General features: G+C 38.7%; 1 protein-coding gene and 1 pseudogene across 8 annotated transcripts; both read right to left on the bottom strand.

Moving 5' to 3' along the window:
- Nucleotides 1-42,716: 42,716 nt before the first annotated feature.
- LOC122016373 (protein pleiotropic regulatory locus 1-like) lies at nucleotides 42,717-59,999 on the bottom strand. Of its 8 annotated transcripts, none has more exons than XM_042573649.1 (22): nucleotides 55,712-56,186; nucleotides 55,552-55,615; nucleotides 55,366-55,458; nucleotides 55,221-55,281; nucleotides 55,062-55,121; nucleotides 52,291-52,475; nucleotides 52,139-52,163; nucleotides 51,801-51,915; nucleotides 50,521-50,602; nucleotides 50,363-50,416; nucleotides 48,123-48,207; nucleotides 47,958-48,050; nucleotides 45,533-45,596; nucleotides 45,337-45,422; nucleotides 45,042-45,143; nucleotides 44,833-44,916; nucleotides 44,008-44,068; nucleotides 43,868-43,934; nucleotides 43,703-43,780; nucleotides 43,354-43,418; nucleotides 43,197-43,274; nucleotides 42,717-43,111 (listed from the first exon to the last, which is right to left on the bottom strand). In XM_042573649.1, the coding sequence occupies exons 6-22, from the start codon at nucleotides 52,431-52,433 to the stop codon at nucleotides 42,939-42,941; spliced, it is 1,455 nt and encodes a 484-aa protein (XP_042429583.1). In that variant the 5' UTR covers nucleotides 52,434-52,475; nucleotides 55,062-55,121; nucleotides 55,221-55,281; nucleotides 55,366-55,458; nucleotides 55,552-55,615; nucleotides 55,712-56,186; the 3' UTR covers nucleotides 42,717-42,938. The 8 variants fall into 8 exon arrangements, with proteins under 8 accessions (XP_042429583.1, XP_042429584.1, XP_042429578.1 ...); XM_042573650.1 differs by having other exon boundaries at nucleotides 55,221-55,271; XM_042573644.1 differs by lacking the exon at nucleotides 55,221-55,281 and adding an exon at nucleotides 53,883-53,928.
- Nucleotides 49,027-49,170, bottom strand: LOC122018166 (annotated as a pseudogene).
- Nucleotides 60,000-72,089: the final 12,090 nt, after the last annotated feature.

Here is a 72,089-nt window from a genome sequence, read left to right as displayed (position 1 = left end):
AAAATTTCAGACCGAGAGCTATATGTTAATTTAGTAGTCCTTGCGATGCAGGATTTTGATGCTATTATGGGTATGGATTTCCTCAGCAAGTATAGTGCTTCAGTGGACTACCGCAGAAGGAATGTGATTTTCAGTCCAGAAGGTGAACCACCCTTTGAGTTCACGGGAGTCCCAAAGAGAAGGACCCAGAAATTTCTCTCTTCTCTAACAGCCCACCAGATGTTAGCTAAAGGGTGTGCTGGTTTTCTTGTGTACATTGTGAATACAGAAGAACAAAAAGGACCCAAGAAGGAAGATGTTCGGGTAGTCTGTGAGTATCCAGAGGTATTTCCAAAAGAGCTACATGGACTACCTCCCAACAGAGAAGTGGAGTTTGAAATTGAGTTGGTTCTGGCACCGGTCCAATTTCAAAAGCTTCGTACCGGATGTCTCCAGCAGAGCTGAAAGAGCTACAAGAACAACTCCAGGGGCTGCTTGACAAAGGTTTCATTCGCCCTAGTCATTCACCATGGGGAGCTCCAGTGTTGTTTGTTAAGAAGAAAGATGGATCTATGTGGATGTGCTTAGATTATAGAGCGCTGAACAAAGTGACAATTAAGAATAAGTACCCTCTTCCCAGAATAGATGATCTATTTGATCAGTTAAAGGGAGCAACAGTATTCTCTAAGATAGACCTGCGCTCTGGATACCATCAGTTGAAAGTGAAAGAAAGTGATATACCCAGAACAGCTTTCAGGACCAGATATGGACACTACGAGTTTGTAGTCATGCCTTTTGGTGTGACTAATGCACCTGCAGTCTTCATGGACTTAATGAACAGAGTGTTCAGAGGATACCTTGATAAGTTTGTCATCGTGTTCATCGACGACATTCTGATCTATTCAAGAACCCCAGAGGAGCATGACACGCACTTGAGAACATTACTGTAGACCCTTCAGCAAAAGCAGCTTTATGTCAAATTCTCAAAGTGCGAGTTTTGGTTAGAGCAGGTGGTGTTTCTAGGTCACATCATCTCTAAAGAAGGTATCCAGGTGGATCCTTCCAAAATACAAGTGATCAACAACTGGTGTAGACCCAAGAATGCCAGGGAGATCAAAAGCTTCCTTGGTTTAGCTGGGTATTACAGGAAATTCGTGGAAGACTTTTCCAGGATAGCCTCTCCACTAACAGCCCTAACTAGGAAGAATAAGAAGTTTGAATGGTCAGACAAATGTGAGTAAAGTTTTCAAGCATTGAAGAAAAGACTGACCAGTGCTCCCATTCTGACTGTTCCAGAGAGTGACAAGAGTTTTGACATATACAGTGATGCTTCCAAGATGGGCCTTGGAGTTGTTCTCATGCAAGAGGGGAAGGTTATAGCTTATGCTTCCAGACAACTCAAAGACTATGAGAAGAACTACCCCACTCATGATCTTGAGCTGGCAACTGTGGTCTTTGTACTAAAACTCTGGTGACATTATTTGTATGGAGTTCAGTGCAGAATCTTCACCGACCATCAGAGCTTGAAGTATTTCTTTACCCATAAAGATTTAAACATGAGACAGCGCAGGTGGCTAGATTTAGTTAAAGATTATGACTGCGAAATCCTCTACCACCCAGGTAAAGCTAACAAAGTGGCGGATGCACTAAGCCAAAAGTCCAGTGCAACCCTGATGTCCTTGTCATCATTAGCACTGCCACTACAGAAGGAATTGTCAGACTTTGGAGTTGAAATTATTGATGGGCAACTCTCTGCATTGACCTTAGAGTCAACCCTGCTTGAGGATATACAGAGAAAGCAAAGTGAAGATTTATATATCCAGAAGATCAAGCAAGGGATACAAAAAGAAGAAAATTTAGAGTTTCGAGTATCAGACAATGGAATCCTCTATCAGGGGAGCCGCCTTTGTGTCCCCAATGATGAGGAATTGAGAAAGAAGATTCTAGAAGAAGCTCATAGTACGTCATACTCCATGCATCCTGGTTCCACCAAGATGTATCAAGATTTGAAGTAGCGATTCTGGTGGTCTGGACTGAAGAGAGATGTTGCAAAATATGTCAGTACCTGCCTGACATGTCAGAGGGTCAAAGCAGAGCACCAGAGACCAGGAGGAGTTCTACAGCCTCTACTAATACTAGAGTGGAAGTGGGAAGAAATATCCATGGACTTCATAACAGGTCTTCCAAGAACCACTAATGGGTACGATGCTATATGGGTGATAGTGGACAAATTGACCAAATCTGCCCATTTTCTAGCCATCAAGGTGTCCCACTCTATAGAGCAGTTGACACAGCTATATGTTAAGGAAGTGATCAGACTTCATGGAGTCCCGAAGTCGATTGTTTCCGATAGGGATGGGCGCTTCACCTCTCATTTTTGGGAGTGTGTCTAGAATGCATTAGGCACCAAACTCAAGTTCAGCACAGCCTTCCATCCCCAGACTGATGGACAGACAGAACGAGTAAATCAGATTTTAGAAGACATGCTCAGGGCTTGTGCATTAGATTTTAAGGGCAATTGGTACAGGTATCTATATTTAGCTGAATTCACCTACAACAATAGCTACCAGTCCACTAATGCCCTTAACGAACTAATGCCCTGTTAAGGGCAGTTGGTACAGGTGACCTAAACCTTTCCTCTCTTCTCCCGACTGCGAGCGCGGCGTTCTGTTTGGGCGGAAACAAAAAGAAAGCTAGGGTTTCTCTCCGGCGATTGGTCCAGGGTGATCTCGGAGAGTCTTCCATGCCATCACGATCCTCTCGTCGAGGAGAACCTATTGGCACGAAGAAGGGGCCGAGATTTTAAGTTATCCGAAACCCTAGAAGTAGATTTCGGCTGTGAGTCAAGGGATTCCGGTAAGTGCTTCTCACCTGCAGTAGGAGTAGTTTCAGATTCTTGTTTTCTTCATGATTTCGAAGCATACTGTAAAGGTTATTGTTTTGTTCTTGCTACCGTGAACCTTAAAGAAAGAAAGAGGATGATTAGTTTAGTTTAAGCATGTGGGTTGGATTTCCTTCAAGCCTTATGATCACTGTTTTCATATTTCGATTTAGTTTTTCTGCTTGTGACCTTAAAGGATCATGATCGGTTCTTATGGAATCTTGCAGGTTCCGGTTATTTTACTGTTAAGCAATGAACGTGAGATAGTATAGATTTGTTTGTTTAGCATGTAGTTTGGTTGTGGTCACTACAATGAATGGCTATGAGTAGAAATTCGGTTTCCCTTTGTTTTCCTTGTCGTGGCACTGGGCATGAAGAATGGTTATGCTTGAGTTGGGTTCCAGTAGCAAATTCCTTTCTAGTTGCAATGTGTATACACTGCTATGTGTTTTGGTGAGCATGCCGTGGGTTTGGTCTTTGTTTGTGCTATGTATTTGACATGAACAGCCTTAGTTTTGGGAGTATCCAGTAGACCTTTTGTTTCTAATTTATTTCCAGTACAGACTACTTTGTTAATTCTGAGCATGAACCACTTTAATTCTAAGCTTGAGCAAATGAATCACCAATTGCAGTGCAGATTTATCCTTTACTTGCTGGCTTTGTTTTAGTGTGAACAGTTTTAGGAAATAAGCTTTGTATGCAGATTTTTGTTAAGCTTTGTATGCAGATTTTTGTTAAGCTTTGTATGCAGATTTTGTTAAGCTTTATATGCAGATTTCTGTTAAGCTTTGTATGCAAATTTTTGTTAAGCTTTGTATGTAATTTTAGAATCTGTTAAAGCATTTCAGTTTTTGTATGAGGCATTCTTTTATTAGAAGTATTAACAAGAACAAGTATTTTAGTTGAAGAGGCTAGTACCCTGTTGGATCGAAAAGAATTTAGATATCTCCACAATTACATGATATTGTCCACTTTGGGCCTAAGCCCTCATGGTTTTGCTCTTGGGCTCTCCCCAAAAGGCCTCATGCCAATGGAGATATATTTTCTCTTATAAACCCATGGTCTTTCCCATGTGTTTCCAATATGGGACTATGTTTGCAACCTTGCAACCCCAATAATCCCCCCCTCAAACAAAGGACCATAGGCTTCCCACGTCCGATCCCGACCCACCAGGTCTTCCTGCCCCTCGGTCCACCCGACCTACTAGGACTTCCTTGCCTAGTCGCAACTAGGACTTCCTGCCTAGTGTCTGGTCCTCTTGATCGGAACATAGGGGCCCCCACTTCTTTGTTCGAGGTCAATATTATACCCACATGGCTCAATCAGACCATAGCTCTTGTACAAAGTCGGCGGTTAAACCTTCTGGCAGTCCGGGCTCTGATACCAATTGATGGATCCAAAAGAATTTAGATATCTCCACAATGGCATGATATTGTCTACTTTGGGCCTAGGCCCTCATGGCTTTGCTCTTGGGCTCTCTCCAAAAGGCCTCATGCCAATGGAGATATCTTTTCTCTTATAAACCCATGATCTTTCCCATGTGTTTCCAATATGGGACTATGTTTGCAACCTTGCAACCCCAACATACCCGACTTCCGAGGTTGTTGTTAAATAAATCCAGGTGACCGGTTCTGAGGTCTCGGCCCTGGTAAGACCAAGGTCTTTACCCTCGTAGGACTGGTTGCTCGCTACCTCAGTTTCTATTAGGGAGCGCGCAATGGTACTAAGCCTGGGCCCAAGAGATTATTATTTTGAAGTATAAAAGTATAAGTTTTGAACAAGTGAAATAAGCTTCACATAAGTTTAAAAATCAGCAAGCTTAGTTTTCTTCTATTCTAGCATGTTGTTTGATCTCCTTACTGTTATTTGCTATTAGATGAGCAGCTTTAAATGTTTAGCATTTCAGTATGTTCGATTCCTTTGTTATTAGATGAGCATGAGTAGTATTTCTTTTAAAGTATTCAGTTCTTAGATTTCTTCCTGTTCACATGCATATCCGAGTTTTGTGAGTTAGACAGCGCTTACTAAGCATTCGCTTATAGTTGCATTTCCTCTTACTGCAGATATAGGAAAAGGAAAGCTATAGTGAAGGAAGGCGACAAGGAGGTGTGGATGGATGTGTGATGTCTGGACTATGGAAGCCTTGGGATTTTCTTAAAGAATTTATTAAAATTTTGTATTTAGATTGTTAGTGAAATTTAGGTGGATTATGTTCTTTTTGCATTGTTAGAACTATTCTTTCATGTTGATGGTTTATTCATAAAATGCTTTTATGTATTTAGAATTTTTCCACTTAAATTGCTATACACATTAGTTCTATTATTTGAGTTGTATTATTGTTGCATGCATGTTCAGATTGATATATAGTTTTAATTGAGAACAAATGCTTGAGTAGAATGTATAGATGAGTTATTTATGTTTTCAGTTGTTACTTATTGCATGTTTCGAGTTTGTAAAGAGTTATAAGTATAACTATCAACATGTGAGCAACACTAGTTAAGTAAAGTTAATAGTCCAGTAGCGTCCCACCCTCACAGACTAGTAGGGTGGAGGGTGGGGTGTTACAGTTTACAAATTAAACAAACCAAGGATGGAATTTATATTTTGCAAACTAAATATACTAAGGAATTAATTAGAAAATTTGGAATGGAAAATTCAAAAAATATTAATACTCTAATGGCTACTAACACTAATATAGACTCTAACTTAGAAAGAAAATTAGCAGACTTAAAATACTTTTGAAATGCGATAGGAAGCCTACTGTACCTAATTGCTAGTCGACCGGATATCCTTTTTGCAGTAGGTATGTGTGCAAGATATCAATCTTGTGCAAAAGAGTCTCACCTAACATACGTCAAAAGAATACTTAGGTATATTAAGAGAACTTTAAATATAGGACTCTGATACCCTAGGTCTTGCACCATTGACCTAACTGGCTATTCTGACTCAGACTATGCCGGGTGCAAACTAGATAGAAAGAGCACAAGTGGTAGCTGTCAATTTCTAGGTCAGTACCTAATAAGCTGGTCAAACAAAAAACAACACTGTGTTGCTCTATCCACTATTGAAGCTGAGTATATAGCCCTAGGTGAATGTGCATCTCAATTATTATGGATGATGCATACACTAAAAGACTATCAACTAGAATATCAAAATACTAAGATTTCAATTGATAACATAAGTTCCATTAATCTAACCAAGAATCCAATTCACCACTCAAGTGTTGGCGCTACACAGAATTCCGTTCTGTTTCCCCTGTATAAAAATTTATATAAGCACAGAACTTTTCCTAGCAACCCATGTGCTTTTAAACTTGGATTACAAACGAAACTTAACGTTATCAATCCAAGTTCAACCATGTGTTCATTAGAAGTTAAACCATATTACAGAAGTTGATTAAATATCTATTCCAAGGATTGGCTTCCAGGTCGTTGGCGAGGCACTCGGCCTTCTTGGGTATGGGATCATCCACCACTTTCTAGATGATGCCTTTCAAAGAAATTGAATATTTAAACTCCTTACAGTAACTTTAGATTTAACTATAGAAACCACAATCGAAGCACAAGATCATTGGCCTCTTGTGTTGGTATTTCAGGATCTATACAAAGAAAATAAACTAACTAATACGCAGCAGAATAATTAACTAGTTGTACCTTTCCTTTGTTTCAATAGACCTCTTGATCTTCTGCTGTATTCCTCTCCTTCTCTTGGACGTCGTGTGGGTGATGATCTTCCAAGACAACACCACCCGAACCACTTCTTTGCCTCCAAGACTTTCGGCCACCAAGGGATGCTAGAATAGGGAGCTTCCTTCTCTCCTTCTTCTCCTCCAAGTAACCGACCACAAGAAGATGGAGCCTCTTAATGTCGTCGGCCCTTGGTAAAGGAAACGAGGGGAGAATAGAAAGGAAAGAGGGCCGGCCAAAACAAGGATTAAAAGAAGAGACTTAGGTTGTGTTATTCCATAAGGCACCATCTACCTCTCTTTTATAATCCTTGGTGAATGCAAAAAAGGAAAGATTTAAAATTAAAATCTTCCTTTTAATTCCTATTATGTGTGGTCGGCCCTTATTTGGGCAATAATTAATGAAAAATTTTAAATTAAAATATCTCTTTTAAATCATTGTGGATGGCTACAAAAAAGGAAAGATTTTAAAATTAAAATATCTCTCTTTTAATCCCTTTGTGGATGGCTATAAAAGGAAAGTTTTAAAAAATTAAAATCTCTCTTTTAAATCCTTTGGAGGATGACTATAAAAGGAAAGATTTTAAAAAATTAAAACTCTCTTTTAATTCATTGTGGTCGACCCCTTGCTTGGGCACCAAGCAAGGCTTGGTTGGCCACTTCTTGGGCTCCAAGCAAAGCTTGGTCGTCCCTTACTTGGGCACCAAGCAAGGAAGTGGCCGACCCATTACTTGGGTAAGAAGTGGACTTAGTTGGATATGAGGCTTTATACATAGAGGCTGCAACAGGGATCTAGAGGAGGAATTGGTTTTGGCCTCCTGATGGACTTGGGCTTCCCGTGCTCAGCCCGAGCACCTAACTCAAGTCCATCAATAATAACTCATACCACTAAAGAGTTATTATTGAACTACCGCACCAATTCCATATTACAATATGGGCTCCTTCTTATTATGAGTGTGTTAATCTCCCTGTGTTTAAGATATCATATGTCCATTAATTAAATGAGTTACTGACAACTCACTTAATTAACATCTAACTCCAAGAGTAACACCACTCAACTTCATTGTCATGTCGGAACTAAGTCCACCTGCAGGGTTTACATGACAATCCTTATGAGCTCCTCAAGGGGACATCATCATCCTAATAAATAGGACAAAGTTTTCTTCTATAATCAACAACACACCATATAAATAATATAATTTTCCAACTTATCGGGCCTATTGATTTAACGAATAAATCTCACCCATTGATAAATTAAAGAAATAAATACTAAGTATATGTGATTGTTATTATATTGGGATTAAGAGTACGTACATCCATAATAATAGAGGTTCTGTTCTTTTATGCAGTCAGTATAAAAGGAACAACCTCAAATGGTCCTGCTCAATACACATATAGTGTACTAGTGTAATTTTATAGTCAAGATAAACTAATACCAAATTACACTACAACCATTTCAATGGGTTGTCCCAATCTATCTTGGTTGTGAGCTACTATTTATAATTTATAAGGAACTGATAACATGATCTTCTGTGTGACACCACACACCATGTTATCTACAATATAAATTAAATGGACAACTGCATTTAACTAAATGCAGACATTTGACCAATGTGATTCTCATTTCAAAATAAATGTTCATACAAAAAGCTAGGCCTTTAGTATACATTCTAACATCAAGAACTAAACATATAGAAGTAAAACACCATTTTATAAGGGATCACGTAGACAAGGGTGATATTGTACTTGACTATGTTGAGTCAAAATCAAACATGGCTGACATATTCACAAAACCCTTACCTGAACTTGAGTTCAGTGCACTTAGAAGACAAATAGGAATGTGCTTAGTATAATAGAACTTATCTCTGCATAAACCAAATTTGGTTTTAAGATTAGTTTAAATCCTAGGAAAAATATTTTTCAAAATTTCAACTTTTGTTAGTTTTTCAAAAATCTGGTTTAGCCTAAGAATTTACCCCTAGAAATCATGTACCCCTAGTTTCAGCCAGAGTATCTCACAAACACACTAAGATTAACTTGTGTGTGTTTGAAAATACTTAGAATGGTGTGAGATGCATAGGGTATTACTTGGACTTAAGAATGTTTATATTTGTGCATCGATATAAGTCTGGACTATAAACACCTAACTTACATTGATCAAGTTAAGTTATCCTATCTTAGTCAAAACTAACTGGATCACTAACTTAACTTGACTAACCAAGTGAAAATTGTTGCCCTCAAGGTAAACAGCTAGTAGCTAATGGTTAGACATTTGGATAAGGAGGTTAAGTATTTTTGTTACTCATGCTTGGACTGTAGGACTTTTGAATATTTTTTTCAATGTGACCTTAGTTAAAGATTATCAAGTTTTTCTTTAATTTTTAGCTAAATTTAATTTTTGTATATCCTAAAAAGGTTCTTTTTGAAAATTTTAAAAAATCTTTTACCAAAGTCTTGTTCGAAAAATACTTTAAAGTGTTATCCATTTTTTTTCTAAAGTTTGCTTAAAGTTTTATCATCTATTTTCTGTAAACTTTTTAGCTAAGTTACTTTTCAAGTCAAAACTTTCCCTTAGCTAAAATTAATTTCTAACTTAGTTTTTGAAATTATGATTTCACTTGGCCACAAGAAAATTCTTCTAAAATTTTTTACTCCCTTAAAACTTGTTAACTAAAACTCTTTCTAAAACTAATTTTTAGCTATACTTTGAAAATTGAGATTTGAAAATTTTTAAAAGGTTTTCTCGTTTTCGAAAATAATTATAAAAAGATTAGCTAAATCTTTAATCCAAGGATCTTGAAATCAAAAAATTAGCTAAGTTGTCAAAAGAAAGATTTAAAATTTTTATCAAAGTGTTTGCAATTTTAAAAGCTAAATCATTGCTCAAACAAAGTTATTCTTAGCTAAGGCCAATAATAACTTTCTCAATTTTTCTTTGCCTTCTTGTTGTTGATGATTTTGATATATGGCAAAGGGGGAGAATATAAGAAAATTCAAAGGAATAAGAAGAAATTCAATATTTAAATTTTTTTAAGAAGAGCTTTCATTAAGGGGGAGTCCTTATACTTAAGTTTTTCACTAAAGGGGAGCTCTGCACTTAATTTTGTATTATCATTATATTATCATGCTTATGCTTGTATTATCATGCTTGTCTTTTTATGGCATTATTCTTTCTTAACTTTGAATTTTTTTTACCATAATAAAAAAGGGGGAGATTGTTGGTGCGGGAAGCATCCGATGATCGAACCTTAGTTTTGATAATGGCAAAGGGATTCAAAGTTAAAATTCTTTGTTATCTAATGTGTGTGAATAAGTTTGCAGGAAAGTCCTAACTGCGGTTAGGCAGGTGAAAAATCCTAGGAGATGGTAACCCTAGGTCCTAGGGGGTGGTAACCCTAGGTGGAGGAAAACCCTAAGGGGTGACAACCTTAGGTCCTAGGGGGTGGTAACCCTAGGTGGAGGAAATCCTAAGGGGGGTAACCTTAGGTCCTAGGGGAAGGAAACCATAGGTGGCGGAAAAACCCTAGGGGGTGGTAACCCTAGGTCCTAGAGGGTGGTAACCTTAGGCAGAAAGTCCAGTCGGTCTGGAGGATCGAACTGGCATCGGGTATGCTCTCCTGAGTGGAGTAGGTGAGGACGTGTTCCCCGAGAAGGGAACAATAGGTGTCGGTTCGACCTAGGGTTTCCGGTTGAAAAATCCGAAGTCAGAACCGGACAGCCGGATGACTGTCAGATATTCTTGTCTATATTATTATTTATGTGCTAACTTTGTTTTGCAGGATATAGTATTGTTTTGTGGACTAACTTATCTTGTAGGGACAAAAGAGCACTTTATGCCTCGGATGAACAGTACTTGAGGCGTCCTCATAGAGCTTGGAGGCACCTCGGGTGCAAAGGAGAAGAAGTGTGCAAGGCAAGGCTAGAGGCACCCTCATGGAAGCTTCAGGCGCCTCGAACAGCCTTAAAGGCGCCCTCAATAAGCATGGAGGCACCTTCAAGTGGATGAGCGACGACGGGGTCTGGGCTTATCCGCGAGGCTGACTCGGTTGTGATGGAGGTGCTTCAAGGGGCTTTGAGGCACCTTCAACAGCCCTTTTATAGAGGTCTCAACTAGCACTTATTTTTAACACATCCCGAGCCATCCTTCAACTGTGAACTGCTAACGAGATGATTCGGCTGAGCTACAACAAGTTCCAGACGACCCGAAGCTGCGAATCTTCAATTCTTGTTGTCGGTATAGATTTTTCAATACTGTTAAATTGTAATACTCTTGTAACCTTTTGCGCGATATAGTTGTTGTCCAAAGTAAACACTCAACAAGCGTGAGCCTTGGAGTAGAAGTCGCCTTAGGCTCCGAACCAAGTAAATACTTGGGTCCTTCTGTGTTGTGTTTTCTTATTCCACTGCTTAACTCTCGAACGTTTTTTGATTACGATAAGTGAAAGCCACGAGCGCTATTCACCCCCCCTCTAGCGCATCTCAATCCAACAGACTATAGAGCTCAGTGAATACAACATACAATATCAACTCCGAGCGGCCATCAAGACTTAAGCCTTAACTAACTTTATAACAGAGGTGCAAAACCTTAAGCCTGAGGAAACCTAGAAAATGCACGTGGATGGATCATCCACTCGGCAGGGTAGCGGAATATATATTCTTATGATATCACCCAGAGAAGATAGAATACAACTATCTGTTCAATTCAATTATCGGGCTACCAATAATGAAGTAGAGTATGAAAGATTGATAGTCGGCCTACAAGCTACCAAACATATGGGAGTTGCTCAGTTTTTAATTTATTCAGATTCTCAGTTGGCAGTGCAACAATTATCAGGAAATTTTGAGATTAACAATGAGCGGCTCAAACTCTATACAAAGGAATTCAAAAAGCTTAGAGTTGGGTTCCCAGAGGTAATCATACAAAAGGTTCCTCAGGCATAAAATCAAACAACAAATGACTTAGCCAAGTTAGCTTCCTCCATAGTTCCATGGACCTTAGATAAGCCTGTGGAACAAACACTATTAATGGCTTACATCGAATGGCAGGTCGACCTTGAACTGCAGAATGATTGGAGAATGCCAATCATTTTATTTCTGCAGCAGGGCATCTTACCAGCGGAGGGAGAGCAAGTACACATGATCAAGAAAAGAGTCAGTTGATTCACTATGATCGAAGGCCATCTTTATAAACGGACTTTCTCATGTCTTTTACTCAAATGCATCAGACTGGATAACGTGCAATACATTTTATAGGAAGTACATCAATATTCCTGTGAAGCCATACGGGCAGCCAATCTCTCACTCAGAAAATATTTCTAGTCGGGTATTTCTGGCCTACTCTGCAGGCTAATAAAACTCAGTTAGTAAAAACTTACTTATCTTGTCAAAAGCATCAAAATATTCCACACCACCCCACGAAATTGCTGAAAACTTTCATTGTCTCTTGCCTTCAATCAGTAGGGTATGGAGATAGTAGGGTCTTTCCCCCTAGCACCCGCCTAGAAAAGATTCTTGCTAGTGGTAGTGGATTATTTTCAAAATGGGTGGAGGCAAAGCCATTTACTAGATAACCGAGCAGATAGTTATCAAATTCTTCTGGCAGCATATTATTTGTAGGTTCAAAATTCCACACAAATTAGTTTTAGATAATAGAAGATAATTCTAGGGTAGGAAAATCCAAGAGTGGTATTCGACCTATGGTATTACACAGGCCTTCACATCTGTGGCTTACCCCCAGAGTAATGGTCAGGCAAAAGTGATAAATAGAGAAATCAACAAAGGGCTTAAAATTAAATTAGATCACGTCAGAGGGAGCTAAGTCGATGAATTACCCAATGTATTGTAGGAATATCGTACAACCCCCAAGAAGCAACAAGTATAACACCTTTTCATCTTATTTATGGTGGTGAAGTAGTGGTCCCGATCGAGATTGGCATGGAATTCGATCAAAGGCAGTTGTACGACGAGGACAATGCTAGCTAGCGCCTTATAGAGCATGATCTGATAAAAAAAAGTTAGAGACAAAGTAGCAGCTTGGATGATGACATATCATCAAAGGATAAGGCAAAATTATAATAGAAGGATCATCTCTGGGGTTTTTTCAGGTTGACGATCTAGTCTAGAAGAGGATTAAATCAGTCGAAGACGTTAACAAGCTAGAGCCACAGTGGAGAGGATCATATAAGGTGGTGCAAAAGCATCAGGACTCCCAAGCATGGTTTCACGCCTTTATATTCCAGACTCCCAAGCATCTGGTCGGGTTTTAAGCAAACATATTCTCGCGCCTTCAAGTTCCAGACTCCCGAGCCTCCGGCCAGGTTATAAGCGAGTATGCTCTCATGCCTTTATATTCCAGACTCCCGAGCCTCCGGCCGGGTTATAAACGAGCATGCTCTTGTACCTTTATATTCCAAATTCCCAAACCTTCGATCGGGTTATAAACGAGCATACTCTCGTGCCTTTATATTCCAGGCTCCCGAGCATCCGGCTGGGTTAAAAGTGAGCATGCTCTCACACCTTTATATTCTAGACTCCTAAGCCTCTAGCCGGGTTATAAGAGAGCATGCTCTCGAGCCTTTAAATTCCAGACTTCCAAGCCTCCGGTCAAGTTATAAGCGAACATGCTTTCGCTCATTTATATTCCAAACTCCTGATCTTCCAGCCGAGTTATAAGTAAGCATGCTCTCACGCCTTTATATTCCAGACTCCCGAGCATCCGGTCGAGTTATAAGTAAGCATACTAAAACATCCCTAGTCTTTCCTCAGGAGATTTTTTTTTTCAAGGGACAACCCTCTCAATGTCTGCTATAAAAATAACCATAGTAACAATCCCATCAAAATGAACCATTTTAGCCAAAGTAAATGATAGCATCTCAAACAAGAGGCTAAATACAAGGAACATGAAATCCTCAAAACATCTCCCTATACAAATGAAGGAGGTCTCATAAGTGAACAAGTCTACTCTGCACTCCTAGGACATCCGGACAGTGCCATGCGTCCATCTCGCCTCCTCATCTACTCTGTCTGCATGCCTTCGATCATATCTTGGGAGACGTCCTCACCTGTAACATAGGCATCATGAGTCTATGAACCCAACAAGAATATCTCAATATAAAGATATGGCATTCGTAAGAAGCAGGACAGTATCTAATAAGCATAGAACATGAACTAAATTACAATATTGAGTAAAGAACAATAGATGAAAGTGTTTGCTCAGCTAATAAAGGTGAATATGACATAGTGTGATAACCACCATTTGAGCCAGTCAATCAATCTCATGCCCCTAGAGGTACCTCCTAGGAGAGCATGCAGTCATATAGCCAAAGCTAACATAAATTATAGTATCAGTCATAAATTACAATATCAGTCATGTTTAGAAGGGCCCTCCCCGGGGCACCCATCCCGTACTGTCACCACATATGCTTATACTCATCCAATCAGCCACATAAGCATCATAACATATCTACACTATACTCATATCAAAAGCACATTTCATTCATACTGTAACCATACCAATTCACAAGAACCTTTCCATATCCAAATCATGATTAACATAAGAATAACAGTGAATAGTTATTTAAAACGATACTCATTCTAATTCCACAGGATTCCATTAACAAGAGGAACTAGCCATCATCAACAATTACTTAACATAATTAATATTTGAATCCCTTCACCCAATCTACCCACCAGGTAAGTCAACCAACAATAGAGAACAACGCAACAACAAAATTAACTTGAAAACCTCCTTAACAGACAGAACATTCAACAACAGAAGGAATGCATAGCAACCTTGAGATCCAATCACAACCAACCAAAACTGACCAAAATTCGGAAAAGAATATGAAGAAGGAGAAGTGCATCATTGTATTTGAACTAAGAATTCCCAAGCTCCATCATGAAATCCGAAGAGCATCATAAAGAAGAAGAACATCATCGATAACCACTATGATTCCCTATTCAGTAGAGGAATCTGAAATAAAAGGAGGAACCGGAACCGTATGACGAAAATCATCTTCTTCCTAAGTCTAATTCCAACAAAATTTGTCCACAATTTCGGAAGCAAGAAGGAAAACCAAAGCATCTCCGATTAAAACCCTAATCTATCCACACAGTCCCCAAAATCCACTGCTAATCGAGAAACAGAACCAAGTTGACTCCACATAGAAATTCCACCGTAATTCAAGAATATAACGAGATTGAGTTGAATCCACATAAATCCATTACGATTCATTGTAATAGAACCCCGTTAAATCAAACACCTACCTTCAAAATTAGCTAAGCATTTTGTAGGCAATAGGAGAAACAGCATCTGCAATTGAGACTTAAAACATCAACCACGGGCTCTACCAACATATGAAACATCACGAAAAACCCAAGCAAGAAGTCTCGAGTCAAACATGAAATCCCAATCCATTATGAACACGATGAAGCAAGAACAGGTAAGAATAGCAAGAACATCACAGAAACCTCAAATCATAGCTCATCCAAGAAGACAATCATTTTAAGTCAACCTATCATCTTCTCCTAGCTCTCGATCCTTACCTCACTAATCTCATACCCACATAATTAGAGAGTAATTTCCTCGTTTCCTTGCACCACCGAAAGTCCTCGCCTAGCCGACTCGTCGATGAGATGGCTAAAGACCACCGTGCTCGATCATGACACCCTCAAAGGAAAACGCCCGCATGAGGAGGTGCTTCGTCGGGTTCCAGCGAGCAATGGAGAGGAGATCGACGATTTTATTTTAGGGCTACAGTAAGGGTCAACGGAAATTTAGGATTTATAGCTAGGTTAATTACTAAGTTACTTAGGGTAATTAAATCTACCAACTCCTAATTTAATTAGGGGTTAACTTAGACTTCACTCAATCTCAATTGTTCAATCCCTTTAAATTTGTCCTACCAGTTCATTTTAAATCTCAAAAAGCCCTAAAATTCATAGAAAATTTTAGTAAATAAATTCTTTAATTAACGCTTGTGAGACCTTAATTTATTTTATAAATAAATTCCTTAATTAATGCTCATGAGACCTTACACATACCTCGTGCCTTTATATTCCAGACTTCCGAACCTTCGATCGGATTATAAGAGAGCATACTCTCCCGCCTCCAAGTTCCAGACTCCTGAGCAACCGATCGGGTTATAAGCGAGCATGCTCTAGCGCCTTTACATTCCGCACTCCTAAATTCCCGCACAAGTTCTAATTTTAAGGGGTTCATTGTATTAGCTGGCCTGGTTATTCTGCTCAGCATCATTATCTCGTCCAGTTTATTATTCAGTCTGACAATTAATGATGAAGAATTACTGGCCTGGTTATTCCGCTCGGCGCTAATATCTCGTCTAGCATATTATTCAATCTGGAGGCCCCTTATGATACAATTCATTTATTCAGCCTGATCATTTGGATCATTGTTATTATCACACCCAGTCTATTAGGAGGACTAATAAATATTTCATAAAGAATGCATATGGAAGCTATTTTACAAGAAGTACTCGTGGTTCTAAAGATATACAAGAAAATAGGTGTGATTTAACAATATTTAATGTGCATCTTGATATTTAATTTCTGTTCCTTTCAATAATTACACACCATGAAAACATAATATGAAAAATATTAATCGAAATTACTCAAGAGGTCCTTCAGAAGCTCTTTGAGAAGTCGATGACTGTTTATGAATTGTTGAGGAGGTTATGAAGATAGATAGCCACCCTCCCATAATTGTTGAGCAACTCCTCCAACTGCATGGCTGGGCGTTATCAAGATGGGTTAGGCGAATTTTTTACCAAATTTGGGAGAATCGAGATGAGCCCTCCGTCTAACCTCAAAATGCTCATCCTCCCCGACCTTGTATGTTTTCAGCTCAGCCTTTGTAGAGTATAATTCAGTTTGTAGCAATTCTAGCCGAGCTACTTGTGTATCTAGTTCCCTCTGTTGCTCTAACATCAATTGATTCTTGGATGATAACTCCTTGGCATGTTCAAAGGATCTAGAAGTGTGAGCGATTCTCAGCTCCTCTAGCTGAGTAGTTTTCTGAGCCAGATTGGAAATGGCCCTGGTCCTCATAGCGCTTTCTGCTCGAAGCTTGGACTTGCTGGTCTATAGTTGTTGGTTAGTCCTAGGAAAATCGTGCCGGTTCCACTGTACAAAATTTTTTTATACAAGTGTCGAACCTTTCCTTAAATAACCTATTGTGTTCTTTAGAAGTTAAATTAGGAATCGCAGACGAAACTTAACATCATTGATTCCAAATTTAACTTATCTGTTCTTAATGGTTTAGATTTGAATCGCAAGCGGAACTTAACACTATTGATTCAAATCTACCTAAGTTATTAATTCCATAAATATTAATTTCCAAAATTGGCTTCCAGGACTGCATGGCAAGGCACATGGCCTTCTTGGATATGGGAGCAACCACCACCGCCTAGGCAAAGCCTTTTAAGGAAAGCTAATATTTATTTCCTTAAATAACTCTAGGTTACCAAAAAGAACAATTGAATCACAAATTTGAAAAAGAAGAAAACACAAACTCGAAAAAACTATTTCGAAAACTCTAGAATCATATACCTCTTGTGTTTGGTATTTCCATAAATAACTATACAAAGAAAACTAGTATGATGCGGAAAATAATTACTAGTTATATCTTTCTTTGTAAGCAAAATAACCTCTTGATCTTCTACCGTATTCCTCTTCTTATCCTGGACGTTGTGTGGGCAACGATCTACCGAGATGAGAATCCACCTAAGCCACCTTTCTTCTCCAAACAAGATTCGGCCACCACATAAACTCCAAGAGATATGAGGTTCGGCCACCACCACCAAGCTCCAAGGGATGCTAGAAACAAAACCTCCTTTCTCTCCTTCTTCTCCTAGCTAGAACCGGCCACCATCAAGAGCTCCAAGAGGGGTTGCCGCTGGCCACAAGAAGAAGAGAAGAGGGAGAAGCTAGGGCCGGCCACCAAGGAGGAAAAGAGAGGAGAAGAATAATAGAGTCGTTCTCATGAAGGCACCTCTACCCCCTCTTTTATAATCCTTGGTCTTGGCAAATAAGGAAATTTAAATAAAAATTTCCTTAATTCCTTTTGCCATGAAAAAAAAAATTATTTTAATTAAAACAATTTTCTTTTTTTTAATTACAATGGTCGGCCACCTACAATCCCCAAATCAAGGAAATTTTAATTCACACAAGAATTAAAACTTCCTAATTTGTTTCCGGAAATTTTATAAAAAAAATTTCTCCAATAATTTTTCCCTTCATGGTGGATTATAAAAAGGAAATTTTATAAATTAAAACTTTCTTTTAAACATGTGGATAAAAAGAAAGTTATCTCTAAAAATTAAAATCTCTTTCAATTTATAAATAAGGAAAGATATCAAATCTTTTCTTAATCTTTTGTAGAAACTTATAAAAGAGATATTTAATTTTTAAACTCTCTTTTAAATGATGAACATGGTTTAAAAAGGAAAGTTTTCTCAAAATTAAAATCTACCTTTCAATCTACAAATAAGGAAAGATTTCAAATCTTTTCTTAATCTTTTATAGAAAACTATAAAAGGAAAGATTTAAATTTCAAACTCTCTTTTAAAACATGATATCCACATAAGAAATAATTTTAATAAAAATCCCTTTTTAATATGATGTGGTCGGCCACCTAAGCTTGGGCTCCAAGCTATTGGCCGGCCACCTTAAGGCTCAACCTTTAGGCTTGGCCGGCCCTAAGCTTGAGCTTCAAGCTTAGCTTGGCCGGCCCCTATAGGTTGGGTAAGAAGGTGGGCATGTGGTGGGTATAAATCTCTATATGCAAGAGGCTACGATAGAGACTGAAATGAGTAATTGGTTTTGGTCTCCCGATGAAATTAAGCTTCCCGTGTTCGCCCCGAACACACAACTTAATTCCATCAATAATAATTCATTCCACTAAAGAACTATTATTGAACTACCGCACCAATCCCAAATTACATTTTTGGGCTCCTTATTATGAGTGTGTTAGTCTCCCTGTGTTTAAGATGTCGGATGTCCACTAATTAAGTGAGTTACTGACAACTCATTTAATTAATATCTTAGTCCAAGAGTAGTACCACTCAACCTTATTGTCATGTCGGACTAAGTCAACCTGCAGGGTTTAACATGACAATCCTTATGAGCTCCTCTTGGGGACATTATCAACCTAGATCACTAGGACACAGTTTCCTTCTATAATCAACAACACACACTATAAGTAATATCATTTCCCAACTTATCAGGCTTATTGATTTATCAAACTAAATCTCACCCATTGATAAATTAAAGAAATAAATATCAAATATATGTGCTTGTTATTATATTAGGATTAAGAGCACACACTTCCAGAATAACTAAGGTCTAGTTCTTTTATCAAGTCAGTATAAAAAGAACTTACCTAAAATGGTCATACTCAATACACTCTAAGTGTACTAGTGTAATTATATAGTTAAGATAAACTAATACCTAATTACACTACGACCTTCCAATGGTTTGTTCCTTTCCATCTTGGTCGTGAGCTACTGTTTATAATTTATAAAGAACTGATAACACCATCTTCTGTGTGTGACACCATACACTATGTTATCTACAATATAAATTAATTGAACATCTACATTTGGTATATATAAATGTAGACACTTGACCAATGTGATTCTTATAACTAGATAAATGTTTATACCAAAAGCTAGGCTTTTAGTATACACTCTAACAGTAGCAAGATTTCCAATATTTTCTTATCCATTTGTTAAGAATCCACTAATTGTTGGAATTCTTTCAAGGTCTACCTCATACTTAAGAGAAGTATGGCCTGAACCTTCACCTCTTCTTGCAAATTAGCTGTCTCGGTACTTGGAGCAACGTAGCAACTTGTAACTCCTTAACTCGTTCTCTTTGGATTTTGTTAGTCCGCTCCAAGTCCACAGCCAGTTGGCTTAAATCTAGCCAGAAGCGTAAAGCTGAAAAAGAACAACAATTAGGTCTTAATTCATAAGATAGGCCAAGTTAGGAGCTTATCACAGTAGTATTTTGAGCATGTTCATATGCGCATATCGATACCATAGACCCTTTTGATTATCCACATGCTTTCACCCAAGATTCTTCTAACGGGCCATTTAACATTAGTACTCCATAGGAGGATGAGGCAGGAACCCCTAGCCCTTGTTGAGATAGTAATATGTAGGATTGTCTGAAATACTGATGGGGGCTAGTCAGAGAGCTCGGCCTTGAATGAAGAGCGTTGGAAGCCCATGGCTACATTAAACGAATGGAAGGGGAGGGTCCTGATATTGTCTCGATTGGCTCAAGATCCCATGCGACTCCAGAGCACACAAGTGTAGGACCGGTCGGCCCCCCCCCCCCCCCCAAGGTAATGGAAGGAATGCCTAAAGCCTGCGGCGATGTCGGCCAAGCAGGTGAAGGTTCTAGTGTTGTCTTGATCGGCTAGGGATCCTGAGCGACAGCACGAGACAAAGGTGTAGTACTGGCTGGTTTTATAACAAGTTTACATGACGATGTTTTGGCGGCATGAGCTCCTTTCCTCGAGCAAAAAAAATCTCTGTCATATCAAGTGAAGTATTCTCAACCGATGGTTGCTCAGGTAGATTCAAAGTCTTCGATTGGGGCCTTTTGTGCTTAAACGTGAAGGGAGTATCCAAATTGGAGGAATCAGAAGAGGAGGTTTCTATACGGGTATCTATGGGGAGAAGATAGTTGACAGAGGATGAAGCTTGCTCGGTGCCATGCTCCTTTAGCAGGGCCTCACCCTATTGGTTTAAAACATCCTCCTTTAGTCAGGTACTCTTGAAAAGGAATGTCGAGATAATATCTTCTGCTACAAAAATAAATAAGTATTATGAAAAAAGTCTTCACGAGTAACTAGGGGGGAAAGAAATATTCCTTACCAAAAGTAGTGCTTAGTCCAAGATCAACAGGACTAAGTCCAAAAATGTATAACAAGCCCTCTATAGTTAGCTTGGGCAGACTGAACTTCAGACCTTTTAGTTTCTCCGAGGCCTTACGTAGGGTTGAATCTGTGTTGATATGGCCCGAAGCCGGGATAGGGGGAAGATGTTGTTGCTACGCAATTGGCCCAACCGAAGAAGTGAAACTCAAATGAAGAAGTATTTGTTTCTCCACTCGCCCTGAGGTAGAATCTCATCAAATAAAGTCACCTTGGGACGTGTGCATAAGCGAAATAAGTCATCTGTCACTTGTTGAGGGTAGAAGTAATGATGAAACAAGCTAGGAGACAAGGGAAGGCTGAATAGATGGAAAACAATGGTCACGCCACTTAGAATATGAATGGAGTTCGAGATAAGTTGATGGAGTAGAATACGGAAATATTGGCTAACGATAGCAAAGAAGGGGTGGACAGGGAAGCAAACCCCCGCTACAACTTGCTCCCTAAAAACAACAATGCTCTCTTTTGGGGAAAGGTGGGGCCGATCTTCACTAGTCGGTATAACTACGTAGGTAGGAATCCCGTAGTTAAAATGAAGATCATCAACATCCACAACATGAAGGTGTGAGGAACAGAGTGTGTACCACACACTATCTTCAGCCATTTTGAGCAAGAAGACGAAGAGAACAAAGGATGTAGAAACAATGAAGGAGGAGAAGTGAATGCGCTATGGAGAAATAAATACGCTAAGGTTCTCGAGAATTTCTTACGAGATCTCTTAAGAATCACTTTTTGAGCACTTTCTGAACCTTTTTGAGCAGAATCGTCAGATTGTAATAATAAAAAGGTAGGCTAAATTTCAAACTGTAGGATAGTAAGATAGAATGATGGGTATGTGGAAAAGTGTACGCTGATAATAATATATATACACACGTGTTACCAATTAGGAACACACATTTATAATTGATATGACAGGTACTTAACTTGAAATATCAGCAAATTTACCAAGGTAAACTTTGATTTTGCGCAAGCCCTTAGGGAAGACTGATCGGTCCTACACTCGATCAAGTTTCTAAGAGCTGCCCAAAAGGATAGTGAGTGAGACAATAATCGAAAGGTCGGTTGGATTTGTTCTGGACTAGTTTTAACCCCTAACGGAGTTAATACTGAATGGATCTAATCCCAACCGGTCCCAAATATTGTCACCCTTAACTAAATAAGCATTCTCTGTCAAAGTTTGTCCGACCTTAAAGTTCGGATGAACTTGACTTCGAACAATTTCTAAAAAAGTGTTGTGCCTCCCTAAGTAGTCCTCATCTTATTATATCCTGTCTGGACTTTGACCTGGATGAATTTATGTTGTCCTTAATGTATTATACACACTCAGAAAAAGTAACAGCCATTAGACAATCAAACAATAGATTGAAAACATGCAACATATTTAATAAAAATCTAGTCGTCTATACAGTAGGTACGAGTACCAAGTTTTTTGTTATCCAACAAGAAAAATAAAGACAAGGAAAATTACAGTAAGTTAGGGAATAAGCCGGGCAGATGATTCTAGAGTAGTCTTTTGAGGTAAAGAAAGTGAGCAGGGATCAAAAGTTAGATAGATGTCTTCCTTTAGTTGTTCCACCGCACCATCAGCTCCAAGAAGAAGGACTTTATTAATAGAGCTGGTGATCGGTGCATTAAAGTCACGTGATTGGAGGAGACTTTTTTCCTTATTTCAAAACTCTCATTCTCCCCCGCTTGGTAGGCCGCCAACTCCGCCCGAACGGCTATTAATTCGATCGAGAGACCCACCAACTTAGATTCTTTAGTAGATAATGTGGTTTGGGAGGTTGCTAGGTCTAAGCATAGGAAATTCCGCTCAGCATTTTGAGCGAAGGCGGATTCTTTAGTGGCTAGCTCGGTGTCATATGTAACTTTTAACTCCTTTAGCAAAGCGAAAAGGTCTTCAACCTCTAAAGTTTTCCCATCTAGCTCCGCATTCACTTTTTCTCGGAGAGTTGTGTCTGATCGGAGTTGGGCTTCAGAAGTTTCCATGGAGATCTTTAATTTGGCCGATTTCTATAGCTCAATTTTTGCCAACCTTTGTGCTTCTTGAAGCCAAGTCTCTAGCTCGCTCAGCCAATAACGGGAGGGTACGGTAGCAGCTTCAGAGGCGTGCTACCTCAAGGATTCATTTTCCTGAGCTAGGGCTGACAATTGTTATACGAGGCTCATCCCGATCATCCATCTCTAGAAGACAAACAGTGTTAGAGATATATAACATGAGAAACAATAAATAAATTAAATTACCTTGGTCATTTCATATGAATACACATTAGCTAGTGCCATGGGAGTAAGCTCGCTCAGCTGGTTGTCCGCTACCACCCAAGCCTAGGTTAGGCGACCCCTCAGAAGTATTTGGCCAGTAATTAAGGAGCGATCAATGGAGAAGCTATGCCTTGGATGGACGGTAGATCAAGGGTGGTCAAAAATTGATAAGGCCTCCTAAGCACAGTAGAGGTGGACATAGAAAGAGTCCTCGGATGGGGAGCAGGAGTCGGAGAGTTGCCTAGCAAAGAAGTGACATGTTCTTGAGCAGCTATCGACGTTGGACTAGCAGAAGGAAGGGCGGACAAGGTCCGCTCGGAAGACTGTTCTTGTTCCTCTCAAGCGAGAGATAAATGTGTGTGTGTGGGGGGGGGGGGGGGGGGGGGTTCAGGGGGGGGCGCTCGTCCTTCAAGGACTTGGGCGTGTACAAGCTTGCCCCTTTTGCTTCTCTTTGGAGTAGCTTTCGCTTCCGTAGGAGAATCCTTAGACACTGGGAGAGGATCGAGAGATAATTCCCCAGAAGCAGTGGTCGCACTGGATTCGGTCGTTCGGCTACTAGAGGCTCCATTAGAAGGGACGGTCAGTTGGGCAACTCACTCTTCTAACAGTGCTCGCTCCTACGCAACGAGCTCTTCTTCTTCTAGGTTAATCTCCTCAGGAACCAGGGCTTCAAAGATGGCGTCCACTGCATATAATAAAAAATATCTTAATTAGTGATAATACAATGACTAAGTTATCAAGACTTACCAAAGGAGCAGGAAAGCCTCTTTCGAATGGGGCTCAAGCCAAACAAGTACAGAAAGTCTTCGCACAACCATTTGTGGATTTTAAAGAGTTGGCCACTCAGCTTAGTGGAGTATGAGATAAAAGAAGGGTCACGCTTGTAATTTTCTAGGTCAGGAAGAGGAGAAAGGGAGGACTATCATCCAGTAGACCAAGGGGCTAGCTTAGGCAACTCAATGAAGAAAAAACGAGATTTCCAACCCTTGTTCGAGAAAGACATGTCCTAAAAAACAACTTTGGGTGGGATTGAAAAAGGATAAAGCCTGGTTCTGATTTTTTAGGGTAAGAGAACAAATGAAGATTGTAAGGAGTGGGAGGAATGTCATATAGGAAAAATAGCATAAACATGTCGCACATAGCGCTGAAGACATTCAGAACAAATTGTTGTAAAGTGATATTAAAATACCGACTCTCCTTTGACATGAACGGAGGGATGGAGAAACGTAAACTAACTGCTAACTGGTCCTTAAAGAAAATGATGTGGTTAGCAAGAGAATGGTAAGGACGAGCGTCCGGAGAAGGAATAATAATTCGAAAACTCTTAGGGATTTCATACCTAGAGCGTATTGGAGCAATCTGGGTACCCTAGATTTTGATGTTTGGGCAAAGGTTTAAGTTAAGTTTATTGTTGTATTTGATATGCATTGTAATTGTGCAGGATATAGGTACAACAAAGAAAGTCCCAGTATGATATTGGCAAAGGAGGAAAGTCCAAGGGTGAGTCTTGGCAGTGTAAGTCCAAGCATGTAGTCTTGGCAACGTAAGTCCAAGTGTAACTTGGCAATCGATGAAGTCCTGGAGAAACGGACCCTTGGAAAAGGAAGACTCGACAACAATGACAAGGCCGATGGAAGCTCCAGAAGGTACGGCAGGAAGGATAGGGAGGCATTCGAGGAACACAAGGCTAATGGAGGAAACTAGAAAACTAGGTCTAGGTTATCCGGGCAAGGACGAGTATATGAGATATTATACTCAGGATAAAATTCCAAGTACTGTAGCATTGCTATAGCGTTACTATAGTAGTCAACTGATGTTTTCATCAGTCGACTGATATCAAGCTGTTGGCATGTAACGGTCAAAATCTACGAAAGCCGGTTGACTGATAAATATGGCAGTCGATTGGTGGTAGAAATATTGCTTAGATGTTTCCATCTGAGCTCTATTTAATGGAGATCGAGATGCTTGAGTAAGGTGATAAAATTAGTGGTGGTTAATCCTAATTAAAGTCTCCAAGTGCTCAAATGATCTAATGTAGTCTTGTGCGAGTTGTGGTGAGATTTCTCCACCCACAAGGAGCTACTCAAGCTAGTTGAAAGTTTTTCGGGGAATCATCCACCGATGGATCGGGATCGTCCACCTTACGAACAGCCGTGGATTATGAGTAAGTGATCTCCGAACCATGTTACGTAAACGTGTTAGAGGTTTCATTTCTTGGTTATTGCCTCTAGGTTTAACTTTCTATTTGTTAGTTTTGTTTTGTATTTCCGTTGTGCACTAACAAGCGTAGGAAGCGACGATTTGAGTGACGAGCTATTCACCCCCCCCCTCTAGAAGCATCAAAGTCCCAACTGTTGGACCCTCGGCAGCGAGCTAGAGCAGGGTGAATAGCCCTACAAAAATAACACGAACCTTCCTCAAACATTAAAACTTAATTAAACTAACACTTGCATAAAATAAATAAGAAACTAAAAAAAGAGGCACAACGAGCTTTACTTGGTTATAATTGGGAAAGTTGTTAATCCAAGAAAGTTGAAGCTCACTATCAAAGTCTCATTCAGACAGAGAAGCCACTTACAGTGTTGATGACTCACAAACAAGTAGTAGAATAAACTAGATGTTGGTTGGTCTTAGGAAGATCGTATCGGTTCCACTGTACAAAAATTTTATACAAGTGTCGAATCTTTCCTAAACAGCCTATTGTGTTCTTTGGAAGTTAAATTAGGAATCACAAACGGAACTTAACATTATTGATTCCAAATTTAAATTATATGTTCTTAATGGTTTAGATTTGGATCGCAAGCAGAACTTAACACTATTGATCCAAATCCACCTATGTTATAAAGTTGATTAAATATTTATTTCTAAAATCAGCTCCCAGGTCAAACATGGTGAGGCACTAGGCCTTCTTGGGTATGGGATCATCCACTACTGCCTCAACAAAGCCTTTAATAGAAATTCAATATTTAATTTCCTAAAATAACATTAGGTTTAACCGAAAAGAACAATCGAATCACAAATCCGAAAAATAAAATAAAAGAAACACAACTTCGAAACAAATCTGAAACTCTAGAATCATATGCCTCTTGTGTTTGGAATTCGTACAAAGAAGAACTAGCATGATGCGGAAAATAAATACTAGTTATACCTCTTCTTTGTATGCTAATAACCTCGAGATCTTCTGCCGTATTCCTCGCCTCCTCTTGGACGTCGTGTGGGCGACGATCCTCCAAGACGAACACCACCCAAAGTCTTCTTCCTCCTTTTCTAAAATCCGGCCACCACCACCACAAAGAAATAAGAGAGCAAGGGGAAAGGAGAGGGAGAGAGGGTCGGCCACAAGAGGGAGCACAAGCAAGAGAATAAGAATTGATGTCTCATGAGGCCTCCCCTCCCCTTCTTTTATATTACTTGCCCAAGGCAAATAAGGAAAATATTTTTACAAAAATTAAAATCTTCCTCTTGTTTTTCCTTTTCCCCTTTTATTTTTCCTTTTGTTTCCCTTGATTGATTCAATCAATGATTGAATCATTGATTGGATGATTGGCCGGCCCCTTGCTTGGTGCCCAAGTAAGGGTGGCCGGCCCTTTAAAGGAAAGAAATATTCTTGTAAAAAAATTTATAAGCAAAGAATTAAATCTCTTATAAAATTTTACAAGTTCTCTTTTAATTTCTTAATGTGGATGTTAAAAAAGGAAAGTTTTAAAAATTAAAACCAAGTTTTAAATTTTAAAACTTCTCTTCTAAAATTTTCTTTTTTAACATAGTTACAAAAATAGAAAGTTTCAAATTTAAAACTTCTCTTCCTTTTTTCTAAAAACCATGAGGATGGTTAAAAAATGAAAGTTTTAAAACTTTTAAACTTTCTTTTAAATCATGTGGCCTAATTCAAATAAGGAAAGCTTTATATTTTAAAATCTCTCTTTTAAAACTTGTAGATATCTACAAAGAGAATATTTTAAAAATTCAAAACACCCCTCCAACTTTGAATTATATTGGCCGGCCCCTTCTTGCTTGAGCACCAAGCAAAGGGCCGACCCCTTTGAGAAGTAAGTGGCTAGCCCCTATGACTTGGTCACCAAGCCATGGGTCAACCCCCTCTTGGACACCAAGATGAGATTTTCATGAGCGGATTTAAAGCTTCATTGAGGCTACGATAGGGACCTAGAGGAGAAATTGATTTTGGCCTTCCGACGAGCTTGAGTATCCCGTGTTCGCCCTAAACACACAACTCAAGTTCATCAATAATAACTCATTCCACTAGAGAGTTATTATTACACTACCACACCAATCTCAAATTACATTATGGGCTCCTTCTTATCATGAGTGTGTTAGTCTCCCTGTGTTTAAGATATCGAATGTCCATTAATTTAATTGAGTTACTGACAACTCACTTTAATTAATGTCTTAGTCCAAAAGTAGTACCACTCAACCTCATTGTCATGTCAGACTAAGTCCACCTGCAGGGTTTAACATGACAATCCTTATGAGCTCCTCTTGGGGGCATTCTCAACCTAGATTACTAGGACACAGTTTCCTTCTATAATCAACAACACACACTATAAGTAATATCATTTCCTAACTTATCGAGCCTATTGATTTATCGAGCTAAATCTCACCCTTTGATAAGTTAAAGAAATAAATATTAAATATATATGCTTGTTATTATATTAGGATTAAGAGCACACACTTCCATAATAACTAAGGTATAATTCTTTTATTAAGTCAGTATAAAAAGACCTTACCTAAAATGGTCCTACTCAATACATTTAGAGTGTACTAGTGTAATTTATTAGTCAAGATAAACTAATACCTAATTACACTATAACTATTCCAATGGTTTTGTTCCTTTCCATCTTAGTCGTGAGCAACTGTTTATAATTTATAAAGAATTGATAACATGATCTTCTGTGTGTGGCACCACACGCCATGTTATCTACAATATAAATTAATTGAACAATTACACTTAACAAATGAATGTAGATATTTGACCAATGTGATTCTTTTATTTCAAAAATAAATGTTTACAAAAGCTAGGCTTTTAGTTTGTACTCTAACACTAGAAGCGTTTATAAGTATTCATCTAAGCTTCTAGTACCAAGGTTGTATTTATAACCCTAGTCAAGGTGCTTGGAAGGGTTCCAAGCGCCTAAGGGGATAACCTTTTATCCCCATCGTAACAGAATGTGCCACGTTGCGTTCCAAATAAAATCCTTCTCTGAGCGCCTGGAAGGGTTCCGGGCGCCCAGATTTAGAAAGTCAACATTCTGATGGCTTTTCGTCCCGGCCTTCCGCTCTGATTCCACTCGGATTGGTTCGGGTCTTCTACTCTGGCTCTACTCGCTTGGGTGATCTCGGCCATCTGGAATCAAGCTCACTCGAACCCAACTTCCGGCGTTCGAGCAATCTTTCACTCCGGCTTCTCATCCCTTGGAAACATCGCGTACCTCCTTCTCGCCCGCTAGCGTACTCTTTCACATGACCTCGTCCCTCCAATGCTGCGAGCCCGTCGGCTCTCTCTCTCGTGTCGTCCTTCTCGCTAGCTGCGTTTTTCGCTCAACTTCCTATGCTCCTAAGTTCCTGCACACATAGACACAGGGGTTAAATATTAACAGGGTCTAACTTGACTTGGTTGATCACATCAAAATCATCACCAGATACTTACAATCTCCTTATTTTTAATGTGAACAAACTCAAGTTAAGTTAGGGTAAACTACAAAAATAACAGTTATAAAATTTTTATAAGTATTAAAATTAAAAAATTATACTACCCCCCCCCCCCCATTTAATCTTTACTACTACTCCTTTTGATCATATTAAAAGTGGGGTACATTAAAAATATTATTTGGAAAGTCTAAAACAAAAGTCTAAGGGAAAATTCTAAAAAAAAAATATTAAAGTTTAAGCTTCAAATAATCTAGATTTATCAATGAAATTTTTTTAAAAAAAATATTTAACCTATATAAGACAGATAAAAAAATTCATATAAAGTTGAAATTATCGTTAAGCAAAAAATAAGGTCTTTTCCACATTATTTCTTTTTAGATAAGTGATAAAGTTATCTCTCTCGGAAAAATTAACTTCTAATTAATTTCTAGCTAAATTGTTGGCAAACAATTGAAAGCATTTTTATAACAACTAATTGTTTAACAGTTAGTTAATTAAATACTTATTTTAATAATTGACTTCCAGACTGTCGCGAGGCACTAGGCCTTCTTGGATATTAGAGCAACAACCACTTTCTAGACAAAGTCTTTTAAAGAAATTAAATATTTAACTTTCTTTCTAAAAATAAAAAAAAAATAATTTAAATATGATTTTGAAACCCAAAATAAGTTCCTTCCTACAAGATTAATCGAAAATTTAATAGAAATATATTCTGTGATATTTTCCTAATTTTGCTCTTAATATACCAGTTAAATCTTCGATGATGTTTGTAATTTCTTTCTGGAACATGCGAAAAATTTGAATGTGAGTTTTCCTTTTCTATTTTATCTTTAATTTTACATTTGGGTGATCTCAACCATCTGGAATAGGGCTCACCCGAACCTAACTTCCAGCCTTCGAGCAGTCTTCCGATCTGACTTCTCGTCTCTCAAAAATGCCACGTACCTCCTTATCATCTGTTAGCATACTCTTCCGCAACACCTCATCCCTCGGACACACCGAGCCCATCGGCTCTCTCCCGTGCCGTCCTTCTCGCTATATGCGTCTTTCGCTCGACTTCTTGTGCTCCTAAGTTCCTACACACTTAGACACAGTGGTTAAATACCAACATAACCTAACATGACTTGGTTGATCACATCAAAATCACTACAAGGTACTTACACCAACAGAGCGGATGTAAGCTTTATCAAAATCGTCAAAATTCGAACAGGTAAGAGTATACCAAGGGGCGAAGGATTCTTGAGCCATGAGAGAACGCAAAGCAAACAAAGAACGAGCAACTTATTAGATCACTTAGGGCATAAAAGAGAATAATTTTGTAGAAGAGAGTTCGCCAGAGAGAAAATTAGAAAATATGAAAGGCAAAGTGTTGAGAGTTTGAGTTGTTTAGGGTTTTTTTACAAAGTGTAACCTAATTATCGCTATTCGATCAAAAAATAGGCACACAGCGAATTGTTGATCTGCAAGAGAAGAGGTGTCGTTAGTCCGTACGAAAAAAGCATGTGTCAGAGGTCGCTTTAAAAAATTAGGAGTGGTGCCATGTGATGTTCACCCATAAATAGGTATTTATGATGAAGGTGACAGTCAAATCATTCTGCTGCCAAAATGTCTCTCCATGTGTCCTCGGTACTTTCTTATGAATAGCCAGCCACTAACAGATAGTTACATTTTTGAAAAAAAAATATTACGAAATACCTTAGGTGCCAATTAAAATATAAAATTCAGGACGAACTTAGTAAAAGGGGTGAGTGGAAGAAAGATAGACTTGGGTACAGTCAGTCAGCTACACCTCCTTCGACTAGGCTTGAAGGGAATGCTAGTGATACGAGTTGTAAAGAGAAGGCCCAGAAGATGATGTGGTGGTCAAGGTTAAGGTGATGTAGCGGTCAATGTCAAGGTGATGTGGTGGTTAAAGTCAAGGGAAGAGAACATCCCCACCTCGCTTCGTTTTTCTCCCAGTGCTAAGGCTCTCGGGTCTAGCCTGATCGGATTACAAGTCGTTCGGGAGAGGGTCGACTGGCCCTTAAGCCGGTCAAGTATAAGGGGGTTAATGCTTTACTCTTGAACTGAAAAGATAGCATGTCCGATCACTCAATAGCCGGTCGAATTTAAAAACGAACAACCTTGTAGGTGTTGGGATTGCAAGGTTGCAAATATAGTCCTACATTGAAAACACATGGGAAATATCATGGGTTTATAAGAAAAAAATATCTCCATTGGCATGAAACCTTTTGGGTAGAGCCCAAGAGCAAAACCATGAGAACTTAGGCCTGAAATGGACAATATCATACTATTGTGGAAATATCTAAATTTTTTTTTTAATCCTACAATTGGTATCAGAGCGAGGTCACTCTTCATCGGACTAACCACCGAAAGAAGCACGAGCCAAAGCCATGATCCAAGATTGAACCATGTGGGTGAAACCCTGAATGAAGTAGGGGAGGCCATGAGCAGGCCAGTGACCTGATACTTGAGGGGAGGCTCTAAGCAAATCAAGAGTGATCCGATACTCGAGGGGAGACCCTGAGTAGATCAAGCATGACCCGACACTTGAGAGGGACCCTGTGGTCCTTTGTTTGAGAGGGGGAGTGTTGGGACCGAAAATGTAGCTAGAGGGGAGAGGGGAGGGGGGAGGGGGTGAATAGCTCGGCGCGATCTCGTGCTCATCGTTGCTTGTTTCTTCAAGATGATAGCAGCGGAAAATACTAGAAACAACACAACAATGCAAACTCTAGGGATTTACTTGGTATCCACCTCAAGAAGAGGTGACTAGTCCAAGGATCCACACACTCACGCACCCTCCACTATGAAATCACTCCTTTTCGGTAACTACCGAAGGCGGAGAAGCCTTACAAGCTCTCAGTACAAGAAGAAAGGTAAGGGAAACAAAATACAATAAGATCTTACAAGTTAGCACAAGAAACCCTAACCCTAACTTCTTCCTCGCCTCTTGACTTGAACGTGCACCAGCACAAGCCTCCAATAATCTTCAAGAACTGGCGGTCATAACTCTATGGAGAAGCTGTGATCGCTCGTGGAGTGGAATTGAAGAAAAGTACCGAAGAAACGCTCGCCAACGGCTAATATCTGCGCCAACGGTCGAATCCCAATCTATTGGATTGCTCCCAATCGATTAGGGAGGCTTTGGATCGATCGATCCAGAGCGCCTCTGTGCTCTTAGGAATTGCGTGGATCGATCAGCCGATTGATCCAGGCATATTCCACGAAATCGCAACTCCCAATCGATCAGCCAATCGATTGGAGGCTCCCGATCGATTGGAGGCTCCCAATTGATCGGCCGATCGATTGGGAGGCTTTCTGTGCGATCAGGAATTCTCCCTAATCGATCGGCTGATCAATTGGGGAAGCCTTTGTCGCGGAGACTCACCCAATCGATCAGCCGATCGATTGGGCATGAGCCAATCGATCGGCTGATCGATCCAGCTCCTTATTTTTGCCCAAAACCAAGTCCAAAGTCCCCTAAACCAACATCTGGTCAACCATGATCTATTGGTAGATCATGCCTAGTATCCGATCACCCTGGACCTGTTTAGGACTCCCTCACCAAGTGTTCAGTCAATCTCTTTGACCCACTTGGACTTTTCTCCTTGTGCCAAGTATCCGGTCAATCCCTTTGACCTACTTGGACTTTCACCAGATGTCTGGTCAACCTTGACCCATCTGAATTTTCTTTACCTGGCATCACTCACCAGGACTTCCCTTCTGCCTAGCTTCACTCACTAGGACTTAACATCTGCCCGGCTTCACTCACCAGGACTTTCCTTCTGCCTAGTTTCACTCACTAGGACTTCTCATCTGCCTGTCTTCACTCACCAGGACTTTCCTTCTGTCTGGCTTCACTCATCAGGACTTTTCTTCTGCCTAGCTTCACTCACTAGGACTTAACATCTGTCTGGCTTCACTCACCAGGACTTTCCAGTCAAGTATCCAGTCAACCTTGACCTACTTGACTCTCCTTCACAATCTCCCCACATGAACAATTGCACCTGCAATCTCCATGTATTGTCTACATGTATTATCAAACATCGAAACTTAAACATCAAGATTCGAGCTTGAATCAATTCAAGCTCAGTCAACTAGGTCAACCTAGACCAAGGGAATAATGCACCAACAGTGTTGGGGTTGAAATGTTGCAAACATAGTCCCACATTGAAAACACATGGGAAATATCATGGGTTTATAAGAAAAAAATATCTCCATTGGCGTGAGGCCTTTTGGGTAGAGCTCAAGAGCAAAACCATGAAAGTTTAAGCCCAAAGTAGATAATATCATACTATTGTGAAGATATCTAAATTCTTTTCGATCCTATAATAGGTCGGTCGGAATATCTAACCCACCTCACAATCGACCTGCCATAAGTATAGTTAGATTAAGGGTCGGCCTCCTCGAGGCTCACAAATCTCTCTATGCATACTCGGCCAGATAAAAGGTCGGTCGAGCATAAGGCACTTATTCTCACAAATATCTCTATATATGCATGCCCAACCAGATAAAAGGTCGGTCGGATCTAAGGCACTTAGCTTCATATTTATTCCAAAATGGACTTTTAGCACACACAATTTGTCATATGGTTTCTTGAACAGATTTCAGCACGCCCAATTCAGCATATCATTTTTCAAATAGATCGCTTATACTATGCAAAACATAACTGAGCAACATAATGCAAGGACAGCATAAAGACGGTCGGCCTTATGGGCCGGCCGGAATATACTCAACTGACAACATGAGCAGAGAATCCTAATAATCTGTCAGAATAACAACCATATGACAGATAATATTCTACTAAAACCTTCTTTAAGGATTATTGTGTCTCTTATCAGCAAACTGTTGGATCGAGAATGCGTTAGAGGAGGGGTGAATAGCGCTCGTGGCTTTCACGTGTCGTAATCGGAAAACTATTGAGTAATAAACGCAGCAGAAATGAAAGCAATCACACAGAAGACAAGGACACCAATGGTTTACATGGTTCGGAGCCTAGGGCGACTCCTACTCCAAGGCCCACACTCTTTGAATGTTTACTTTGGGCAACAACTATATCGCGCAAAAGTTTACACAAGTATTACAACTTAATAGTAATTAAAAACTATACCGACAACAAAAATAGTAGATTCTGAAGCTCCGGGTCGTCAGGGACTTATAACAGCACTTCTGGACATCTCTTGTGCAGCAAACAATAGCTAGATCACTTGTGAATTGATAATCTGAAGCTGCTATTCGAGACCCCTTATAAAGGTCATTGGAGGCACCTCAATGTTGTCGAGTCAGCCACGTGGATGAAGGTTGAAATCGTCGTTGCTAATCCTCTTGAAGGCGTCTCCATGCCAGTCTAAGGCGCCTCCAAGCAGCGGTCCAAGGCGCCTCTAGCTCCACTTCGCAGCCAGCTCACCCCTAGCACCCGAGGCGCCTCCAAGCTCCATGGAGTGCCTCGGATACTGTTCATCCAAGGGAAAACCTTATTCTTTTGTACCTGCAAGACATGTTAATCCCAAAACACAAACATATCTTGTAAAACAAAGTTAACACATATAAATACATTAAGTGAAGTGTTTGACAGTCTCTAGACTGTCCGGTTCTGACTTCGGATTTCTGATCGGAAACCCTAGGTCGAACCGACGCCTACTGTTTCCTCTTCCGGGGAACACGTCCTCACCTACTCCACTCAAGAGATCATACCTTATGTCAGTTCGGTCTTCCAGACAAACTGGACTTTCCGCCTAGGGTTACCACCCCCTAGGACCTAGGGTTACCACCCCCTAGGGTTTTTCTCCACCTAGGGTTACCTCCCCCTAAGACCTAAGGTTACCCCCTCCTTAGGATTTCTCCTCCACTTAGGGTTTTCAGCCCCCTAGGACCTAAGGTTACGGCATTATCAAAACTAAGATTCGATCGTCTGATGCTTCCCGCATCAACAATCTCCCTCTTTTTGATTATGGCAACTCAAATTCAAAGTTAAGCAGAAAGATGTAATAAAAAAGGTTACTAGCATAAGTAAAAGTTTAGCACAAGCATCAAATTAATAAGCACAAATAAAGCTCCTTCTTAATAGAATCTTATAAGAACTCCCCCTTAATAAAAGCTCCCCTTTACTAAACTTAAATTATAAAAATTCAAACTTTCAAACTTTCTTTGAATTTCATTATCCTCTCCCCCTTTGCCATATATCAAAATAACTAAGGGAAAAAAAGAATTTCTTTGAATTTCTTTAGCTTTGAGAAACCTAAATTCTTCAGAAATAATTTTAGTTTATTTTTCAAAAATAGGGCGGCAAATAAACACTTAGCTTTTAAAGAGGGAAAAGCATACTTTGATAAACACTTAATTTTCTTGTAAAACTTTTAGCTAAGTGAATTATTTTGATTCTGAAAAAAAAAATAACTTATTTAAATCAGTTTAAAAGTTTTTTAAATAAGTTTTTTTAAAAAAAAAGATTTTGAAATAAGTTTTTAAGAGATTTTTCAATAAGCTTTTAAAATATTTTTAAATAAGTTTTTAAAAGTTTTTTTTTATATTTTTAAATAGGTTTTCAAAGATTTTAAAATAAGTTTTTAAAATATTTTTAAATAAGTTTGAAAAAGTTTTTTAAATAAGTTTTTAAAAGATTTTTAAAAAAAAATTTAAAAGATTTTAAAATAAGTTTTTTTAAAAAGATTTTTAAATAAGTTTTTTTTTTAAAAGATTTTTAAATAAGTTTCTAAAAAAATTTTAAATAAGTTTTTAAAAGTTTTTTTAAAAAAAATATTAAAAAGATTTTTAAATAAGTTTTTCAAAGATTTTTAAATAAGTTTTAAAAAAAATTTAAATAGGTTTTGAAAATATTTTTAAATAAATTTTCAAAAGATTTTTAAATAAATTTTTAAAAGATTTTTAAATAAGTTTTTTTTTAAAGATTTTTAAATAAGTTTGAAAAAGTTTTTTAAATAAGTTTTTAAAAGATTTTTAAAAAAGTTTTAAAAAGTTTTTTTCAATAAGTTTTTCAAAGATTTTTAAATAAGTTTTTTAAAAGATATTTCAATAAATTTTTAAAAGATTTTTAAATAAGTTTAAAAATATTTATAAATAATTTTTTTTAAAGATTTTTAAATAAGTTTATAAAATATTTTTAAATAAGTTTTTAAAAGATTTTTATATAAGTTTTTTTTAAAAGATTTTTAAATAAGTTTTTTAAAAGATTTTTAAATAAGTTTTTAAAAGTTTTTTAAATAAGTTTTCAAAAACTTTTTTAAATAAGTTTTTAAAATATTTTTAAATAAGTTTTTTAAAAGATTTTTAAACAAGTTTTTTTAAAAAAAGGAATTTTAAATAAGTTTTTAAAAGATTTTTAAATAAGTTTTTTTAAAAATATTTTTAAATAAGTTTTTAAAAGATTTTTAAATAAGTTTTTAAAAGATTGCTAAATAAGTTTTTTTCAAAAGATTTTTAAATAAGTTTTTTAAAAAAAATATTTTTAAATAAGTTTTAAAAAGATTTTTAAATGATCTTTTAAAATAAGTTTTAAAAAGATTTTTAAATAAGTTTTTAAAATATTTTTAAATAAGTTTTTTTAAGAGATTTGTAAACAAGTTTTTTAAAAAATATTTTTAAATAAGTTTTTAAAAGATTTTTAAATAAATTTGATTGAATTAATTAAATTAAGAAGTTAATTAATTAAGTTCAGCCTAGATCCATTTCACCCGATTCTAAGTTCTCAATCAGGGAATCCTAAGTAGTTTTGCGAGATGATTATCTTTGATTTAGATTATTTCTAAGGCTTAATTTATATTTGAGTTAAACTTAGGTTTTCCAATTAGTCAATTAAATATGTATTTCAAGGATCGGTTCCCAGGTTGTGGCGAGGCACTAGGCCTTCTTGGGTATGAGATCATCCACCACTTCTTAGACAGAACTGCTCAAAGAAATGTCATATTTAATTTTCCTTTTGAGACCCCTAAGTTTAACTAAACAAGTGTAAATTCTGTCTAGGTCCTTAATCTATCCTAATCTAAACATGCATAATTCAAGTAAATAAACAATCATCAATCAATTCTAGATATGGTTTTCCTATTGGCTCCCCCTGGATCATAGCCTTGAAATGGTTTATCAAGGAAATAGACTTGATCCTTGGGGACCCAATATTGACCAAGTTGGACTTAGGTACTCATACTTGGACTATCTTACTATTCGGTCTGTTAATAAGTGATAAATAAGACCGATGTTTCTTTTTAACTTTAAATCCTAGTCCGGATCGATTGTATACGACTTTCTGTTTTCCAAGAATCAAGTCAAGAATCTTGGAACCCAGTGTAAACCGTTCCAATGCAGTCTTCAAATCCTTAACTTGACTTTTCAGGCTGAAATTCTCTTCCTCAAGTTTTTGGACTTGAGTTGAGGTTCCAATTTGAACAGGGTCAGTCAAGGATTCGGTATTAGTCACTTCTTTAAGGGATGTTATCTCCTTTAGAAGTGACTTGATCCAAACATTGGATTTTGCTAACTTATGCATTAAATAATTAATTAAATTATATAGACGATTTGTACTTACAGAGGGGTTTGGCCCTTCGAAAACAGATGCGGAAACGTGGCTTCTCTCGGACTCATCTTTCGATTCGTCCTCGCTTCTAGATTCGTTGATGCAGTCCCGGGCTGTCATCGCGAGAAAAGTCGTCTGTTCGAGTTGTTTGTCGTCGGACTCTTCTGAGGATGACTCGTCCCAGGTTGCCTTCAAAGCTTTCTTCCTTCTTGGCTTCTTCGCATCTTTCTGATTTGGACAGTTTGCCTTAATGTGCCCCTTCTAATTGCATCCGTAGCACGTCACCTCAAACTTTCCCTTTGGTTGGGCCTCCTTCGACTGAATTACTTTTTTAACATTCTTTTTGTTGAAGCTCCTCTTCTTTCTGTAGAGTTTCCTCACCAGGTTGACGAGTTCTGTTGTGAGTTCATCGTCGTCGTCAGAGTCCGGATCTTCTTCTGATTCTTGTTCGGTTCTGCGCTTTGTTTTTGCTTCTCTAGTTCTGCTTGTACCTGCAACCAAAGCAACACCTTTCTCGGCCGGTTGTGAGTTTACCTGTTCATATAATTCAAATTCTACAAACAATTCATCTAACTTAATGGAAGAGAGATCCTTGGAAACCTTGTAAGCATCTACCATGGATGCCCACGGGTATTCCTCGAAAAAGCATTCAAGGCATACCTCAAGATGTCCCAGTTCTCTACTTTTTGTCCTATTGCATGTAGACCGTTGAGTAGATCCTGTATCCGGGCGTGGAGTTGGCTTGTTGTCTCTCCTTCCTGCATTTTGATATTATATAATTTATTGAAAAGTAAATCTCGCTTACTTACCTTGGTTTCTGATGTACCCTCGTGTAGTTCGATTAGTTTTTCTCACAGCTCCTTTGCACTTGTGAAGGGTCCTACTATGTTAAGTTCCTCCTTTGTCAGACCACACTAGAGTATGCAGGTTGCCTTTGCGTTCGCTTCTACTTTCTTTATTAATGATGCGTCATAGTTTGCGTATGATACTAATTTGCCCGCGCCGTCTAATGGGAGTTTGAGGCCTGTCTTGGTGATCATCCAGACTTCGAACTGGATTTGCAGGTACGACTCCATTCGGCCTTTCCAGTAGCTGAAGTCTTCGCCGGAGAAGAGCGGGGGACGGACTATGCTGTAGCCTTCTTGTTGGGTCATTTGAAAAACTCACACGAAAAATAAACAAAAAGATTATCCCAGGACTTGATCCTGGATTAGCAGTACGGTATAAAAGTAAAAATAAATTACGATCTCGAGTGGGGTTGCACCAACTTCGAGATAAATCCGATTACGAAAGAAATAAGATCGGAAGACGGCAAGAGTACCGATTCCGATCGACTCTGAAAAATGAAATCACCATGAAAAAAATGTTTGATTGGTGATTGCACCAAATCAAAGCTACCCCGCTTTAGATATCAAATTGAAAAGAAATTTAGATATCTCCACAATTGCATGATATTGTCCACTTTGGGCCTAAGCCCTCATGATTTTGCTCTTGGGCTCTACCCAAAAGATCTCATGCCAATGGAGATATCTTTTCTCTTATAAACTCGTGATCTTTTCCATGTATTTTCAATGTGGGACTATGTTTGCAACCTTGCAACTCCAATAATCCCCCCTTCAAACAAAGGACCATAGGCTTCCCACGTCTGATCCTTAACCCACTTGGTCTTCCTGCCCCTCGATCCACCCGACCTACTAGGACGTCCTTGCCTAGTCACAACTAGGACTTCCTACCTGGTATCTGGTCCTCTTGATCCGAACATAGGAGCCCCCACTTTCTTTATTCGAGGTCAATATTATACCCACATGGCTCAATCAGACCATAACTCTTATGCATAGTCGACAATTAAACCTTCTGGCAGTCCGGGCTCTGGTACCAATTATTGGATCGAGACTGCGCTAGAGGGGGTGAATAGCGCTCGTGGCTTTCACATGTCGTAATCGGAAAACTATCGAGTAATAAACGCAGCGGAAATGAAAGCAATCACACAGAAGACAAGGACACCAATGGTTTATTTGGTTCAGAGCCTAGGGCGACTCCTACTCCAAGGTCCACGCTCTTTGAGCATTTACTTTGGGCAACAACTATATCATGCAAAAGTTTACACAAGTATTACAACTTAATAGTAATTAAAAACTATACCGACAATAAAAGTAGTAGATTCTAAAGCTCCGGGTCATCAGGGACTTATAACAGCACTTCTGGGCGTCTCTTGCGCAAACAATGGCTAGATCACTTGTGAATTGATAATCTGAAGTTGTTGTTCAAGACCCCTTATAAAGGTCATTGGAGGCGCCTCAAACCCCTTCCAAGGCGCCTCAATGTTGTTGAGTCAGCCGCGTGGATGAAGGCTGAAATCGTCGTCGATGATCCTCTTGAAGGTGCTTCCATGCTAGTCCAAGGCGCCTCCAAGTAGCGGCCCAAGGCGCCTCAGATTCCCTCAAGGCGCCTCCAGCTCCACTTCACAGCCAGCTCACCCCTTGCACCCGAGGCGCCTCCAAGCTCCATGGAGGCGCCTCCGATACTGTTCATCCGAGGGAAAACCTTGTTCTTTTGTACCTACAAGACATGTTAATCCCAAAACACAAACATATCCTACAAAACAAAGTTAGCGCATATAAATACATTAAGTGAAGTGTTTGACAGTCTCCGGACTGTTCGGTTCTGACTTTGGATTTCTGACAGAAAACCCTAGGTCGAACCGACGCCTACTGTTCCCTCTTCCGGGGAACGCGTCCTCACCTACTCCACTCAAGAGATTATACCTGATGTCAGTTCGGTCTTCCAGACAAACTGGACTTTCCACCTAGGGTTACCACCCCCTAGGACCTAGGGTTACCACCCCCTAGGGTTTTTCTCCACCTAGGGTTACCTCCCCCTAGGACCTAAGGTTACCCCTCCTTAGGTTTTTTTCTCCACCTAGGGTTTTCCACTCCCTAGGACCTAAGGTTACCGCCCCATAGGATTTTCCTAACCGCGGTTAGAACTTTCCTGCAAACTCATTCAAACACATTAGATAACAATTAAACTTAACTTTGAATCATTTTTGTCATTATCAAAACTAAGGTTCAATCGTTTGATGCTTTCCGCATCAACACAAACCACTTATAACAGCATATTTATTCAAGGGCCTCAACAGCGACATAAGTTATAAACGATAAAACAGATATACATATGAGTAAATGGAAGATTTTTCGGACAATTATTACATATTGTCTAGGTTGTACACTTTCCATTACCGAACAACCTCTGACATTCTTAGCTACCTCATAATTGCGGAAGTTATGAGAGGTGGTATATAAAGGGGGGTTCTTTCCGTTGGCAATATACATTTTCTGAACATCTAAAACTTATTCTCGAATGCACGTTCTCTACTATTCTTCATTCATCCGTCTGGGATTGTATTGACTTGAGCGTCAGAAGATCTTCGCTTGAGACTCCCTCCTGATTTTTGGATATTGACATTTTATTTGCTCATCTAAGTATCCGTAGGATTGTAAGGAAGTCTCTCTATGGAATAAAAACTCTTCTCTCAGCCATAACAAAGCACTATGCCTCATTATTTCTTCTATTTTCAAACAGAATTACTAGTTAATCTCATTTCTTACTATTCCCACTGGAGAGATTCTTGGCCGGAGGGGAAGGCAAGGGGGTGATCTGAGAAAGAGTCGGGAGATCAAGATAATGTCGTTTGGGGTGGGGCGGAGGATATGCCGGGGGATGGCCCTTGCACTGCTCCACCTCGAGTATTTCGTGGGGTATCTGGTGAAGCAGTTCGAGTGGAAAGCTGCGGTCGAAGGCGAGGAGGTAGACCTGACAGAGATGCTCGAATTGGCCGTCATGATGAAACGTCCCTTGCGAGCTCGGATCACTCCAAGAAGTAATATGCAAACGGTGGTCCGCGTCTAGTACTGGAGTTTCACCGTGGGCAAATGCTACGAAGCACACGAAAATAAAACATCTTGTAGTAATTATAATATCTGTATCCTTGTCCACGTGGGCAGCAGCAATAGTTTTAGATAGTCACGTCCTCTGTGAATTAATCCTATAATTTATTTTCCTTCACATGTATAGTACATCTGAAATAAATGATAATCAACTATTTTTTAGCAGTAGTAGCACCTTACACAAGCGAGGCAGGATTTTTTGGACCACTTTTTGTGGTCCAAGAGATGTGCCACTTTCATTTGTGGTAGGATCATGATCGTGATTCGGCCGAAAATGATTATGATCTCTTCCTGAATTCATCGTCCCCATCAGGTTATAATTTTTGTTCGGAGCGAGCGGTCGGAGGTCACCCGAAGGACATCCTCGCTCAGCGCTCAGTAATCTAGCCACTTATCCACCACCGGAAGTTTTTGAACGACCTCCGGCCACCTGCTCCGAACAAAAATTATAACCTGATGGGGATGGTGAACCCTGGAAGAGATCGTAACCATTTGCGGCCAGATCGTGACCATAATCTGACCGTAAATACAAGTGACACATCCTCTGGATCACAAAAAAATGGTCCAGAAAATTTGTGCTCTACACAAGCAGCCCCTAAGCTATTCCTAAATGACTACTTAGGCTTAGTCAGATCGACAAATATATGTGGAGTAAAACTTCCTTTATTTTCAATCTAAATTAGTTCAACTCGAGGAAAAACAAAAATGTTTCAAAAGTCAACAGTTGACGTGCAAAACGATGAACTTTCCATGGATATGCAACCAAATTTTCTTTCCCAGCGAACAGAAATTCCAGCTCGAGCTTTCACTAAAATGAAAGTAGCACCTGTGTTAAATGAAAAATAGTCACACTTATTTAATACCTCACTTATGGTAATAATTAAATTATGAGATACAATATTGAATTAAATGATAGAATATTATTAATTAAAAAATAATTATGAAATTGATCTTCAATTGTTATTTTAAATTTTTTTTTTATTTATAGGATGTCATGATTTATAATGATAGTAAAAAATAATTATCTTCTTTATAGTCCATACCCAATTATATGATAAAAAAGATAAATCATGTCGTGATGGATAATTGTTTTACGATGAATTAGCTCAATTTCTATAATTACTTGTCTAAAGAATCAAAAATACTATAAAATTTAACTTTGTTGTAATTTAAATTAATTTGACAAATTGTTGTTTTTTAGTATTACCAGATTTGTGTCTTATAAATGTAAATGAACGATTTCATAAAAGTCTAAACCCTAAATTTTTAAATATTTTTATATATTGAGAATTTATAAATGAAAAACATAAGATATAAATAATTCTTATAAAATTCGATGACAAAAAAACTGAAAAATATATTTTTTTTAAAAAAAACTAAAATGCAGCAAATTTGTTTTTTTTTTAATTAGGACTATGATTAAAAATCTGAAATAAAAATATTATAAAAAAGAATAATTTTGGAGAATTTTATGTCTAAAATAAATAAACCTTATTCGATTTTTAAAAAAAAATACTTAAATTTATTATGAAATTTAAACGAACAATAAATTTGTACTGTTTAATTTAAATTAAGATTTTACAAACATTTATTGCAAAATAAGTATGGACTTCACATTTTTAAAATGGGGCACCTTTTAAAAATATTTTAATGATATTAAAAAAAACAGAGGGTGCCACCTGGACATCTGCAACAACAGCTACCTTAGGAAGGCTAAACAAAGTTTCAACTGAAAAAGGTGAAATCAAGATTATGATAAATACTAGGAGTGATCAGAAGAAGATTAAAACTCTAGCAACAGCATAAAATGAGGATAGAACAATTTACTGCAAGGCAACCTATTAGGTCATCAAAATTCAAATACAAGAAAAACATAATTGACCAGTTCTAGGAAAATGCTAACAACAGAGAGCAGAAAGATTAAAAGAACTGGGTTTGAATCAGCTCGGCATGAATTGATAGTAATATAGTTTTCCTTCCATGGTCACCCAGCAATTCAAACTGATCAGAGCCATTGGGAAATGGCAGAACTAGTATCTACGGAACTCTTTTGGTGGCTTGAAGTTGATAGGATGGGTTTCTGGAGTTGCACTTGTATCCTCTTTCCACATCTTAATAGTTTTGTCAGCTTCACACGTAACAAGTCTTGACCCACTATTATCATAAGAAAGAGCATAAATGCACGCTTCACTGTCCAGAGAACCTGAAGGAAACAAGGAAAATCTTCAGGAAACTAATGAAACATCCGAAGTAAACGAGAGTTGCAAGTGAAGGTTAGTCAAACCCACCTGGCTGGACAATGGTCTGAGCCTGCTGGAAGTTGTGGCCGCTTTTCCAATCCCAGAACCAAAGGCTTCCGTTGTCACCTTCAGAAAAGAGGAGACACGTTAGTTTCAAAATGTTGATTATATGTTAGTGCAAGCGTGAGGAATACGACTAACATACCTGCAGTGGCCAGAATACCATCTTCGTTAACTGCCATCGAATTTATTATTGTTTTCTGCTGGGAGCTGGATAAAACATGTTTCATAAAAAACCATTTTAGGAGGTGAATCTAAAACTACTCTTTGTAATTTTTACTGAAAAAGAGTAAAATCAGCTACACATACTAAGTGCAATAAAGAATCCATTTACAATGAAGATTTGATCTATTAGCCATGCTTCTCACGGCTTCATAGATTTAGCCAAACCAAAATGGACAAGGTTTCATAAATAATATTGTTTTAGGGCTCTGTTTTCAGATATATTGCACTGATTCATCACTAAAATGGAAGATCGAAAAGAAAATACTAACAGCATATTGTGAAGAAATTCGCCTTTTGGAAGGTTAAACTTTTTTATATTGTCTGCTGAAGCAGATGCAAAACTTCTCCTGAATTAAGGAAAGCAATTTAGCTGATTAAAAATCACATTTGCAACATAAATGTGGTTAACAGAGCCACAAGTAACAAAGCATTACTCTTTTGGATGTAATGCCATGGCACGAACAGATTTCTTGTGGTGGGTCAGTGTTGTCATTGTTTTTCCTGCAATTGGAAATTTTCCTTTTGAGAACCAATAGATAACTCAAGGAATTAAAACTTGAGAAAAGACTATTACCAGCTACAAGATCCCAGAACTTAATAGTACTATCATGGGAACCAGTTACAACTTGTGGATCCTGAAACATAAAAATGTCCAAAAAAGCATCCAAATGAGTAGATTCAACTCTAGAAAAATAGTTGAAAAACAAAACCCGTACCATTATTAAATAGGAAACAGGAATAGGAAATTCAACTATCATTTGAAGCCTTAAAAGTCTAAAACAATCTCTGTCAGTCTTTTTCAACACAAAATTTACCCCTCTGAATCAAAACTTAATCATTAACAAACCTCAAGATCATACAAGACAATTATCGTTATTTTGAATGGAGAATTTCAATTTTATCATTCAAAATTTGTCCCTTTGTTAAGCAAAATGCCCCCTCATGCTTTTTTTTTTGTCAAAATGTCATTTAGAATTTCCCCTTTCGTTTTCAGGAAACACCATTAGTGACTAGGTATTGCCAAGGTATCAAACACTTCATTGAACATAATCAATTCCCCCACCCTTATTAGTGTTTTTTGTAAAGTAGGAATAAAGTGATTAGGGATTGTAAAATACAGGGTAAGTTGACAATATTCAAATTTTAGGCAGTTTAGCAACAAAATGCCAGAGGAGAATTTGAAACAATTTAATTATAGAATTCCGAGAGCCATTTTTTGCCAAAAAAAAGTTGGTAACTTATTTTTAAATTTTACAAGTGAAACCATGCGCATATAGAATCAAAGTAAAGGACAGATAGATCTCTTACTAAAAAACTGTAGTTAACGAATCCTTTCTTAAAAATTAAGATTTCAAAAAAACTTATTATTGACACATTTACCAATCAAAGACTTACATACCGTTGGCCGAGCAAAAACTGAACAAACAGTGTTATCATGACCAGAGAGAGCCATAACCATTGCCTTCGAACGAATGTCCCAAACCTAGGTAAAATTGAAATACAGATCTCAAATATGTCGTTGAAATACGAAAACCTTCAACTGAAATGAAACCAACTTATGAACCACCAAATAAATTCACAAGTCTTAGAGTCGTTCTTGTCATATACCCGGCAAACAGAATCCCGTCCACCTGTTAGCAGCACATCAATAGTTGGATGAAGAGCCAAGCAATATACACCACTCAAATGTCCATGATAAGACCTGATAACCTTTAGCAGAATTAAAGGTAAAATATATCAGACTTCAAGCAGATTAGAATCCCACATAAACAAAGCAATATACACCACTCAAATGTCCATGATACGACCTGATAACCTTTAGCAGAATTAAAGGTAAAATATATCAGAGACTTCAAGCAGATTAGAATCCCACATAAACAAAGAAAGAGCAAAAAAGTAAAACCTTATTTTGTTCAAGATCCCAACATTTAACTTGTTTGTCATCACCAGCAGAGAATAAATAAGTGTGCTTTTGACTGACAGCAAGTCCTAGTCGCCCAAGGAGATTTACATCAACACCATGCAAATTATAGATAAATAATCACAACAAAATAAATAATACAAGGCACACAAAAACAAAAATATATCAATCAACTAACCGCGAATTTGTTCAATATGTCCAGTTAGAGTTAACTTCAATCTTCCAGATGCAACATCCCATATCTAGAAAAGGCAAGCAAATCAAATATATAGATAAGAATTTGTTTTTAAATCAGATATAAAACTATGACATGAAAAAAAAATTGAGAGATAGTGAAGAGAAGACTTCATAAGTGAAAAAACGACTTATTCCAAGGGGACTAAAAGAAAATTGTAAATGAAGATATTCTCATAGTACTTTAGTTTAAAACTCGGATATAGCACTCAACAAGCATCACTTACATTTTAAATAACTATCAGCTACTCAAATTGTAAAGCTATGGAAAAAAACAATTAAACTGCCAAAATGACCTGGTTCCTTTAAAGAAGTTAAAGAATAAATTGAGGCTTATAAATGTATGTAAACATGCATACAACAACCACACAAACAAATGAACCATGACTTTCTAACCGAGATTTGAAATTTTAAGCCGAGCCCATGTTCTGGTCCCAGTCGGATCAAGAAGTATCGTGTTTTTGTCGAGTGATGAGGAGTGCCAAGCACCAAAAGAGGAAGAGAAGAGGAAGGAGAGGAAGAAGCGGAATTCTCAAGTGCCTTTGGGAACCTTTGGTACATCACGAACAACTTGTGGGCAAGGAAGGCAATAGGTACCAGCTTAAGTGGGTGCTTGTTGATGCACGACCTAAATGGGTATGATTTGAATATCTGTTTAGCATGACGGGTCAGGTTCGGATATTGATGAGGCAGCTATGGAGGTAAATGCAGGTATATGGACACAATCAGATAACCACAGGTACCCACAAAACAAAAATATATAATAAATATTTAACCATAGTATTATTAGTATTATTGTGATAAATAACTTATCTAGTAAGACTGTTATACTAATTAATATACATTAAATCCTATTAATTTTGTTGCAATATTAAAAGTTAAAACTAATAGTAATTAAAATCTTATCCCATCCTAAACACTTTAAATCAAACAAAGACTTAAAAGTGATAGTCACTGAACTAATCCTAAATTTTTTAACAGTTTATTTAGTTGAATTATTCAAGTCCTGCAAATGCTTTGTTAGGAACATATATAACTATGTGCAGGGATCAACATATATATGAGAAAAAGATATTTCAAATGCAGTTAAAACATTTGTTGTTGAATGCGTGCAAGAGTTCTTTGCAACATGCTGATACTCCTTTGTGATTTTCATATTTGTTATTGTATTTTTTTTTTAAACCAGTTTTTATTTCTCGAATTAGTGTAAGAGTTCTTTGATACATCATTAAATGAGTGTAAGGGTTTTTTGTAATTATAGATGATTATAATTCTTTTTGTCAATGTAGATAGTCAACATTACTAATTTAGTTACTCTACAATTTTTTTTCTCTTAAAGTGTTGTTGTTATCAGGTATTCATTCGAGTACCACAAAACTAGCCATCCTTTTGTGGTGAATTAGGGTTCCCGACAGGTTAGTTAAATGGGTGGGTTGTAATTTTCAGATTTTATGAAGCTATTTAGAAGACCAGGTACCTCTTGAATTAAATAGGTATAAGTACTAGAAAAAATTGTGTGCACTCAACTTGTCATCCCTACTCACAAAAGCTAACACTGTCTCGCATGCCTCAGGGATGCCAATGCAATGTCTCATAATGCCTCATGAACCTCTGGAAGATTCACAAAAGATTCATGGTCTCACAAAAGTCAATATACCATCTTGTGTGCCTCAGGGAAGTCAACACAAAATCTCACATGCCTCAGGAAGACAATGTAGCATCTCACAATGATTGAGGGAACCCTCTAAAGAACTCAGAAAGCATCCTTTCACAAGACCATGAATTTTTTGTAAGTGTTGCAAAAGATCACTTGGCATTTCTTACAAAAGAGTTGTGTGCCCTAGGAATCCCAAAAAGAAGACTTTCACTCGTGAAGGTTTGCAAGAAAAGATACACCAAGAGGTTTCATCAATCTCAAGCGGTTCAGCATGCTGGTCAGTGAGTGCACAATTTTTCTCTTGTGCCGACTGTAACAGAATAAAATTTTAAACCATGCTTCCAACTAGTTAAGGTCGGTAAAATGATGCTCAATCCTCCATTAAACTGTATGTAAAGCTATATTGTGACTAATGTATTTTAATTTACCTTTAATTGTGTTAGACACAGTTTTATATATATATATAAAATTCTGAGCCTTAATTACAATAAAAATCTCTTTTAGCTAGCATGGAGTTTTGCAGTGAGATATGAATTTGGAGTAGTCTACCAGTCCCAGGAAAATAAGAATTTTTAAAAAGGATTCTTATGCAGTGTCAATGTAAGGTAAATTCTAGATAGTGGGCACAAACAACAAATGAGAAATCTAATCAATGTAGCCAACTAAAAATATATGAGATACAAGCTAAGGACAACAACAAATGGAAAGGAACCTTTATGGTCCTATCAGCGGAACCAGTACAGAACCATGTATTGCTTGGATCAAATGCAATGGAACGAACCCATCCCAAGTGGCCACTGATGACCTGAACCAATTGATCAACAAAATTAAATTCAAGAAAAATTCAGACTTGTTCTACTGAAAAAAAAAAACGCACCCTATAATTCTTCCAAGGAGGATGCCATGAGGGACGAGGCCATCTACTTGGAATCCTTTCCATCAGAGCAGATGTAGAGTTAAATCTGAGAGAAAATGTGTGGAAAATGAAATACAATTTACAGAACAGGAGCTCCATGCATTTGTTTGAAGTAAAGAAATTTTAGTTTTAACCATCATGCTTCATAAAATGCCTAATTTAATGAATAACCTAAAATAATCTGATCTTTTGATGTAAAGGAAACTTTCAAGGTTTGTCAATATTAATTTTGTGCACAAAAAGAAACATGCAACAGGTTAGCGTTTTGCCGTGCACTGGGCATGGTTTGCCACATGTTAAGCAGCAAAAAGGATATGCAGTAAGAAGTGATCACAATCTGTTGAGAAAACTGCAGCAGGAAAGGATATTCCTAAAGACCCTAATTGGAAAGTTCTACAAAATTGTGATGCAAATGCATAGGACAAATGTAGCAATAAGAGAAATATTATCATTTACTTCATACTATGTGCTCCTAAAAGTAAGATAAAATGCTAATTGAAGTATAATTGAACTAATTTATATATATATATATACACACACGCGCGCGCGCGCGCGCACACACACTAGCGATTGTGCACACGCGTGTTGTATGAGCTAAGCCCCTTATACCAGATGGGGCAATGCAGAGAGAGATTTGAGGGAAGAAGAATTGACCTATAAAAAATAGTTTTAATTTTTAAGGATTGCCCCTACTTTTATTTTTTTTAGTGAGGCAAGATTCTAATATTTTTATAATTTTATACACCTCTAGGGGTACTTATAAAAAATTGAGGGGGGACAACTGCCCCACCAAAGCATCAACTATTAAACTGATAAAAATAAATACTACACTCAATTTTAGCCAAAAGACAGACCATAAATTAGGTAAAGGTGTGTCAGACCCATACAATAGTGCAATGTTAGGGTGACACTCGAGAATCCGAGCAGCAAGTTACTGTAACAGACTCCCCCTTATAAAAAATTAATTTAATATCATACTTAATCTTAGCCAAAAAGCTAAGAAAGATATGCTTTCTAACATCACTACAGTGATGTCAATTCTAAGATGTGGGACTAAAAAGAACTTTAGATTTCTAATTGATTAATGAGAAAAATTCTCAATAATACGTCACAACTGAGTCTCGAACTCTATATCACTAATTGATGCGTTTGTGAAAATTACTAATAAATCTTAGAATTATTTTCGATGTGAATAGTAAAAAGAACATTAACGTACTTTCATTTTAGGCTTCACCAAAATTAGTTAGTAAAGAGAGGAGATTGTTAATAAAATAGTAAGATATATAGATATAGATGTGTTGTGTTGGGCGCCCACCGTGTACGCCCATGTTGGGCGCCTGAGTGCAGCGAGGTGCCCGGAACACATCCGAGCACCCCGCATATCAAGGGCCTATATATATATATATACTACTTTTAGAAATTATAGATACCAGTGAAGAAAGATAACACAAGCTGAATGGAGCAAAGCACATTTGCATGTGCAACGTGTTCATTGATAAAAAAAAAATATAAAAAAAAGGTTATTTGTCATGCCAAAACTAGCCAAACAAATCAAGCAACAGATCAAGCATATAGGACATATCGATTGCACCAGGCAAGCATTGAACCACTAGCTTTTTGCCTAAAATGGTGCCATTAAGAACTAGGTTGACAGCTTGAGATGGCATTGCATACTGTTTGGTTAACAGCAGCAGAACCCATCAAGGAAAAAGTGAACTTGACTTAGAGTGAAATCTCAGTAAGATCTCAGTTGATTCTGTAAGAAATTGGCCATATCACCTAACTCTCCATATATTGACCTATTGTGATGGTTTTTACTAGAATCAGTGTTATTCTAGAGTACCTAAGAGACCTACCTTTAGGTCATTGACTTCTTAACAACGAGTCAGTATATATTAATTTTGATCCAACTTGGTCAATTTATATAACCATGGTTCATCTACAATAAGGGATATGGTGAACTATGCCAAACATAACTCAAGTTGGGTAAGGAACAAACTTGATTAGTTTTTTACAAGTCAAACAGGATCAAGTTGGCTTGAAAAGAGTTACTTCAAGTTTAACACAGCCAATGCATCTGAACTTAAAAGGCACATACAGTTCTATTTTGTATCTTCTTGAGCTGTATCAGCGTGTTTGATTAGTTGAAATACAAATTAGATAAATTCTCTTCTTTATTGCAATTGAAAGAAGAATATAACCTGTCCGTAGCTGAAACTAAAACCCCTGTATTTCTGCTTGCAGTACCAATCTCACTGTAGAGACAAAACAAATGCAGGAACCTAGTTAGCTATTACCAAATGTCCTAGACACAAAATTAATCAATGAGCAATCAGCGATGGTAAGATGGCAAACTTACGGTCCTTTTGGTAGCATGGTAGGTGCAGGAATAACAGCACCTTGGTTCCCATCATTTCGAGAGGCCTTTACTTCTTGGCCTCCTGTAAGAATCAACATTAGATTTATCATAAATTGTCTCCTATAAGAATCAACATTTGAATTATCATAAAAGAAAACAAAACATAGAGCATTCTGCATCAAAGCATTGCACAAGGATCAAGAAAACGTGAAGCATAAATGTTTTTGAGTCAATTGTAAAGAACACCCAAAGGGAACAGAAATTGATTGTAGTCAACGTACAAGAAAGATGTACATAATCATTATGCAATTATCAAAAAAACACTGGGTTCTATTTCCTTCATACAATTAACAACAACAGGACATCGGAGATCAATTAATATGATGACTCCCATCAGAACATTGCAGAAAAATCAAGAAAACATGAAGAGAATAAATGCTGGGGAATGTCTGATAGAAATGGAAGTTATTTGAGATAAACATGTAAAACCGAGAAGGAACATTCTATTGTATATGTGATATCAGAGAAAACGGAATTAAGTATTTACTTCTTAAAATTTGTCACAAGCGAATAATAGCTAATTCTACGCTTGGTTACTCAACCAATTAACCAAGATCTAATGGTAAGACTGGCCAGCTCTAGAGTGCTAGGGTGTAAATCTGATTATGGAATCCTGCTGTCAAAAAACTTCATGATCTAGCTGACATCGAGGATTTTTAATGCCTCGGGATGTGTAAAAGGATAAGAACCAAATCTGACTTTTGAGATAGGGTTGGAGATGACTAGTACAAACAAGGAATCCAATACACAAGGAAGAGCAGCAGTCTCATTTTCTTTGGAAAAGAAGATGGAACAGAGCAGGGTTACGCAATGGATATGAAAACAGCTGAATACCAAAAATTGGTTGGCAGCTTTTACCCAGTACCAAACATTATGTCATCTGACTCATTTTGTTTGGTAAAAAAGAATACAGAATAGATAACCATTAGGTCACTGTTAGTAAAAAAAAGCTCAATATGGTTTCCCTACCAAAAAATGGTTGGCAATTCTTAGAATCAAAAATAAAATTTCAACATATAGATTGCCTGAACTAATTCATAATCCACAACTTCCAAGTTCAACTGGTAGCATATATCAGTACAATGAAAATATCTGAGAATTTATTGCCTAATGAAAATAACAAATAAAGAGAACTAAGTAGGATAATAACGAATAACAATAAAGATACAGCTAATCTGGCATACAAATTCTAGCTGAAAGCAAAATATTCATAAAGGTACCTAGGGGAACTAATGCAGTAGACATTGAACCTTGAACCCCTTTTTCCTGTGCCTTGTTCTGCTTTCCAGCTTGCTGGCCAGACAAGTTTGCTACTGATCCATATTCAGCTTGCAGCTTGGGGTTCCAAAATTATGTGACATCATGGATAAGATGGGAGTTAATCACAAAATTTATCTCTAGGGGGAAAAATAACCAAAAAGGTCTTTTTCTCAGTTTGTTCACATGTATCATTGTGTTATTTTTCCTTTTAAGATAGCAGAATTGGAACTGGAAATCCAAATACATGTAGTTTTTTATCAGAAATGCAGATATAAATTAAGAAGATGTAGACACCAACCTTGTAGTTGACACGAACCCTCTTGCTGCAATGTGAAGGGGAAGAGGATACAGTCAAATCAAGCATATATATATATATATATATATATAACAAACTCAAGGAAACAAAATCAGAATGAGGGAATTAAGGTTACAGTTGAGGTTAGGATTTACCTCTCTAGATCAGAGGGAGGATGATGGCCATGCATCGGGGAGAAGAGGTCCAGAGCGCGCTTCAGAGACTTGAAGCTAAGCTTCTTAAGAGACTGCGGCTCCACTGGGAGGTCCATTACAGCTACTGAATCAGTAGCTGCCATCACACTCGACAGGGCTACCTGTCCTCAACTTCCTTTCACCAACTGGGTTAATCAGCATATGACCCAATTAATATATAATACCAATAGAAATTAATCAGTAAAAGAGAAGAACAATAAAGTAAATCAATATCTCAAGTACAATCCAAATATGACATCAAATAAAACGTAGCTGATTGCATACCATGATCCACCCAAGTTAACCCCATCACCACCTTATGTTAATAGAAAACATTTTTATCTGTCCCCTTGTCTCCACCATGGTAATAAAATCGAAGATATGGCTTCTCTCCAACACACATTATCCGTTGAAGAATGTCAGCAAGATTATTATCAGTTGTTGGTATGGGCTGGTTTCTTTGTCACCAAGTCCGGAAGCGGGACTATTCATTGCAAGACTACAATAATTGCCAATTGGTATTAAAGCTCAGAATGCCAACCATTTAATAGCAGCTATGAATTTTGCTCACTTGTATGAGAATATTTTGTGAATATCTAGGCCGGAGAATTATCACTTGACATACTTCTCCTTGGGATCAACTATGAATTAAATGGTTTACTTCATAGGGGATGGCAGAACAGCAAACCAAGGGGCTTTGTTTACTTGTGATGATATTAATTCTGAAGGTAATTGGTGTAAGAGATCATTTTGGCTAAGAATAATTGGTGAGGAAACCCAAAAAACAGATCATGCAGTAGTGCTTGAGATTTCATTAAAAATCAGTGGTTTAAAGCAACCACAAATCATGCAACTTTCAATATAAATTAGTGAAATTGAAGCTCAAATTTTGATTGGTTCCAAAAGCACACATTACTTTATGAATATAGCAATTATTGCTCAGTTACAGCTTCCAATTCAAGCAGCAGTGTGTTTGTTGTGGTGGCAAAATGGAGAACTTATTCCCTGAATTGGTGTCTGTAATGGGGTACAAGTTATGCTGGGAGGGGAAGATACCTATGCTGATTTATATCATTAGATTCAATATGCTTACTGATTTTGACAGTAAACTTGTGTGCATTGGCTCTTCACACTTGGTCCCATCAGATGGGATTTTAAGATTCAAGGGTGTTCTGTCACGCCCCCAGAGGAGTCCTTACCGAAAAATTTCGGTAGCATCTCCCCTGTACCGGTGACAATATGAGGCATACATACATACAAAATACATCAGTCACATACGGCTGGAATATATATACACAACCACGCAGTTATATAATCAGCCCACTCGGCTGGAACAGAAATAAACACAACCACGCAGTTATATAATATATATTAATCAGCCCACACGGCTGAACTAAAATCAACACAACGGAAATCACAAACAACGATCACAAAACACAAATCAACTGACTGCGAGCCGGCTCGGCTTGACACAATAATATCAAACCAAATACAAGAGAATACAAATACATAAACAAGTACAAAACCCAAAATACAAATAACGTAAGAAATACCGAAATCGTAAGGTCGTCCTCGAACCATAAATCCTTTACCTACTACCTGGTGAAATTACCAATATACGGGGTGGTAAGTATAAAGACTCAGCGGGTAATAGACTGATAGTGCATGAGTATAGTAAATAACTAGAGATACAAAGGTATACAGTCTCGTATGAAAATAGCAGATACTACAGTGATATCATAATAAGTGTCCATACCTGAAACCATATCCTAGGCTAGTAAGGGAAGGTAGGTGAAGCAAAGTCCTGCTACAATATTGCTCATAACCACATGGTATCATGTGAGGTATATACAGGTCAATAGTAAGTAAGTCAGTGTCTAAACACATATCACAGGTATAAATCTCAACATATGTAAGCATAACAGCATAAATAAACAACAACAGCATAATCTAGCAACGGCAGCATAGATAAGCAACAACAGCATAAGTAAGCAACCAGCAAATATAATAACAACAACGTATGTACGGATGGTCACCCCGCCCACCTCTCTGCACCATGACCCCTGTATGGTCGAGAGGCCGGATCGATGACAACTGTACGACACTCCAGCCGCCACTACTCTTGAGTGACCGAGTGGACAGTTGCATAGTAGCTGAATAGCTACGTCTGCGACGGGGGTCCCTGCTGCCCGCGACTCCAGCCGCCACTACCCATGAGTGGCCGAGTGTGGCATGACAGGACAAGCGGCGCGCTCCAGCCGCCACTACCCATGAGTGGCCAAGCGTGCGGCCCTGGCCAATGACCCTCTCAACCACAAGGGAGACATGATCGCCGGCATGCATGCAATGACATGATGCGAATAATGCAGCAGTCATCATATATATATAAACAGAAAACAGGTATGCTACATGAAGCCAGCATGCTCAGCAAGGTGTGTAAATAAACAGGCAATCAAAGCAGGTAAACATGGTATCAGGTGTCCATATATCCAATACCTACTATCTAACGTCTGGTATCTGGTATCCAATACCTAGTACTATATTATCTGCTAAATATCATCGATAGCAACGAGAAACTGTATAGATAGAGAAACGAGTAGCTCAAAGATCGAGTGGAAGTATCAAACGCAGGAAGAATAAGAGTGGAGTCAAGATAGATACAGCAACTATCTGAACATAAAGCTCATGCACTAGGATCAAAATACTAAAGAGGTAAAGCAAGAAGTACCCGCCTGTAAATGTAGGTTGAATCCGACGTCAATCTCGTCACGACAACCGCCTTGATCAAAGTCCTGTGTCAACGTATCCATATAAACCATCTACCGATTAACTAAACCAATATACAAGATAGGTAATTAATCCGAATTCGTCCATTACCCGAATAAACTCACCCTAATCTACTAATCTCCATTACTAATCCACACCAACCAACCAAAACTCCCCTACATTGAACTATCAAAATTGAGCTAGCAAATCATGCATTCATTTCTTAAACCCAACTATCACTGTTACAGCTTATCTTATATCAAAACTTACCTCTGATGATTCCCTGCCCGAAGGTAAAATTGCCGGCACAGATCCTCTAGTGATACCTGCTGCCAAGAACGACCAATAGAGCTCCTACAGAGCCTACATCCATTGCCATCACACAATTCAACATAATACGAATCATGTCCATAACCTAAAGCCACAGATCTACCATTAGAGCTGTAGAGTCCTTACCTTCTTATCTCCGGATGAAGCACAGTAGCTGGAAATTTGTGACCGAGGCTGCTACCAGGGATCACTGCCAGAACAATACTTAAATCAACATATTCTTGCAGCCGGGCTTCACATCACAACCTCCCTAGCTAAAGGAAACCCTAATCTGAGCCATTCTCACCTCACATACCTTGATGCCGGAACCCTCAGCGTCTCCGGTGCCCGCCTCTCCCCTCCCGGCCGAGAATCCTTTGCGAGGAGCTGCGTTTCAACGAAGGATGCCACCGAGGAGATCTCCAATCAGGCGTGGGGGAGACCGGAGGCTGCTTCGGTATCCAGAGGTGTCGGCGGCTGCTCCTTTTGTCGACGACGAAGACAAGATGAAGAGGCGATCACAGCAAGAGGGACGGAGGAGAAGAGGAAGGGGATCGGTTGGAAAAGGGTTCGGTGGCGATGAAGAGAAAAGGAAGAGAGGCCAGCGGCGATGAGGAGGTTTAGGGGAAGTCGGGAGAGGGAGAGGGAGACTCTGCCGGTGCGGGGTGAGCGAGGCCGGCGATCTGCCGACGCCGTTGCGGCCTTCAGAGGGTGGCGCAGAGGAAGCGAAGGGGAGAAGTCGGCGGTGAGGGAAAGCTTTAGGGCACGGGTTAGGAGTAGGGGAGGTTTATAAATTTAAACTTAGGTTTAGATAAATCAAAACCTAAGTTTATTCCTCAATCAATTCTCATCTTTGGGTATTTCAAATAGACTTTCACTAAATCCAATAATTGATTCCCTTAAAATACGTCATATGACCTCCGATTAAATCCCATAAAATTCCCAAAAAATCCTTTAAAATCTAATAAGATTATTTGTCCAATAACCTTATTATTTAAATATTATTTGGGTGTTGTATTTTACATTCTCCCCCACTAATAAAAATTTAGTCCCCAAATTTGCTGCTCAACTCAAAGATCATCATTCAAGGGTAATAACCAAATAGCATACTCATATATCACTCCATTCAAGTATCAAGAATAAATCTCCATTCGTAAGAGATAACACTGTGGGTTATGAGCTCACTCTGCTTCCGCTACGCCCACACTTCTATCTAGTCAACGGTAGGTAAATCAACTACCTCTGAAACCCATTATATACACTATCAACAAATCCTCAAACATCTATCTAGGGCGCTCAAACTATCCATCTGTCCGAAGGTGGAAAGCTATATCACAATAAAGCTCAATACTCGTAGCCTACTATAAACACTACTAGAACCACGATATGATTCACAAATCTCCATCTGGTACAATACTCCGAGATATACCCTAAAGTCTGGTGATCTCTCTACGGTATAACCCAACTAATCGATCTAACGAATCCATCCTACAAATCGATAGTTAGGGAGCAAATTCGCCAATCCAATAATGATTACCCCAAAGCATCATATCCTCACCCTGCCCTGAGTAATCACACAACAAGGTCCATTATAACTTGCGCTCAACTCCATTCCAGTATCCGAATCTACTAAAATAATCTTACTAACCTCCGATGTTCAGCCTCCACTTGCTGACATACTAGACATCAAGCTACAAAATCCGCGATGTTTTTTTTTCCATGTCATTCAACCAATAGAAACGCTCTAAGTCCCTATACATCAGGTGTCACCCGGATGTATCACAAATCCATATCGAGGTGTTTTCCTACAAAAACTCCTCCCAGATAAGAAGTGACTCAGGATCACACCTAACCTCCCACGGTAATCAAGAATCTCGTATAAACGATGTCACCACATTTCCAACGTGGAAATAATGGCTGTTAATTCCAAATCATGAGTCGGATAATTTTTCTCATGATCTTTCAACTATCGAGAAAAATATAGTACTACTCGACCGTGCTGCTTCAGAACTGCACCTAACCCCTCGTACAATACTTCTGTGTAGAGTATCAATCCGTCTACACAAGAAGGTGAAACTAAAACGGTGCAGTTATCAGCTTTTCGTTTCAATTCATGAAACTGGTCTCAAAAGCATATGTCTAGGAAAATTCCACACTCTTCCTAGATAGTCAAGACAACGACATAACAACTCTAAAGAAACCCTAATCCAATTTCCGGTAACATCTAGCCTGATCAAGGAAGCTGCGAGTCTCCTGATTAGACTACGACCACTCCCAACTAATAACAGCCTCTATCTCCTATGGGTCCACCGATATCCCTCTACCAGAGACAATGTGTCTCAAAAATCCCATATAAGATAATCAAAATACGCACCACTGAACTTCACATATAGATGTTCCCGTCGAAACATCTCTAAACCTATGCGAAGATAGTGTACGTGATCATCTCAGATCTTAAATAGATCATAATATCATTAATGAAGTCAATGAAAACTGCTCTAAACACCCTAGAAATGCCGAATACATTTGACACACTCAACCGTAAGATCACTGGCAACAGGTTTAAGATCTAATCACCAACCATAAATCACCAAATAATAAACTACCAAATCCAATATCCTCTAACAGATCATCAGAAAACAACCTATCATAACATCAATAAAACCTGATAATTTTTCTAAGGACCAATTATCATCATGATATACTATCATGATGTAGAAATATATCATCATCCTACCAAAAGTGTGTCACACTGAAATCCAAGGGTGTCCCTTGATTTCCTAATCGATGACCAACAACTCTCTCCAAATGGTAGAGATACAGTCAAACCATGAGTATATAAAACTCCACTAATCTTATCCAAAGAGTACATCTAATCTCATCCATTCAAACATGCAAAATCCACCGTAAGGGAAGGATAATCCCAAAATCCAAATGGTCACTCAACCTCCTAACTACAAATTCTACCCATCAAGAGAGTATCTCCATAACTCTCATAATCATACCTGTAAAATGTCCTCCGATAACTGTTGACAAAAGGTCGAACACCCTCTGATCTTATATATAAACTTCAAGACCTTCAGTAAATGATCAGGTGATCAAGGTCTTGAGCTGTTTATCATTGAGGATATCTAACCTTATAGCGGTTGTATCTCATAAGTGTTAAGCAACTAGCTCCACACTTTTCCATGTCAGTGGGGGTCATCTATCCAAATGTACCTTCAAGGTCATCCTACCAGGTACATACAGTTTATGGTTAAAATCCCCATAGAATAGGATACATCGATCCTCTACAGACTAGTCAAGCCTGCAATGGTATGCAGCTAACTCAATCAATTCTCCGTTTGTACAAGTCATGAACTCAAATATGACTTTTAGGTTATCTAACCAACACACATAACCCGAGGATCCGAATCTCTATAAAATAGAGTGAGTCGGTCTTCTACATCCGAACTAATAAAAGTAACTCAGTACTCTACCACCTACACCGACAAGAACGGATCAATCTTCTACTGATCAAGTCAACAAAGGTAGATCGAACCTCTATAGGCTTAAGCAACTAGGATAAGTCGATCCTCTACTAACCAAACCAACAGAGTAAATCAATCCTACTAAGCAAGTCAACAAGGGTACATCGGTCCTCTGCTAACCGAAGCAACAAGAGTAAACTGGTCCTCTACAAACCGAACCAACTAGGATAAATCAATCCTCTACTACCCAAGTCAATAAGAGTAAATTGGTTCTCTACGAACCAAGGCAATACGAGTAAATTGGTTCTTCACGAACCGAAGCAACATGATATTTAGCATATACTAACCACTACTAAACTAGTGATAACAGAAATTACTAACACTAGTGGTATGGTAAAAGAAGTCCTATGAGACTGTATTCCTTGATCTCTAGTAGGGTCAACCGTGATCAGTGATTGACCCAACACATTTGATGTATGCTACAAACAACTGGACAGGTACTAACAAAAGTATACTAATACATAACATAACTAACATAACAACTATGCATGCACTAACAGAAATGTAAGATAACAATATGCTAACATACCTCCTATAGTTTGGAGAATCCTGTCCGCCAGTTCCACGTCACATTCGAGGACGACCTCACGATTTCGATATTTCTTACGTTATTTGTATTTTGGGTTTTGTACTTGTTTATGTATTTGTATTCTCTTGTATTTGGTTTGATATTATTGTGTCAAGCCGAGCCGGCTCGCAGTCAGTTGATTTGTGTTTTGTGATCGTTGTTTGTGATTTCCGATGTGTTGGTTTTTAGTACAGCCGTGTGGGCTGATTAATATATTTATATAACTGCGTGGTTGTGTTTATTTCTGTTCCAGCCGAGTGGGCTGATTATATAACTGCGTGGTTGTATAGATATATTCCAGCCGTATATGGCTGATGTATTTTGTATGTATGTATGCCTCAGATTGTCACCGGTACAAGGGAGATGTATGCTGAGAGGGGAAGATACCTATGCTGATTTATATCATTAGATTCAATATGCTTACTGATTTTGACAGTAAACTTGTGTGCATTGGCTCTTCACACTTGGTCCCATCAGTTGGGATTTTAAGATTCAAGGGTGTTCAGTCAAAGTGTTACTGCTCCACCATGCAGATTACATTCAATTTCAAAAAGTTCGAATCTTGAGAAAGACTTAGCAAACTTGCTTGAATTGTTTTTCTTTGCTATTTGAGAAACCACGAGATTTGCCACCACTATACAGCCATAAACATTACATATTATTGGGATCTAATACAGGTTCTCCAGCCGTTTGATTGTACAGATATACATACTTGCATAAAAGATAAAATTTAAAATAGTGTGAACCAGTGTATAAGGATAACAACCTACCACTTCTCCCTTCTCTTCTCCTGTTTTATTAGCTATAAAGCAACGCGAATCATGAAGGTTTTGGGTCAACTCTCATGCTTTGATTAAAGATAAATTTCCTATACCAGTTGTGGATGAGTTGACTGATGAATTGCATGTGAAAATTAATATGTGGCTGAATGATGTTGAGAATAGAGGTACACCGATCTCAACTATATGCTCCCTCAAGCAACCTCTAACCCAATTCAACCTTGCAGCTTGACTTCCAAGATACAATGACAAGATTAGCCAATCTCCCCACCACACCAGAACACCAAGCAATCTCGACCCTTACACAATACATCATCCAAATCCCTCTTTTTAGGTCAGCTAACACATCCATCCTCAATGCACTAACGACCATTCCCTACCAACCTCTTTCATCGAGTATTCATTAACTCAATCACTTCCAAGAAATACAAGGATTCCACTATATTCCCTTAAACCCACTCAATGTGTTGTCTTTGAGTCCCGCTAACCCCATCATCTCTCGAATCCACCCTCGGAAACACTCCTGATTTCCTTGTGACATTACCCTACAGCGTCAACGGTAAAGTTGTTGTTTTGTGATCAAAAAGTCACGGATTCGAATCCTGACAGCAACCTCTTGCAAAATAAGACTGCGTACAATGGATCCTTCCCCGGGACCCTGCATAGCAGGAGCTGTCTTTTTTTTTTTTATTACCCTACAGCGTTTCAAAGAAGAGTAAGAGAAACATACCAATACATGCAATCGGGAAACAAGACAATGCTAGTTAGATCCTGCAGGAGCAAGTAAAGACTCCTTCGCTGCCGCACGACAATCCTTGCTCACTCGGGAGACGCTGGAAATAAATAACAGCAATAGAAACATCAAATTTTACCATTAAAAAACACTCAAAACTGCAACATTAACAAAGACGCGATGCGAGAATAAGAGAAAATGGATCTAGGGTTATTGCTACGCACACACGAGAAGAGGGGACAAGGGCTAGTGTTACCGCCAAAAAGATAAAGGAGAAATAGAAAGCGCGTTGAAGGAGATTTTCCGCTGCTCCGATTCTGCACACGGGGAAGAGGATTGGCCGGAATTGCTAGCTGCAGGAGACGGCGGCTTCGAGCGACGGTGAGCAACGAAGAACTATGGAGAGAGAGGGAAAAGGTTCGGTGGTTCCTACGAGGGATCGGGCAGGAAGAAGCGATACTCCGCCGCTGCTAGAGGGTGATGGGTGACGGTGGTGGAGGCGGCGTGATGGAGGCGGTCGCGAGGAAAACAACCAGGAATCTCCAATCTGGTTGTTTAAATCTTGGCCGTTTACTTGTTAACGGTTGAGATTTACTGGAAATTGAATGTGTCGTCCAGGTTCTGCGGTTCATGAATCATAAATTATGCGCGGGTTGTCTCAACTTTTTTACGTGCGCTATTATTGCCGTCGGACGAAGCATTTACATCTTATTGGACGGAGCAAATTACATCTCAAAGATATCTTACATATCACAAAAATATTATATACATCTTAATGATGTCATGATATTTTAAGATGTAATATGATCCGTCCGATCGATAAGGAACACGAGGATAAAGAAATTTGAGGACAGAAAATCCGAACTCCTTTTTCAGATAAATTACGAGAGTATGCTTCACTAAATATAAAATTTATTTTAAATTTTAATAAAATATCTTTTGAGAGATTTTATGAATAATATTTTTTTATTTAAAGAATAAAATTTATTTTTAAAATAATAAAATAATATTTAATTTAGGAGAAAAATAAAGAAAATGAATTGATAATAAAAACTATATATTACATAAGAGAGAGAGAAAATAATAAAAATAGAGAAGACAAGAAAATAATAAAAAAAATAATAATAGAAATTTAGTATAATTGATGTAATGTGTAGTGAAAAATAATTATGTAAATTTAATAGGCATGGAGTTCCATTATGAAGGAACTTTAGTCTCACATTGGAAGTTTCAAGGTATATTAGTTTATATTGATTCACATGTATTGAGGATGCGAACAAATACATGGGAAGAGACTCTCTCTCACGCGTGGATGCGCAGAGGGGGTATAAATTCAAGACCCAGATTACATTGAACCATATTGACTCGTGTGCAGACACGACCTGCGCGCGCCGAATGTTGGACTAGGTGGGGCAAATTTGTCCAAGCGGAACAACCAACATTTTACCAAGTAACATTTTTGCTACTTGCGTAACGGATACATTAAATAAAGATTAATGTAGCCGAGTGAAACGTTGACGTTTCACAGGTGACGAATAATGATCTTTAAACGATCATTAACGCTGCCCTTTGGTCTTCACGAAAATAGGTACATATGTATAAAAACTAATTTGAGAGGTAAAAACTCTCAAACTGAATATCAAATCATATAGCATAACTAGGAGTTTGTCCTCTATAGTTGAGATAACTCCTTGCTCATCAGTCAATTCATTTACATCATCATGCACTCCAACTTCCCTCTCACCATCATGCTTCACGTGGGACAATCCACAAGCAAAAACGAAGTCAAACCAATCTCCAATCACACACACACACACAACATCACACAAACATCATTACATGCACTACAAAATGATGAAGAACAATTGTTGTAGCAGTAGGTGTGGCAATGAAGCACGGACAGCAAGCAAGAATATTCAACCATGAAGAGCAGTAATAGCAAATGAAGCATCAAAAAGACAGGCAGCAAGCGGAGCATCAAAAGCACAGACTGAATCTATGGTTGTCATCCTGCCATAAATCGTCGCCCCACTTTTAGCAAGTGGTCGGCTATCAATGGGTTTATTGTGTCTTTACCGCGAGCCGTTTGTGTTGGAACCCCAAGGTGTTTTGATGTGATCAAACAAACTAAGTTAGGTCCTGCGTTTATTTAACCCTTGTGTCTAAGTATGCAGGAGCTTAGGAACACAGGAAGTCGAGCGAAAGACGCGGCTAGCGAGAAGGACGGCACGGGGAGAGAGCCAACGGGCTCAGTGCGTCCGAGGGACGAGGTGGCCGCGGAAGAGTACACCGATGGACGAGAAGAACGTGCGCGGCGTTTGAGGGACGAGAAATCGGGAAAGAAGACTGCTCGAGGAGAAGACCGGAATTTGGGTTCGGGTGAGCCCTATTCCGGATGGCCGAGATCACCCAAGCTAGCGGAGCCGGAGCGAACAAGCCCCGGACCGAGACAAGCTGAACCGGAGGTGAAAAAGTCAATGTTGTTGACTTTGGGCTCCGGGGCGCCCGGAACCCTTCCGGGCTCCGGGGCGCCCGGAACCCTTCCGGGCTCCTGGGCGCCCGGAACCCTTCCAGGCGCCCGGAGCTGGATTTTGACCAGGATCGCGTCAAACGCGATCTGATCGTTGGGGGATAAAATTTTATCCCCCCTGGCGCCCAGAACCCATTCGGGACGCCCCGACCAGTGCTATAAATATAGCACTGATCTGCACAATCAGAACAACTCACTTGTAATCAATTCTTTCTGTGCTTTCAGTTGTGTTCTTTTCATTTGTGCTGTCAACGTTGTAAAGAGGCTTCTCCGCCCAGAGGAGATCATAGTGCGCTTACTTTCCTTGGATTAGCAATCCTCTGATTGTAAACCAAGTAAATCTCTGGTGTATGATTTCTTTACTTAGTCTCTACTTTTTATTACAAGTGTTTATGATATAGTTGAAATCCGAGAAATGTTCGAGTTTTATTTTGTAAGGCAATTCACCCCTCCCCTTTTGCTGGCCTCCAAAGGGACCTACAAGTGGTATCAGAGCAAGGCGTTTCAGGAGGACTAACCGCCGATCGAAGCAACAAGATGGCCGGACCAAGCATCGTCCCACTAAAATTCGAGGGGAACTTTGCAGACTGGAAGCGTCGTATGAAGGTATTCCTAAGAACTGATTTTGAAATTCGATTTATAATGAAGTATGGTTTTTTAGCTCCGACGAACTAAGATGGAAAAGAAAAAGAAGAGAGCAATTGGACAAAGAAGGAGCAGAGTGAATCTGTAGCAAATAGTCGTGCGGAATATCACCTGCTGAGTGTGTTACCACCTCAAGAGGTCAACCGCATCGGAAGCTATTCATCTGCTAAAGAACTCTGGGAGAAGTTCCTGGAACTCCATGAAGGCACGTCTGAAGCGAAGCTCGCAAGAAGAGACATCCTCCGGAACAAGTTGATGAGCATTCGTCTGGAAAAAGGTGAGAAGGTAGCCAATCTACACGCAAAGGTAAAAGAACTGATTACTGATCTCGAGAACCTCGGAGAAACGGTAACAAATCGGGACAGCATACGCTACGTACTCAACGCGTTTCCCAGAACTCCAGAGTGGACGTCAATCATCGACGCCTACTACATCTCAAAAGACCTAGAGGTAAGTACATTAGAGGAATGTTTTTCTACCCTTGAATTACACGAAACTAGATGTGCAGAGACATCAAAGGACACACCCCAGACTATGGCGCTGAACACAACCAACAAGGATGAACCCGAGTCAGACTCCGAAGACGATCAAGAAGCGTACATGGTAAGAAACTTTAAAATGTTTTTTAGATCTAATAAATTTAAAATGCAGAATAAAAAGAATAAAAAAGGTAGAAGAAAGGTGCGATGCTACCAGTGTCAGAAGGAGGGACACCTAAGGGAAGACTGTCCAGAACTCAAGAAGGTCAAAATGAAGATACCCAAGAAACACAAGAACCTAAAAGTCACTTATGACGACACTTCCTCATCTGAGTCCAAGATTCAAGAATATGTGGGGATTGCACTGATGGCAAGCTACGAAGGACAAAGTACATCAGAACTCAGCATCGATGAAGGGGGAGCGACCTCAGATGGAAGTAGCGAAGCAGGGGGAGATTCAGGCTTTAAGTCTGATATGGTAAGTGAGGTATGCCTCTTACCCCCTGATGAACTTTACTTTGGTATTAAGACAATGGCTAAATCCATGTATAAATTAGAAAATAAAAATACCAAATTAGAAAATGAAATTCTAGAAACAAAAAGAATTTTGGCAAAATCATGTCTTATAGAGGATTTTGAAAAATTAAAAATTAAAAATGAAAAACTAAAAGAAGAAATAAAAATATTGAAAAAATCTAATGGTTCAAATATTTCTACTTTTAGAAATTATAGAGGTTTAAATTGGCATTATAGATTTCATCAAAGTCAAATTAGAAATATATCAAAAATCTATGTACATAGGAAATACTTGGTTAATCCTGTAGGTAGGAACCTCTATTGGGTTCCAAAAATATGTTTAATTTAAAATTAAAATCAGACTTAGCATTTTCAGCAAGGAAATTAAACTAATTTCTTTATGAGGCTTTGTCTAAGGAAGTGGTTGTTGCTCCAATAACCAAGAATACCTAGTGCCTCGCAACGACCTGGAAGTCAAGTATCGAAATGAAAAGTTTAATTAACTAACTGAAAAAACATTAATTTAAATTACTTAATGCTTTAAAAGAGTTATTCAATTTGTGTTAGAAAATATTTAAAAATTTTTAACTTGACTTAGAAATTTTTTATTATCTTAGAAATTTTTATGAAAATTGACTTAGAAATTTTTTTTATATATGAAAGTTATCTTAGAATTTTTTATGATAATATTGCCTTATAATTTTTCTTAAAATTGACTTAGAATTGTTTCTTATGAATATTAACTTAGAATTTTTTTTAATTAGAATAATTTTTTTTGGGAATGTTGAGATAAGTTTCAAACTTAAATTTTTTTTTTAACACTTATGACTGCTTTTATCTGAAAAATATTTTACTTAAATTTTTCTCGAAAGAAAAATTCTGAAGAGTGTCTTTACTTAGACATTTTTTATTTTATACTCAAAGTTTTTTTTGAATTTACCTTAGACTTGTTTATAACCCCAATTTTTATGTGATCAAAGGGGGAGAAGTATGTTAAGTCTAGGGGGAGGTAATATAATTTTTCAATTGAAAAATATTTGGACTTATTTGAATATAAATTGTTTTTAATTGCATATGTTTACCCTAACTTAACTTGGGTTGCTCACATCAAAAAGGGGGAGATTGTTGGAACCCCAAGGTGTTTTGATGTGATCAAACAAGCTAAGTTAGGTCCTGCGTTTGTTTAACCCTTGTGTCTAAATGTGTAGGAGCTTAGGAACACAGGAAGTCGAGCAGAAGACGCGACTAGCGAGAAGGACGGCACGGGGAGAGAGCCGACGGGCTCGGTGCGTCCGAGGGACGAGGTGACCGCGGAAGAGTACATCGGTGGACGAGAATAACGTGCGCAGCGTTCGAGCGACGAGAAACCGGGAAGGAAGGCTGCTCGAGGAGAAGGCCGGAACTTGGGTTCGGGTGAGCCCTATTCTGGATGGCCGAGATCACCTAAGCTAGCGGAGCCGGAGCGAACAAGACCCGGACCAAGACGAGCTGAACCAGAGGCGAAAAAGTCAACATTGTTGACTTTGGGCTCTGGGGCGCCCGGAGCAGTCCAGGGCGCCCGGAGCCCTCCGGGGCGCCCGGAACCCTTCCAGGCGCCCGGAGCTGGATTTTGACCAGGATCGCGTCAAACGCGATCTGATCGTTGGGGGATAAAATTTTATCCCCCCTGGGCGCCCGGAACCTATTCGGGGCGCCCCGACCAGTGCTATAAATATAGCACTGATCTGCACAGTCAGAACAACTCACTTGTAATCAATTCTTTCTGTGCTTTCAGTTGTGTTCTTTTCATTTGTGCTGTCAACGTTGTAAAGAGGCTTCTCCGCCCAGAGGAGATCATAGTGCACTTACTTTCTTTGGATTAGCAATTCTCTGATTGCAAACCAAGTAAATCTCTGGTGTATGATTTCTTTACTTAGTCTCTACTTTTTATTACAAGTGTTTATGATATAGTTGAAATCCGAGAAAGGTTCGAGTTTTATTTTGTAGGGCAATTCACCCCTCCCCTCTTGCCGGCCTCCAAAGGGACCTACAGTTTGTTGCGAACTAAATAGATTCTTATGGTGGATCTATGAACTCTCTTGGGCCTTTTGGCAAAGCCCCAGCCATCAACGGATTTGGCGCTGTCTTTATTGTGAGCCGTTTGTTGCGGACTAGATAGATCATTATGGTGGATCTATTCACCCTCTTGGGCTTTTTGGCAAAGTCTCAGCCATCAACTGATTTGACACTATCTTTATCGCGAACCATTTGTTGCGGACTAGATAGATCAATTATGATGGATCTATTCACCACTATCCTCTCTCATGCCTCACATACAAAATCAAAAGATAAATACAAAGACATGCAACAAAAATTATTCAAACCAATCATCATTTGCTACCATCGTTGAAAATTGTCCAAGCATGCATGTGCCCCCCCAACGTTGAAATCTGCTCAAGCCTCCCTTGTGCCACTAATTTAATATTTGCTCTACACGTCGCTGAAATTCATTCGTCGATGAAATCAAACATTAATTTGTACAGCCTCCTTCTTTCGCCGATGAAATTGATTTGCCAATGAAATTCATTCGCCGATGAAATCAACATCAACACTATATGCACCATTCTTATAAATTGTTCCGTCCATGCTCGTGCAAGGTGAATCACTTAAATTTCTACATAAGTCCAGAAAACAATAAACATGAATTTGGACCTTGCGCAACATTCTGTCAATATCAAGAATCATCCCCTCATAACGACACCTGTTGCGAGCTTTCCACAAAACATATATCATACTAGAAACTCCAAAATACCTCGCCTTCATTCTCTAACTCGCACCTTTGTAGTATTGGCCAAGAATGTGAAATAACTCATCTATTGAGTTAACTTCATGATTTATCTCTAAACATCTCCGCATCTTGTCCCAAATAGTACATGTGATAGGGCACTCAAAGAACAAGTGACAATTCGACTCATCGTGACTTTGGCAAAGCATACAAATCTTGTTCGCCACATACGACATTCTATCCGTTGTTTGTAGTTTCCCATGAGCAAGTAACCACAGAATAAGCCGATGCTTCGGCATAATTTTCGGCCTCCAAACCAATGATGCCCACGTAATCTCAAGATCTCTCGGTATGAAGAAACCATATACCTTTGCTGCCCCACTTTCCCCCCCCCCCCCCACACAAACTAGTCACCCATCAACAAGTTCGCCTCCCCACTTCTATTTGTAGCCCCTCGAATTTTGTTTCGAATATCCACAAGCCGTTTGATAAGAGGAGAGTCCGAGGTTTTGACCTCCCAATGCCAAAAATTAGTCTCCTTGAGATAATGATGGTGCATCCATCTTACCCATAGCGAATCCGCATTAGTTTGGATCTCCCATAGTGTCTTGCTAAGAAGAGCTTCGTTCCATGCATGAAGATCACGAAGTCCATAACCACCATATTGTCGAGAAAGACACAAAGTGGCCCAAGAGATAGGAGGATGCTTCAAAGGTCACACAAACGTACAACATATTGTTTTGATTTTTTCAATGACACTACCAGGAATAGGGAGCATAGAAAGCCAATAACACTCCACGCCTTGAAGCACCGTCTTCATTAACTCCAAGCGCCCCGCATAAGATAAAGTATGTTTTGGTCAAGAATTAATCTTCCTTGTAATAGTATCAAGTAAGGGCCTAAAGTTTGCAATTCTCAACTTCTCCACCGCTAGTGGAATCTCCAAGTATCGGAATGGAAATGTTCCTTCTTGGAACCCAATAAGTTGACGTAATCGATCCTTTATGCTATCATCAATCCTCGTCATATACATATGAGATTTCAAAGAATTAGCCCGAAGCCCCACTTCATTGTCAAAAACCTCCAAACATTCCACCAATACTTTTATTGAGGACTCAACTGCCCATGCAAACAACATCAAATCATCGGCATATGCAAGATGTGTGATGCCAACCTCTTTACACATAAGATGGAAGTGAAAAGAGTGTGGCAAGGAGGCAACCTGCAACCTGCAACCTGCGTGATAATACTTCAATGCATAGACCAAAAAGTAAGGGAGATAGGGGATCACCTTGCCTTAGACCGCGACACCCACTAAAGAATCCATAGATGTCTCCATTTAGAGAAATAGAATAGGAGGCTGTAGTTACACACTCCCTAATCCATTCACAATATCGTTAGGGAAAGCCAAAACTAACGAGGGCTACCATGAGAAAATCTCAATCTACTGTATCAAATGTCTTCTGCAAATCAACCTTGACCATACATCTCGGGGAGATTCTTTTACACGCATACTTTCATAGCAACTCCTGAGTGAGGTTAATGTTGTCACTAATAGATCGCCCTTTCACAAAAGTCGCTTGCGCTGGATTCAACAAGTCCCCCAAAATCCTTGCTAATCGGTCGGTCAGTACCTTTACAATGACCTTGTAGAACACATTACAACAAGAGATAGACCGATAATCTGAAACTCTCGAGACATGGTCTACCTTTGGCACCAAAGATATTAATGAATGGTTCCATTATTTGAGTAGCTCACCACTCTGGAAAAATTTCTGAACTGCTGCAATAAACTCTGGCCCAACAATATCCCAAGATGTAGTGAAAAACTTTGCTATATATCCATCCGGACCCGGTGCCTTGTCACTCCCAATGTCGTATAAGGCTGCTTTACTTTCCTCCACCTCCACTGGCCTGATTAAGTCCTCAGATTGACCATGAGTGATTTTTCTTCCAGGAAGTCCACCGCTGTCCAAAGGATCACACACCACCTTTTACCCAAGTAGATCATAAAAGAAGCCCACAAATTCATCTATCACTTCACCCAAGCTTGATGTTTGCTCCCCATTTTGCTTTGTGAGTGTGATGATGACATGCCTCTTATTATTCCACTTCACTACATTATGGAAGAATTTAGTACACTTATCAGAGTTCCTTAAGTAATTCGTACACTGCTGATAAAATTATTTTTCTACCTCCGCAAGTAGAGTGGCCTTCCTCCGTATATGATCATAGTCAATGAGAATAGTACCCCTGCTAGGACCCCTTTCTGTATCTCCTCTAAATTTGCATTTGTTCTTTTTGCCTTCTCCGAAATATGCCCAAAATGATTTTTACTCAACTCCCTCAATCTTTTCTTCAAACGGGTCAGCTTCCATTTAAGACTAAATTGAGCATTCCCAATAACAGGAGCTAACCATGAGTCCATCACAAGCTCAGTAAAACTTTTATTGAGTGACCACATATCAAGGAACTTGAAAGATCAATTTGGAGGTCCATCTTTCGCTAGAGTGTGCACTATGGTACAAGAGTGGTCCGAGAGGTACCCAGGTGTCGTAAACTCCGTGTAAACATCGAAATCTACCAATAACCAAAAATAATTCACCAAAGCTCTATCCAATTTACAAGAAACCATACCATTGGTCCAAGTGAGCTGACATCCAATGGAGCGAAGATCCACCAAACTACATACTTGAGTAAAAATTTGGAAATCCTGCATCTCATAATTGGTGACTGGAGAGCCCCCTTGTCTATCTATTGTCGATATAATAGAATTAAAATTACCAAGAATCAACCATGGTTCCAAATTGGACTCCCCAAGATTTGTAAAAACCTCCCATAAGGGTCTCTGAGCGACAATGGAATAAGACCATAAATAAATGTCACTAAGAAATTCCTCCCGAAAATTCGACACCGAACCTGACAATGTATGAATTGTTCGATCACCGAGAGCACATCCATATCAACTCTGTGTAAATCCCAAAGAAGCAGTATATGGCCATAATTAGTCATATCAAAATTATGAGCATGCCCTATACCTAAAAATCACCTACGCGTAATGGGGTCAAGAGAATTGTCATTTAGCTTCGTCTCCAATAGAGTCATCACTTGGATATCTCTCTCTTTGAGAAGGTGGTGCACCCCCTATGTTTTAGGGACTTGTGAAAACCCCTAATGTTCCATGCGGCTACTTTCATTGGCCACCTCGGCGGGCTGCTCGCGCCCGAAGTTGCCTCTCACTCCATGGTGCAGGCATCACCTCATCCTTTGCAGCTCCACTTATGTCTCCATTTGTGGTTGAGGTAGTAGCTGTAGGTACAGAGGAAAATGAAGATTCATTAGATGTAGATAATAATGTTTCACTTGATGTCGTGGAGGATGAAGAGGAACTCCCCCTGCTTGAAGTTGTCGCATGTTGCACACCCGGTGGTTGTTGTAGTTCGCCAACAGATTTTGTGTTGACAAATGAGGAGTGACTTGCAACGTCTTCTTTGTTAACAAACTCACCAACACCTTGGATGCTAACGTGGTAGTCAACATGAACTCCATCTTGGTCAACAACATCTTGTACGTTAACATTTTGGAATTTCACATTTTGGTCAATATCATAATATTAGACTACCACGTTTTGATCAACATCATCTTGGACTTCAACACTTTTGAGTTTCACTATTTGATCAACATCTCCACCTTGTACTCCAACCTGGTCATTAGCTCTTTGGACTTCAACATTTCGTGCAATGGGTGGTACAACCGCCATTGAAATCAGACTGTGAAATTCCACTAATTCCAATTCATTAGGCGCTACCGGAATTCCATCATTTGCTCTTTATTGTGTTTGTCTCCATTGTTGCCAAGGACGGTCCTTAGTCCTCGTCCTTTTTCGACCCCGTACTGATTGTGATCTTTGTCTCCCAAGGCCTTGGTCAGCACCTCCGCGACAAGTCTCCAATCGATGGCCCACCTTCTTACAGATTCAACAAAAATCCGGCACCATTTCATAGATGATACGTAGATCTACTTGTGCTCCAGTGGGCAAAGTAATATGCACCTCAAGAACTCTATCCCCAAAGGCTAGAATCTCCACCAAGAGTCGTGCATATTCCAAGCCTTCTCTTGTTCGTGTCAGGTTGTCGGTATA

The sequence above is a fragment of the Zingiber officinale genome, chromosome 8B (assembly GCF_018446385.1).
Source record: "Zingiber officinale cultivar Zhangliang chromosome 8B, Zo_v1.1, whole genome shotgun sequence".
In the NCBI taxonomy this organism is placed as follows: Eukaryota; Viridiplantae; Streptophyta; class Magnoliopsida; order Zingiberales; family Zingiberaceae; genus Zingiber; species Zingiber officinale.
The sequence above is the reverse complement of the archived record's forward strand: the minus strand, read 5'-3'. Positions and strand labels throughout refer to the sequence as shown.

Coding starts and splice junctions, on each gene's coding strand:
- LOC122016373 (XM_042573651.1), bottom strand. CDS start 52,433: ATGGCAGCTACTGATTCAGTAGCTGTAATGGACCTCCCAGTGGAGCCG. Junction 44,069..44,832: donor CAGTTTTTGCTCGGCCAACG/GTATGTAAGTCT, acceptor TTTATGTTTCAG/GATCCACAAGTTGTAACTGG. Junction 43,781..43,867: donor ATGGCATTACATCCAAAAGA/GTAATGCTTTGT, acceptor TCCTTAATTCAG/GAGAAGTTTTGCATCTGCTT.